The following is a 72,089-nucleotide window of genomic DNA, read 5'->3' as shown; positions in this document are numbered from 1 at the left end:
TACATTGAATTCTGTAAGTACATTTTAGTTTTTCGTACAAACATGATGAGATCAAAGTAGAACCATATACAGGATTTTGCACCCCGTGGACCTTACATGATTTTGGTGCCATTGTGTACTTTTTGAAAAATGGCGCCCCCATTAACATGAATGATGAACAGGAGAGTATCTAAATAAACTTTCGCGCGAGATGATTTTTTTATAACAAATGACCTAAAATTTTGACATTCTAAGCACTTTGGGTCATCAAGCAGGATGGCTATCTATCTAAGCAGTTGATGTGAACATGACCTAAAATTTAGACATTCCAAGCACTTTTGATAATCATGTAAAGAATGGACAGAATCTAAACTAAAAATTTTATGCGAGCGCGTAGCTGGTTGAATATTTTTTATATGGATTTGGCCCAAAATTGATATTCTAAAGCACTTTTTGTTACTATGATCGGGATGGGTATCTATCGAAACAATTTTATTGATGCAAGCGCGAAGCCCGAGCTAAAAAAAATATTGATTTTCTGACCTAAAATTTTGACATTCTAAGCACTTTGGTCATCGTGAGTGAACTGGAATCTAACTAAACAGTTTATGCGAGCGCCTAGCTCGAGCTCAAAATATTTGTTAGTCCAACTGGACATTCTAAGCACTTTTGTGACCATGATGGGTATCTATCTTATGCGAACGTGAAGTTTTTTTTATTTTTTTTATAGATCCGGCCCAAAATTTGATATTCTAAAGCACTTTTTGATACGAACGGGATGGGTATCTATCTTAACAATAATATTTATTGATGCGAGCGTGACGCCCGAGCTGAAAATTTTTGGTAATCTGACCTAAAATTGGGACTTTCTGAGCACTTTCGGTAATCATGAACACAATGGGTATTTATCTAAACATTTTATGTGAGAGCGAAGCGCGAGCTAAATATTTTCGATATTCCGACCCAAACCTTAAAATTCTAATGAACTTATTGTGACCATGAACTGGATGGGTATTCATTTTATGAATGCGAACGCGAAGCGCGAGCTGAAAAATTGATATTCTGACCTAAAACCTCGGATTTTAAGCACTTTTTGAAACGATGAATAGGATGGTCATGTTATTAAACAATACATGCGAGGAGCGAGATGAAAAAAAGTGATATACTGACTTGAAACGGTATAACACTTAAATTACTGTTTTTGTAATTTTGTTTCCCTTTCAAAATAATGCCAGCGCGTATAGCGCTATACAGTGCGTATAAAAAAAAACCGGGACAGTTTTGAAAAGTCTATTAAAAATTGTTTCAAAATATTATGTCTATATTTTGATGTTAATAGATGCTCTGAGATCTTATCTTTGAAATGCCATATTAAAAAATATTTTTTGTTCATGCTTGAGCGAACACGGGAAGTTTTTGTCGGGGGTTCAAAAAGAGGCTTGCGCCAAAATGGCAGAAATTAGAAATTTGACAATAAGGCTTTTGGCTAATCAGTACACTTTCTCTTAATCTTTTCATTGTCTTTGCCATAATTTTCGAATCATGCTGTCAATTTTCATTACAATTTTATTTATTTACCTGAATTATTTTGTTTTTCATTTAAACTTCTTTTACCTTTGAATTTTCCTTCATACTTTTTTGTAAGTAAGAAAATAAGACTTTTTGTCAACCCAAGTAGGAAGATTTGCATTATTAATTGGGAGAATTTGTAATTTTTCAAATCCTTTTATTATGTGAAACAAATCATGTTATGGTACCTATAAAAGGGGTTATTGAATCATTCACCAAGTTTAATTATGTGCTTGACAGGGCAAACAGGAAAGGACCCATGTCTTTTAATGGCAATCGTTGCTCCTTCAAAACTGACTCAATAAACCATTATGGTTTATTGAGTCAATTTTGAAGGAGCAAGATATGGCAGATCGAGTAAAATGTATTAAAAAGTTGTGAAGCAAGCGAGCAAGCAAAAAAATTTCCACCATTTCATTAAAATATCTAATTTTGCGATTTTGACATAATATTCAGAAAGCGATATCATATTTCACTTTCCACGTTTTCTGTTATTTTCTTTCCACTTTTTTTTCTTGGTCATGATTTTTTTTTTTTTTTGGGGGGGGGGCGAGCACCCCGAGCCCCAACCCATCAGTATGCCACTGTTCAAGCACCATAACCTTTGTAGCACACAATGAAAGGATTTGAAAAAAAAGTTCTCTCATACTTCGGTTTAAAAAATTGTTCTTGCCTAAGCTAAAGAAGGAAAATTCAATGCTAAAACAGGATATTAAAAAAGGAACAACAACAGAAATATTTGAGCAAATAAGTAGATTTGGAAATGAATTTTGACCGCATAATACAAAAATTATGGCAAAGATAATGTGAAGATTAAGAGGAAGTCTGCTGATAAGCAAGAAGTCCGATCATCATGTTTATCATTTGATGACATTTTGGCGCAAGCCTCCTTTTTAACCCCAGACAAAAACATTCCGTGTTCGCTCAAGCGTGAACGAAACTAATTTTTTTTAATAACATTTGAAGGATAAGACCCCAGAGCATCTTTTGACACCAAAATATAGAGATCATAATTTGAAACAAAATTTTATAGACTTTTCAAATCTGTCCCGTTTTTTTTTTGATACGCACTGTATAGCTGATTTTTTTTTCTGATATTCAGTAATTTTTGTAAGCATGAACAGAATGCAATGGAAACTCAAAACGCATGCAAGATAATTTGTGGATATTGACTTTACAATTCGATAGGCCTATCCTAAGTATATGAGCAGAGTATATCTCACTTAACAGGAGGGAATGCGAGCGCGAAGTGTGAGCGAAATTTTCTTTTTTATGTAGTGACCCGATATTTTTTTCCCGATTATCCCCCCTAATTTTATTCACATTTCTTCCTTCTTCTCATCTTGCTCTCTTCTCCTTTTTTTTTACATAGGTTCTTCTTCGTGGTGCGAGAAAAACTTTATTTTGTTGGATGTCAGGTTTTTCTGAACAAAATTGCATTGAGAGCGAGTTTAAAATTTTTGTATTTTCCTTAGCAAAAACCGTCTTTTTTACTGTTAATTCTATATATGGGTTTTGATATTTCTTTGTTTCAGCTGTTCAGTTCACTTTCCTCTTCCTTTCTTCTTTTCTTTCTGCATGTAGGCCCTACTTTCTTTCTTTTCTTTCTTTCTTTTTTTTTCTTTCTTTCTTTCCTCTTTCTCCCTTTCTTTCTATCTTTCTTTCTTTCTTCCTCCTTTTCTTCCTGCCTTCCTTTTTTTCTTTCTCTCTTGCTTCTTTTTAGGGGGACAGTCCCTTCCTCCTAAAATTTATGGGGGACTCGTCCCCCCTCCCCCCGCTTCCGCCGCCTATGCGTTTCGATCTCCTGGATCCGCAGCAAAACAAGAGTAAAGTTCATTTATTATTTAAAAAAGTGCAATTTACGGGTCAGAATTGACAATAATGTTTAAAAGAGAGTTGATTCAAACTGTTTTTTATAGTGGAGATTTCATCCTATAAATGGTGCCTAAAATATCCAACTTTCATTTCAAAATTTAAAACAAATTCAGCTCTTGCTTCGAGCACATTATATATTTTCTGGTCTTTAAATACATAATCTTTTTTGTGAATACAACTAAAAGTAGGATGTAGTAATCAAGATAAACTTCCTTCCGAACCCGGCTTTTCGTTTGTTGAGCAGCCGATCGGGCAAAATGCACCCCCCCCCCCTAATCACGTCGATGAGGCTCCTGCAAACGTCTTCCTCATTTACTGGATACACCTTTGATTGCATGTCTTGAAATTCAAACGTGCGCAGGGTTATACAATAAAAAATATCCATACTGTGTCACTTGAATACCCGTTTTTGCGATTAGTCAAGGCTTATACAATAATAATAACAATTGGCATTTATATAGCGCTTTATCAGTCTACGACACCCGGTCACTGGATTCATAGCATTTCAAGCAGCCTGTTATAGGCGCACACTTGCTAAACCAACCACAATGACGGTTGTTTCCTACCGGTAGGGCCTACCCAATTAGCACCTGGGTGAGAGTGGCAAAGTGTGGATTGACGCCTTGCCAAAGGACGCTAGGCAATGGTGGGATTCGAACACAAGACCCTCTGATTACAAGGCGAGAGTCAGAACCGCTATACCACGGCGCTTCCACGATACCCTCTATAAGACAGGGGCCGCAGAATGGTTTTCAAAGTGGGGGGGGGGGGGCTGACCATGCAAAAAATCACAATCGTGAGTCATTTTTGCGTTTTGTACATGGTTTTAGAAAAAAGTGGCGGCTGAAGCCCCCCCCCCCTCCCGGTTCCGCGGCCCCTGTAAGACCTACCCTCTATAAGACTGAAGTCAGTGCATGTAATTTCCGAACACAAAAGTTTCAAATAATCATACAAGAACCGTGCACATTATTCCTCCCCACTATTTCGTTTCAAGGCTCATCATATGCCAGCTCTGGCATATATGCCGGGGGAGGGGGGGGGGGCTAATTGAATAAATTTCCTGCGAACTTTCGAACATATCTCACCGGGTATAGGGAATTCATACATATAGGCCTAAACAATCACCATCTGCAATGAGATTGAGAACGAGGCATGAATAAAAAAAAAGAAACGGCCTACTCGTACTCTTGCACAAAAATGCTATCTTATGAAGACAGTTGTAGTTTGAAATATGGAGATGCATCCATCGGGGAGATGTATCACAGCGTTACAATTGAGGAGTCATATTCAATTGTAGACAATGTATATTGGTTTTGATGGAAGAAGCCGTACGATTTAGAAAAATAAAGTCTAGGCTTAATTTATACAGGTTGTTGCCTCGTTTGTTGCTTTTCAGAAACTTTATGCGGCGCTCCGGTCCAATTGCCTGCGACTACGTCAAGTTGGTACCGGTGTACGGTATACAGTACGGTATAGCGCGTGTATGCTTCATATCATGCATGCAGTAGAGATGTGTGGCGCGAGTCAGCTAACTGAAGCAGACGAAGTTTGGAGCAGAATTTCGCAAAGGCAAACTGAATACACCGTTAGATTGAAGAAAGTTTAAGCTGGTTTAGTATACGGATACTACTAAAGTAACGCACTCGGTCCTGGCTAATTCTAATTGGAATTTCCTGCTGCAATTTCAACTTGCAAATCTAAACTTGAAAAGGCAATTACCACGCCCGGCACCGGTACTGTACGAACGGAATCGGACTCCGATGTAGCTCGGCCGGGGCGCGTCTCGCTATACGGGGAGGCAGTGTAACGCTAGATTATGTGGAGATGCTGTGCAGGATGCGGAATTGAACTTAAATAAACCATGGAAATATTGCCGCAGTTGAGGTACATTAGGTATGAATTTATATCGTTGATCTGAGCAGTTACCACGAAAGACTATTCTGCTACATGGATGACGGAAATAATGGCCGTTTTCTTCACAAATGTGTGTAAATTTAGTGACTGTGGCCTGACTTTCCCATCCCTTCGTCAGCTGATCGAACACATAGAGGATGCACATATTGGTGAGTTGATCGTGCGTTAAAACACACACAGAGGATTCTTTTGTTGGTATCCCAAACAAAAGCTAACGGGACAAGGCAGGCGAATGTTTAGGATTGAGGCATTGCCTTTTGGCATTCTACAAAACAAAGAACTCAGGTCAGGTACAAAATCCTTTGTTTGAGTCTAGCCTCTGTGTGTATGTTGAGCTGTCAGAATTAGAAGCTACAAGCCACAATATGAAAAATAATGGAAAATATGAAAATTTGATATATCTCACTGGAGATTTGCATTAATACTTGAGAGTGATATTTGAAATTTCGATATCAATGTCATGAAATGAATAGCTGGGGGATTTTATAATTCTTGACACATAATTGACAGATCAGGTGTATTTTAGTCGGGGTTTTCATGTGAGGTATGGTTGTTTGAAATACTTTCAAACATTGTTTTTCAATTAAATTAGATTTAATTCTATTTTTTTAATCAAGAGCATGAATCTTTTTAAAGAAAATTTTGATAATCATGATAATTGACCTTTTCTGAATGAATGTCAAAATAAGCCTAGGAACATATTTATTGTGAAGTTGGGCAGATGATGATTTGCTCAGAGAAAAAGCATTATTTGAACCATCATCCATGAGGTAAAATAATTTAAAGATAGTCTAGTTTGTATTGTTTCATTCATTGAACTTGACCATGCAATGCCTGGCCTGGCTGCTATGGCTTATTCATGAAAAAGCTGGTACCTGTATTCGAATTATGTATTTTTCAATATTGATTTCATCTATTATCTAATTGTATGTCATATATTTTGGAATATGATCAATTAGTATGTATTTTGTATTTTATTTTAATCATTGTGAATTTTTGATTTATCAATAGGTGCAGAAAAAATATCCTGAAAGATAGATGTCCAGGGGGGGGGGGGTAAAGGGGCAATGCCCCTAACCACCCCCCCCCATAGCACTAAAATGAATTGTTACATGACTTACCCCAAATTTATTCAAAGTACCCTTATTAATTGTCAGTCAGTGATGGGATAATCTGGATGATGCTTGCAAATATGAAAAATACTGAAAATCAAGAAGTGTATAACATTCACTGAAGTGATAAGAACATAATTATCAAATTTGTATGTCATATAATTTGGAATATGATCGATTTTGTATTTTAATCATTATTGTGAATTGTAAAATTGATTTATCAATAGGTGCAGAAAAAAAATATCCTGAAGGATAGGTACAGGGGCAATGCCCCTCCCCCCATAGCACTTAAATTAATTGTTACATGACTTACCCCAAATTTATTCAAAGTACCCCTATTAATTGTCCGGTTTCTTCTTTTTTTAAGTGATCAATAATCTGTTCTTTTGGCCAGTAGTGTCGACCTGTATAATGTTATATTCGTTGAAAAGAAAATGGAATATTTTCTCATGTCAGTGATGGGATAATCTGGATGATACCAACAAAAAAAATGTGAAAAATACTGAAAATCAAGAAGTGTATAACATTCACTGACGTGATAAGAACATTAGATTTCAACATTAACTAAGAGTTGTTCATTCCAAATTTCTGTTTTGGGTGCTTTTCAAAAATTGGCAAATCAAATCTGAAGGGTAGATGTTGATTGGTTTGCCTCCTACTGTATCATAAACGAAGATTGTAAATCTTTGTTAAGGGTGCTTTTCATACCCTTTTCATAAACCCATCCTCCAATTAGCCGCCTAAGAGTAATGCGGATAATTCAATAACAAGTGGAATGCCTCTGGCCGTCTCACCTGCATCACGAAGTTCAATATAGCAGCAGTGCTGACTTTGAAAACTACTCTAACTCGCACAAGATGTTCAGTGATACATGGTTACTATTATGTCCACTTTTTATGAACTAGACCAATAAACTTACAGAGATATGATGGTTATTCAACAAAAAACCCCAACATGGCCTAAGTTCATTGACCTTACATGACCTTTGACCTTGATCATGTGACCTGAAATTCGCGTAGGATGTTCAGTGATACTTGATTACTCTTATGTCCAAGTTTCATGAATCAGATCCATAAACTTTCGAAGTTATGATGGTAATTCAACAGATACACCCAATTCGGCCAATGTTCATTGACCTTTGACCTTGGTCATGTGACCTGAAATGCGCACAGGATGTTCAGTGATACTTGATTACTCTAATGTCCAAGTTTCATGAATCAGATCCATAAACTTTCAAAGTTATGATGGTAATTCAACAGATACCCCCAATTCGGCCAAAGTTCATTGACCCTAAATGACCTTTGACCTTAATCATGAGACCTGAAACTTGCACAAAATGTTCAGTGATGCTTGATTACTATTATGTCCAAGTTTCATGAATCAGATCCATAAACTTTCAAAGTTATGATGGGAATTCAACAAATATCCCCAATTCGGCCAAAGTTCATTGACCCTAAATGACCTTTGACCTTGGTCATGTGACATAAGACTCATGCAGGATGTTCAGTAATACTTGATTAACCTTATGGCCAAGTTTCATGAACTAGGTCCATATACTTTCTAAGTTATGATGTCATTTCAAAAACTTAACCTCAGGTTAAGATTTGATGTTACGCCGCCGCCGTCGCCGCCGCCGTCGGAAAAGCGGCGCCTATAGTCTCACTCTGCTATGCAGGTGAGACAAAAATTGCGTTCACAAACTCTGGAAATAATCCGCACTATTTTTACGAGCGCCCGTCCTGAAAAAGGCGGATAATCGTCATGACAACTGGACACGCCTCCTCCGATGCGGTGGTTTTGGAAAAGGGTGACCTTGTGACTGCCACCATGGCAATTATTCGCATTATTTGGAAATGCGTTCATAAAGTCAAAATCTGGTCCCGATGCTGCTATTATGCGGATAATAGCAGCATCAAAATAATGCGGATAACTCTGGTCCTCCTCCGATTTTACGACCAAATTTTGCTGCTATTAGCCGCATAATTGGGTTTATGAAAGGGGTATCAGATGATTCACATTCACACTAACTTGTGAATATGGAATATCCTACACCAAAATATAAGCACTTTTTGAACTGATTACAGTGTATTTGTTTATGTTTTTTCGTCAAATATACATTATGAGTATTGATGTATAGATATAGAATTTCTCAAATCTCATCTTGACATATAGTCTACTTAAGGAATATATGTAGCTACAGTGTACATGTAAATAAGTAATGGTATACATATTCAACAGAGTTAGAGCATGAAAATATGCCTAATCTCATGTGTAGTAAAAGGGAAATTATGTAAATTTTACTGTAAAATCTGATATTATCCCACCAGCCACCAACTGCATTCAATCAATAGTTCAGGCTCCTGATCATCACACACTATTGTGTATCAATCACATTGGCTTGCCATTGTATTAATCATTTTCAGTGTCTTTCTTTTCTAAAAATAACAGAATACATGTATATGGTAAAATTTTGTTATTTTTTTAGCTTTTCCCTTTAAAAACATGTTCGTAAATAAAAATCATTTCCAAGTAACTAAACTATTGCGCATGGAAAAAGATGTGCAATTGGAACATTTTGGGAGCTGATATTGTCACTTATTATGTGGCACGGATATCAGGTTAGAAGATGAATGTCAAAGGTCAATCAAATTCAATGAACTTTTGACTATGGTGTGGTATCAGTATGAGAAAAAAATCAAGATTTAGATGCTTTACTTTCAAGATTTTATTTCTTATTCCATGAGACTTTTTTATGATGGTTATTGGCAAATAAATTATTGATTTATTTTCACGTCACTAAATGAAGGTCAAAGGTCCTTTTAAGCCCAACACACTGGTATGATCCTGAAAAAAAATAACCGAAGATCAAGATTTTTATTTTTCAAGATAATTCTGAAATTTTTCCTTATAAAATTTGGATATAAAGTTGATAAGGTGTAATAACCATGTATAATTTGTTAAGTTACCATTTTCTTCAGAGGTGCTCCTACATCTGTCACAAAATTATGCACAAAATTTATTCTTTACAATCTTAATCTATTTCATGATTTAAACTATACCAGCACTTGACATACATGTATTCATACTTAATTGCACAATGTGCTACAAACAAATAATCCTGAAATAGGAATCCACCCCCCCCCAAAAAAAAGAAATCAATGATAGCCTCAAAGCAAAAAGAAAGTGTACCAGTTCTTCTTTAAATGTTAAATGATTTCAGACTTCCTTTGTTTAATTGTAAAAACAGTAGGAAGAAATGAACAAATTGTAAAAGAAATCAACCGAAGCCAAATATATTAAGACACAACATATTGGGAGATCATGCAATTACGTTTTAAAACAGTTTAATTGGAATATAATGTGATGAATGAAATCAAATATTATTTTGTTTGTGTTGAATTTTCAGACAATGATCCCAAGTTCCTTGAGAAGCAAGAGTTGCAGCAGCCATCCTCTCTGCCTCTCAGCTATGTGATCAAGTGAGAAAAAGATCTGCATAAAAGTTACAATCATGGTAACATTGCCATCAGTGGCGGACCGTGACCCGGAGGAGACAATGCATTGGAGGGGCACTGTATTGTTTGTGAATGTAATGCTGTGCCCCTATGCTTTGTCTCCTCCGGGTCACGGTCTGCCACTGATTACCATCCAATGGTAATTAACATGGTAATGATGCTCAACTGCCAACCAAATCAAGGATTTTAGAGAAGTTATCATTGTATGGCAAATATACCATAACTTAATTTATGTTATAGGGCCCTTAATCAAAGTATACAATACTCCCAAATAAGAAAAAAAAGCGATGCTACAATGATCTTTTTAAAATATGGATAGGTATGGTGGACCGTGGAAGATAGTATTTCTTCTTACTTTTACATGTATGATATATGTGTGAGATATTCTGTACATTTTGTATTTCCATGGATGCCTTAGTTATTGCTATCATTTTTCATTTGACAAATATAGTTTTGAAAAAAAAGAACACTACTTTCGTTAGGTAGAAGAAGTTTTTCTTGGATAAAAAACCCTGGCCTGGACCTTCACATCAGTGAAAAAATGCATTCCTTTTTTTATCAATATTAATATTTTTTTAATTTATTGAATGCTCATGTAATTTAAAGATGTAATCATTGTGGTTTCAGGCTTACTTTCGGCTTTAGGTAATGAAAACTATTGCTCCCATCCCTTTGCCAATACTAATATGCTAGATAGTTGTTCATCTTTGCATTAGAGAGATCATGGTATTTAGAGAGATGATGGTATCTCTCCCAAGTGATAATGTGTCCCATCATCACAAGATAATTTTTTAGTTTGCATACATGCACATCCTTTGACTTGAATATTTTACCTACTCTCGCAATGATAAAATTGTCATCTGTTTAAAATTAAAATAAGTGAGAGAGAAAGTACAAGCCTTGTACTACAAGGTACATGTACAGTTTTTCAACATTTTCATTTTTTAATAACCAATTTACCTTTCCAATTTTGTATTGTTTTTACAAATCTTATTTGCAATGAAAGGTTTGTGACTGATGCAGCAAAACATCAACATGAGAAGAAGAAGGCACGGGCTCACAGTTCATCAACATCAAGTCCAAGGACTATTGCACAGACTCTTGTAGGTAAGTCTGGGCTTTTTAATTGCTGCTTTTACATTCAAGATTTCTTATAATATGTTGAAAGCTTATTGCAACGTGAATGTAGTGAATGGCTTTAGATGTATTTTGATTATCTTTTCAGGAGAGCGTTTCATGAAAGGAATTGCTGGATGTTTGATCTGATATGACAAAGTATGTTTTATCTGACACTTTCATAGTAATTGTGCTTCTCAGCCAATCAAAATCAAGGAAAGTTATCAGATCCAACAACTTGTCAGACAAAAAGGTTGATGAAATTCTTCCTAGAAGAAACAAGTAACCTGTGGTGTTAATATTTAGGTACATGTATTTTGGAACAAATGTTGCTGTCTGTTTTTGTTGAACATATTCTTTAACTGTCATTTTATTATTAAGTTTTCTCAACAAGATGTCATTAAATCAATTTAGTTTGATAAAGACACTTAATAATATATAGGCCAATTTAATAATTAAATAAAACTAATATTATGTCTTATATAATTTTCAAGTTCTTATGAATTTCTTTATTATGCCATGAGCAGCAGTCAACAGCAGTGAGTGGGACTTTGATGATGACAACGACAAGAGCGATTCAGACAGCGATAACTCCTGGACGACACAAGATGAGTTTAGTTATGAGCTTATCCTGCGCACCATGGCCACCCAGGTGGGGGACGATAAACCCTTTCTCTGTCCTGTACCAGGATGCAAGAAGAGATATAAGAACGTCAATGGGATGAAGTATCATGCAAAAAATGGACATCGGAATGAGAAAAAGGTATGTTTGAAGGGTCTCTATCCACTTGGTTGTAATACTAAACATTTTGGTCTAATTACCATTTTGTCCAACTATTACTGGCTCTAATACTCACTTGGTCTAACATATTTAATCCAATGCCCAGGTGTATAATTTCCACTTTGTCTATCCATTATTTTACAGTTGATCAAAACTGGTTAATAAAAAACAGTTCATCTTGTCATATGGATTATGTGGTGTTAGACCATTGGGTATAGCTAGAAATCAGATAAAATGGTTGATGGGTTAAATGACAGTTGTCCAAATGATTAGTAGACAAAGTGATTGTTGACAAACTGTAAGATAAGCCCATGTGGGATGAGAGTAGACCAAATGGAAAGTGGACAAAGTGGGTTTAGGTCAAGGGGTAATTTACAATGTATCGTTTCAAGTAGATGAATTCCATAGATCTCAGAGCATACATTTGAATCATGGTGTTGCATAAATTTGTCTTGCAATCAGAACATGTCATATGAGGAAGAAGCTGTATTCTCTCTGTGTCTCAATAACATTTATAGCCAATATCTGTTTTAATTAAGTGTAAAAAATGTTTCATAAAGCTGTTCATAATGTCATGCATATTGCATAACTTCAAACACAGTGGGAACATGTCAAGCCAAACATAATTCTTCATCATTTTAGTTGCATTCAAATAAGTTGAAATGTGCTGTTCAGATTAATATTTAAAAATGTGAAATTTGTTTTTTGCCAAAATATTAAAATCAATGGGAAATATTCCTATGTTCCTATCATTATATCTAAAATCAAGTGTAACTTTATGATCAATTTTAAAACAGCTTCCTGGCTGCTTCTAGATATAGTATTATAACGTATTATACTTGAATGCTGTTTTTTTTTGGTACTCTTTGAATAAGGATCTCTAAAAATTAAGAGAAATATATATTTATTGAAGATATGTCTGCCACAGATAGTATTTTTAATGGAAAGGTTTACCCTTGTCAAGAAGTACCAAGCAATATAAGGACATTTATACATGGTTAACTAATATGGTAAATTGGTAAGACCAAGTAAAGGAAGCTGCTATGAAGTTGCCATAGGATTTGTTAATTCGTATTGATCAAAGAATTTTGTTTTTGTTCTGAACTCAGGTGAAGAAGAATTTCAAATGTCAGTGTGGAAAGAGCTACAAGACTGCCCAGGGCCTTAGGCAGCACAGACAGACGCACACCAACTCACTGGACTTGCCTCTCAGTTCTCTTGCCAGTAACAAACAAATTAAAACATCGAAAGTAAGCAGCGCCCTCAGTAGTTTGGCTTCGTCTACTGTACCAGCATCCATCATCCAACAGGCCACTCCTCTCCTTGCCAGTCCCCTTGGGATGTCCCTTGCCAACGGAAGCATCGTCTTGGAATCCATCACCCCAATCTCGTCGGGCAGCATCATCATGGAACCTGGGGTGTCCACGGCATCTGCAGCTCTTGGCAGTATGGCCCAGGCCCAGCAGACAGGCCTTATAGTGACTTTACCCTCTGGAGTGGAACCCACAAGCATGAACCTTGCCAAGGCCTCGCTGGCCGCTGCCAACAAGGTCAAATTCAAACAGATCCACATCCAGGGGGATGCTAAAGACTGAACCGTGCAATATGAAATTCTTGAGGACCTTGACAGATAGAAGAGCATTTATGATCTGGGAATGCAATTGGATGCCTTGCAATGCTGACAGAGGGTACCTATGATATGTAAATTTTCATCTTGTGCAACATTCATTTCACCATTATTTGGACGGGATACTTTTCACTGAAGTTCTTGAAGGAGATTGAGGTCATCAAGGAGGAACTTCTATAGCTTTTATTGCTGCTTACTGTATACAATATAATCAATCACAGTCAATCAGTATAGTCTTGATGGAATGTTTTCCATATTATTTGGCTATTTTTTGCAGGGACATTCTCCACTTATCATCTCAATTAATACATCTCAAATCAAATTTCTGTACCTCATCTTGCCACCATTTTCGTTTCAACATTCTGTTTTTGCAACAACTCCTTCAGCAACTTTGTGATATTGTTTACGAGAAATACAACTTCAGAAATGATCTATATGAAACACCTGTTGGGTAACAATAAATTGAGAGTTGATGAAATCATACCTCACTGATGGATGTATCAGAAACAGAAACACTGATTATCAGAAGATGCACATGTTTTGTTTTAATATGCAGTGTACATATATATAAACTATATTTATTGATGATATTTATTTTGTCTAATGATTTGGTTTTTGATGATCTATGGGCAGTTACATGTAGCATGGCTAATAACTTGGTAGTATAAATTTTCAAGTTGAGGATTTTTTTTCAGACTACTAGAAATTGCATATGAGATGTTGGTATATGCAATAGTTAGAGTTTGAGGTCTATCCTAAGAGCTTAAAATAATCCACTGAGAAAATGAAATGAAAGATGTATTTAGAACTCAGCGATATTTAAAGGACAAGTCCACCCCAACAAAAACTTGATTTGAATAAAAAGAGAAAAATTCAACAAGCATAACACTGAAAATTTCATCAAAATCGGATGTAAAATAAGAAAGTTATGGCATTTTAAAGTTTCGCTTCATTTCACAAAACAGTTATATGCACATCTCGGTCGGTATGCAAATGAGGAACTGATGACAACACTCACTCACTATTTCTTTTGTATTTTATTATATGAAATATTTTTATTTTCTCGTCATTGTCATGTGAAATGAAGTTTCATTCCTCCCTGAACACGTGGAATTCCATTATTTTAACATTTTTTGTGTGCTTCAGGCAAGGAGGTCCTAATCGTCAAATTTGTAAAAATTGAAATATTGTATAATTCAAACAATAAAAAACAAAAGAAATAGTGAGTGAGTGACATCATCAACTCTCTCATTTGCATGTAACTGGCTCGTTCATATAACTTTTTGTTAAAAATAAGAGAAACTTTGAAATGTCATAACTTTCTTATTTTACATCCGATTTTGATGAAATTTTCAGCATTGTGCTTGTCTGATATTTCTCTATTGATTCAAATCAACATTTTTCTGAGGTGGACTTGACCTTTAATAGCATGTTAAACAGGTGGCAGTTTTCTCAATTAACAATCAAATACAGGTTCATTGACATCTCATTTAAATTTGTGTACATGTGGTTCTGAATTAATATGTGTTGATAGAGTATGATGCCACCAAGCTTGCATTTCTAACTACAGTGAAACATAACAATTAAAAAATGTTACACTGAGCTTATATTTTAAAACAGATTATGTTATAGTGCAATTTAGTTCAGTAATCAGATATATTGGATAAAATTCATATGGTTTAGTAACAAATTGAAGTCATTATTTGTGTACATTCACTTGCACAAAAATTGCCAAGGCACATTTAATTACTATTGTCTGTAAATTTCTATTGATATCTACATTTAAAATATTTTAGTCATTTTCTCCCCATAGTTTTAATGTGTACCTTTAAATTTGTAATTACATCCTAATATTTGTGAATAATTAGTTTTTGCTTTACTTGATTTGTCTTTTTATTAAAGGTAAGCTTTTGAATAAACTTTATTTTTACACAACTTAAACTTTTTTCTTACCATGATATTCATACTTAATCCTAAAAAGACTGGGAGGGTTGGATCCACCCCAACATTTTTCATAATCTGAATGCATAAAGCTGGTGCCTCATCCTTTCATGACTTTCTTTCAAGTCTTGCACAACTTTGAGACCAAATTTGCGATGTCCTGAAATTACACAACATTTTAAAAGTTTACATGTATGTCAGACTGAAAATTGCTCAAGAATATGAATTCATGTACAAATCCAATGAAAATTGTAGGATTTTCAGCCAAATTCCTAAATCTGTCATTTCTAATTTTACTGATCAAACTCAATTGATTTTGTCTCGTTTATGATCAGAATAAAGTTGCCGACGATTTTTTTGGAAAAAAAAACAAAAACAGAAAGTAAAAAACAAGGAAATGCATAAGAAATTAAAAAAACAATGAATACATAAGAAAACAGTTGTTATACCAAATTTTCCCAAAAAAGCACATTTGATCATAATCAGAGTCTGTGAATAGAACATTAGCAGTTTGGGACCTCATATAGTTAATTTGACTAAATCTTTGATTTTATGCATAAATTAGCATAATTAACTATTGATTGATTAAATATCAGTTAATTTCATAGTCTTTTATCCAGTCTTTGAGAGGACATCCTAGGTGATATGTGTGCCTAGGTTATGCTGTAACATGCTCAATAGCCAAGATCTGGGGGGGGGGGGATCTGAGCAGTCTCTGATGTAGTCATTCTTAATGAGAAACAGAAAGGCTGTCGTGCAAGCTCAAGGTGAATTGACATCCTTCTGTCCGCCAAAGAAGCAAAATATCTCCATGCATTCTTGATCCATCTCATACGGACCCAGAAAAAAGAAGCAGGTTACCTTGTTGCACTCATCTAGCATCTTCTATCATGGAATAAGAGCTTGCTCTGTAAACACTAGGCTATGTAAAGTGATAGCGTTCCATATGCACACAGGTCAAGTCAAATCCAAATGCTTCTAATCTATATTCCTTGCAAGATTCCTTTAGTGCAGGTCTCAGTATGTGCCTTTCCTTCAAGTTCATGTACTGGATGTCATCTGCATGTTAAGAGACTAGGGACACTGTGTGCTGTGCATGTAAGGCTCATCAGTTACACCATAGGCACATTACTTCCTACATGTATACATATTAGGGATTCCTCTGTTTTGCCTTTGAACTCTTGAGGAGACTAGACAGCAATTTACAGCAGCCATTGGTGTAGTGATATTGCATTAGAAAATGTTTTACCATCAAAAGTAATAACTTTTCATGAAAAAGAATTTTCTCCTTAGACTGCAGTTGTTGTTCAGTGGATGCCTAACATAGCAACAAATAAACTTTGCAATGCACTTTGTGAATACTGTTTCTAAAACTGTAGATGCTTCCCATTTCAGCTACAAATTAACAATTACACATCATGAATTTACTATGAATAGTTATAGTTAGAAATGGAACGAACACCGCTTTGGCAAACTTGCTTGTAGAAATGAACAATGTGAAGTGGATGTAATGTTTGATAGGATGAAAAAGCTAATAATATTACATGATAAGTTAGTTAGCATGGTTTGAAAGATAACACACCTCAATCTGATAATGAGAATAAATGCTTGTAATAGAGGCTACTATCACTGCCATGTATATTTTGCCTCAGTGCTCATAATTATATCATATTGCACATCTTGGATTACACCATAAAGATGTGTGATACACCTCAGAACTGGTATGTATATGATTGTATTGTTCATAGAATGTCACCAAGTAACTAAATGACAACAGGCTCACTTGTGAAAGAGCAAGATATGAATGTAGATATCTTGTAAATATTTATATAGTTATATATTTTTAGTATAAAGAAAACTTTGATATGCATTTCGTAGATGTACAATGTATACAAATTTTGTGCACTGGTCAAATATCACATGCTTTACATCGTCACTTCGTCTTACATGTATTTTTATTCATCTTCAAGTATGCGTGTCATTCATTACAAAAGATTTTTTTATTTCGACTCAGGATGGTTGTGAATGAAATTGTAACAGTTCAAACACGGAGAACGTACATTTTGTAGCTTATTTGTGGAAGTGATCTTTGATATTCCGTAGAATATCATTGGTAATATATACAGATACTGAACAGCGACAGTGACGTTGGGCACTAAGTTTCTGTTTCAAGTACTGGTTTTGTGTTAATATGTGTACAGTTCATACCAGCAAAAATTTACTTTTTATAGTTTGGTCCATCATGACTTGTGTATATGAACTCGAAGAAAAGAAACCAGGGGACTCATGGCTTGAAGGCCTCTTGTATGGACTTGGTAGTGAAGATTTTGGTTTCAGTTGACAAAACCATTGCTCTCTCACTCAACAATATCTGTTCAACTGATGTAAGGGAACATAAACATAAACTTATTTCTTATACCCACTTCATGTACTTATTATTTAACATTTATTTATTTTATTTATTTATTTAATTCATTTATTTGTCTATTTTATTTATTTATCCTTTTATTTATTTATTTATTCATTTATTTATTTGTAATTATCTATTTATTTTTTTGTTATTTATTCATTCATTTATCACTTTATTTCATTATTTATTTGTTCATATTAATTAATTTACATACTATGTCTGTTCATAATGTTTATTCATTGATTTATTCAAGTCAATGTATTTATTAATATTTTTCTTTTATTATTGTTATTAGTTTAAGACCTTGTCTTTTATTTTTATTTTTTATATTTACCTTTAGACCTCTTAAGCTGTAGAAGACTAATGAGGGAGACGTGCAATTAGCTCATAACAGTCTTAATTATGCTTATCTTGTTGTTGGGTTGACTGTGCATGTATTTATATTAGTAGGACATTAAGCTTATTATTGCAACGATCCAAACAAGTATTGTCATTGAAAAAGTAGTATATATTCACTTCTTGTTTTTGTGGGTAATTAGGTAGCCATATTGAATTACACAGGTGAAGCTGCCGTTTCATTATTCATCTCTTCACTTTACATACACACTGTTTGTGTTTCATGTTCTTGCAGCATGTACATTGACTTGAAGTAATATCATGTATTTATCATGTGAATGTTTCATTACTTTGAATAAAGAAATCATGGAAGTTATTGGTCATGTACTTCTTGACTAGGTTCTTTGCACAGGAAGCCTGTATTTCAAGATTATAGTCTTTATGGGCAGGTTGAGTTATTTTAAAAAGAAATCCCTCTATCCAGGAGTAAATTTTAAGATATATGAACGAGACAGGGGCTCATCACATTTTGTTTTGCTTTAACCATTGATTTTAAAGCTTATTCTTTAGGCTCCAGCAAATTAAAATACTTTCAATGTCTAAGTTGTATGCCCAAAAGAAGTACAAAGTTGTGCAGTTTATCCTATAAATACTGACTTACATTCATTGTTCGAAAGGAAGTATGAAAGAAAGTAGAGAAGCTTGAAATTGATTTTTTTTTCATCTTTTATGATTACGAAACTTCAACAGCCCTTTATTATTGGCTTGATGTGTTTTAGTTGTTGTTTTCAACTTTACATTCTGTGCAATTTATACTGTATATTGATATTGTACATATATGTCATATCCACTGAAATGAATTATTTGCATTGTTTTCATCCTTTTGATAATGGAGGTCATTGAATAATTATTTCATCAATTATGAAATGGCTTCATAAAGACCGTACATGTTCGTTTTTGTGGAGATAATGTGTAAAAAAAGTTTTCCAAGTCAGACACTACTTCAAAAAGGCAGTGTTTATAGGCAGGCAGTCCGTAGGCTATGTACAGTTTCCTTTTTTTTCATCCTTTTTTTTCACTAATCATTGCTCTTTCTAAGGAAAAACAAAAGATCTTCATATACAGGGATGTCTTTCCACATCGTATACAAGAAGTTCCAAGGTTTAAGTTTTAAATTAATCTTTGATAAAGGTCATATCCCTAGGCCATTCGTGCTTCTTTTTTTACATAGTTATTTGAATTAGATGATCAGTAAGAAAACTATTTGCTCAACACATTAACTGTTATTTTTTTTATTTGTGAGCAGTACCTCATCTTTTTTTTTGGGGGGGGGTAGGGGTTGCTCTGTTGAAGTTTTTATCATTTACTGAATTTGGAAGGGAAAATATTAATGCATGCCATTAAGGTAATTCTTAAAAGTTAAGTAGACAAGCTTCCCCCTCTCTATCTCTCATTCATAGAGTTTGAAATTTGTGGCATGCACCTCCATTTTATTCTTGGTTTGCTCAAAGAACTTTGTTGATCCTGTTTTTTTAAACATATATTTTCAAAAAATGATATACCAATGCCTGTTAATATGAATGAAGTATCTTTGTATGTTGATATACAAGATATAATCATAGAGAGAAACAAGATGGATATATTTGTATATGTATTTGTACATGTATTTACTTGAGTAAATTAAAGAGGATGAATTTACCCTGAAATTATCTTTTGTTCTGCATTATCAATGCATGTTCTGCTCTACTTGTCTATTCATGTTTAGTTGGCGCTCTATGAAATGTATGGTCTTGCAGACAACAAAATTAAAGTGAAGATTTTTGGATGCTATGTCTCACATTGGGCATGTGGGTATAATATAACCTCATTAAATTATTACAAAAATCTTTGAACAGAGGTTAGATTTAAATATTGTAATCAGTAACTCTATATATTGCCTTTTTTTACAGTTTACTAATATAAATTACAGTATAATCCATATAAATAGTCTGATCTATGAGCAAAATTAAATGTGAGCAAATGTAGGGAGAGAGAGATTCTTCTTACATGTAGAGGAGAGGAAAAGAGAAAGTGAGAGATAGAGGGGGACAGGGACAGACAGATGAAGAGGGAGAGAGAGAGAAACAGAAACGGGGTGAGGAGACGATTTCATATATAGAGTACCAAAGTGATGACTTCACAAATCTTTATAAAAGTAGTGCCTAGTAAACTGATCGATTCAATATAAAAGAATTTCAGGAAGAGATTCACCTCTGCGGGGCATGATGAAAAAAACCCACAACCCAAATTTGGTGGGAATCAGTCCATGCGGCATATGACCTCATGAATACATAATTAGCCCTATTGAAGTCAATGTAATATTGGCCTTGTTCATAACATTGAGAACCAGGCCAATGATACATTGATTTTGATGGGACTACTTATATATAGGCCTACAGTCGACTATGCTCAAAAGTTTTTGTACCCCACCACAACATGCTCTCCTCCATGCTGAATTTTGAATGTAGACAACATCACTACAATGTTCGGCAAGCCCTGCCCAGATAAACTCTATTGAATGTAATATTTTATCACCAGACTTCTCAATCAAGTATCTAATTGGCAGAACTTGAATACTTATTTTCTGGTCGAGTTCACTAACTTTTGAGCACCACTGTATTTGTGAGGTCATATATTGGGGCCCCATGGACCGATTCCCACCAAATTTGGGTTGTGGAGGTATTCCATCATGCTCAACAGAAACATGGTATCAAAAACAGTAAAAAAAAGGAAGAATTGGTGCCACAAATAAATACCCCATATAAGACATGGCTATATCAGAGAATATGCCCAGTAATTTTCCAAAGGGCAAGAAACCGAAATATTGAGATTATACAGAGCAATACTGAGGGACGGAATTTCTATAGAGCAGTGGTATAAAGCCTTAGATCTGATTCTGCTGTGAAGTGCTCTAGCAGTAGAGTTTTACACTTCATTGTCGTATTGACAAAGGTTCAAAATGCTCGTTTGTGGGATAAAAAATTTCATTAGTTATGACGTGATTCCTTCATTCCAGTAGGAAGAAATTCCTCGAATGCTCAAGCGCCCGATCAAGGTAGCCGTGCTAAAGCGGGGGTAATAATAGCAGGGCACACTGGGAGAACAGTTTTCGGAACTGAAGTGGCTACTCTGGGTAAATATGCCACGATTATTATTATTATAATAAGTGTTTATTCTGTTTAAATTGGACTAAACAAGAGTGAATTGACAAATAAAAACAAGGAACTTTACTAAATATTCACTTGACCTGGTAGATCCAATGGTAGCTGGGCATAAACTGATAACACAAAATTTGTCATCTTGATGGATGCAGAAGGGCAAATAAGTTATGTATAGCTTTAAGCCAACACCTATATGTACTCCCAAAGAATGATTTCCAAGGTAACTACATGTACATGCAAAAGAGCATAACGCCATCCTCTCATTATACCTCATTTCTTTTACATGGATGATTAAATTGAAATCAAATTTTCATGTAAAAAAAAAAAGAAATATGGATCCCGTTCTTATGGGATACATGTTAGGAAAATTATGAATAATCTTGTACAGAAAGCAATGGGGGCCGGGGATTGACATCTGTCAATCAATCGTTGCAACATTAGAATTATTTCCTTAACCAATTTTCAATTCATTGTTTGTTTATTTTAAGTTAGTTAGCATCTCACAATTACCCAGTGCAAAAAATCAGCAACAACAAAGAAATGGAATTATGTGACTTGACAAATAAGTAATTTATTTCATATGTTTATACATTGGAAGATCTGAATGAACACCAATCAAGAGCTATTTATTTAACAATGCATGAATCATTGATCAATAAGACTAACAGAAAGAACATTAGCATAAACACATTCTAAAGTGTATATATGAATACATTTGAAAGAACATAAGACCAATAGACACACATGAATTCATTCTTTCTTTTTCTTTGTTAAATGATGATTTTCAATAATTCTTTGGGACTGGAAAAGATAAAGTAGGCCTAGAAAAACATCAAAGAAGATTCTTGAGAAATATTTTATAAAGAAATGAAACAAATAGGAAACCATCTAAAAGTAAACTATATTGCACCGGTTTAGAGAAAAGGAGGAAAAGGAAAAAAATGGAGGAATTATTGGCGGTATCAAGATTCAAGAACATGGATAAAAACAGAAATAATTTATTTTGGAGACGTTATGATCACTATATTTCAAAAGATATTACATCTAAAAACCTAGAAATTAGTGATAGTCTGTAATTACTGATTTTTTTAAAACTAATAACTGGAAAACTATTTGACAATAATTGATTCATTACGTATCAACACTATGGAAGCAATGCAATACGTAATTTTCATCAAGAAATGTCTTGAAAATGGCCCTCCAAAATACATTCTTAGAAATCCATAAAATGAATGGAATGTCTGCAAACAGAATCTGCTTGTGATTTGGAATGGATTCAACCCATATATAAGTCAAATGCGCTCTCCAATCATTTTGAGGTCTTCAATCCTTATTTGGTGACAAAAATTATGTATTTTGGGTTTAAGTTCAGCCTGTACTTATGCTGTGCAATATTAGGCTGTAAATGTAATTATGAATTTTTGGGCTTTCAATGCCCGATTATGGGAAAATACCTGTCTCAACAAGCATGATACTACATATCATTCATATTTATATGTATATATGTCTCCCATGAAATATTATCAGCTTAAATGGGATCTACCTGAGCTTTGTCATCAAAATTTATTCAGACTACTAAAGAAATGATCTTGTTGGGGGAAAACAATGTTTTAGGCAAGAAATTTTGAACTTTTAGTACACCCATATCAATCAAAGCACTTCACAATCATAATAAGATACAAGAGTGTCTATTTAGTTAAATATGATTACCAGGGTTGGAATGCCAACATGGCTCTGTTATAAGAGATTCTAACAATTCCTGAAAAGAATTGATCTCATTTGGCTGATAAACAAGTGGGTCAAAGACTTCCTCAAGATAAATTGTCAACTGGTCTACACTCGCTTTGTCTACTTTCCCATTGGGTCTCATCCTGCATGGTCTTATCCTATGTTTGTCTATAACCGGTCCAACAACATCTAGTCTATATGGTTAGAAGAAATGTTCCTGAATCATATTTTTATTGGACAAAGGACAAAATCATTAGGAGACAAGGTAGAAATTAGACCATCTGTGCATGATACTAAATGAGAATTACACTAAATGGTTATTAGACCAAGTAAAGTGTAGACAAAATAAACTAATGGTAATGATAAATTATATGTATTATCTATACAGAGTGTTTTAGTGATGCATTAAAAATGCCTATTCTGGCCTGCATCATATGAGTATATGCTTAAGAGGAACGATGAATATCCATAGGCTCCTGTACAAATATTGCTGTTCAATATGAGACCATATTCAACAGTCTAGTGCACCTGCACGAAATATACAACGCTTAAAATGAATGCAATGCGATATGTAGCATAGAGCACAATGATACTTAATGATGTCATACTGAACTACATGTTGCAATAAATGATTTGCCCATTCAAACTTTTCCTCTTTTATTAGGGGGGGGGGGGGTGAGACAGATAATAACAATTATATTGGATGGCTTTATTACAGGGAATACCAGAAATATTTCACTTGTTAGGGTCAATTTTCCCTAACCCTTGGAATAGTTCTGGTATTCCATTCTGAGCTATTGAATGTAATATAATGACAGTACATGATCACCCGAATACACATTATCCACTCATGTTTTACAGGAATGTGATTTGCTCTCCAATATGATTTGAAAATATTCAAAATTCAAAGAAGAAGAAAATTATACAAGAGTGTTTGCTAGCTAATTCATAGCATAAATATCTTTGAGTTTGTGAGATGATATGAATATAAATATAAATCTTAACATCTAATTCTGTCATATTGTGTTGATAGCACCCATTAGATTGACTGGCCTGTTCTTGTATCTCTTGGATATGTCACCTTCAATCTGTAAAAAAAAAAAAAAGAGAAGAAATACATTAATAAAAAAAATGATGCTATCAAAATTAAGACTATAAAATACATGCAGAACAATTTCCTGTACTGCACCCAAAGAATGCAAAACTGTAATTACATTATTAATCAACCTTCTTTCCACCCCAATCAACACAAAGGCTTCATATGTCATGTCACTTTTTGTGTTCAAATGTCACAAAACATTTTTTCATCACAATGGACATTTTCTTAAAATTCTGGTAGGTAGGCCTTGAAAAAAATCTGAGAGTCAAAGTGTTTCTCGAGTGAAAAAGGTTGAGAAGCGCTGGATTAGAGTGATAAAATAAAAAACATACAAAGACAAGTTTCAATTTTCTATTATGCATGGGTACTACTGTATTGAAAATTCTACATATTGAAGTAATCCATCAATTATCGATGGGATGATTTCTATCTAATTACTTACAAAAAAATGTGTGGAAGAGAAATGTAACTGGTGTATGGAATTGCTATTTCCAAATAATAACAATCACTTCATTTATATCAATCATGAACTTGATTCATAATTAATACTATTAATCATAATTGTAATTATTCTATCCCCCTTAATTCCTTGTTAAATAGTAATTCCGAACATGGTTTATTACTTTATCAAAGCATAAGACTGAGAGTTTACAAATTCAAATAACTGAATACAAAACAAAAACTACTCAAAATGCAAGAGCTGCAAAACATTACCTGTTTTTGTAATTCCCTTGTTCGTCCAACCAATGCATCTACCCGAGGTTCAAGCTTAGTCTGGTCCTCCAGGCAATCAAATCGTTTCTGTTTTACTGCTTCCCTTGATGCTAGCATCTTCTCTTCTAGAGAAAGCTTCTGCTTCAGGGAGTCTGTCAATCTGTCGACATATCTTGAAGATACAAAATAGGGGAAAGCTTGATTTGAAAAGCTCTTTGGAAATAATAATAATCCGCTTTTATATAGCGCTTAATACATCGAAACGATGTGTCTAAGCGCTTTACAGATATATTATTACCCCGGTCATAGGATTCAGTCATTCCCGCACACAATGTGTGCACATCCTCCACTCCCTGGGGAGTAGTCCAGTCAGTCGCCAATGAGGCGCACACAGTACTGGACAAGCTACAATGACTTTCATATCCTACCAGGTACCCATTTAGCACCTGGGTTGAGAGTGGCAAAGTGTGGATTAACGCCTTGCCAAAGGACGCCAGACCTCTGTTTACAAGACGAGAGTCAGAACCACTACACCACGGCTCCTCCACACGGGGGCATGGGCATGGCTGAAAGGGTGAAACATCACTGGTGTTTTTATTTACTTAATTTAATACATTTCATTTGGCCAAATACCCACTTCACTTGCTCTAATTCTCATTTAGATTTAGTTTAATGCCCAGATAATCTCATTTCCACTTTGTCACAATTTATTTTTGTTTTGTCAAATGAAAATTTGATTTATAAATACTGAAGATCCAGTATTATGGGACAACTATTATTCTTGTATTTTCCTATCAATATCAGTTGTTTTGGGGAGTTTCCAATTCAAAGTGATACTTACTTTGGAGATCCTATGAGAAGGAAAAGATGCTGCATTCTTGTCTCTGTCAGTCGCTTGTAGATATCATCTACTTGGGACAGCATAGTCGTGACATCATTAAGTGTCTTTGTCTGGACTATAGTGGGCGCTGTTTGGAACTGATTGACTGTAAGAACGTCGGAGTCTCCCTGCATCTCTGTTCTGCGTTGCCCCAGAAATGCTTGTAGCTGTAGGGATAAAGTGATCAAGGGTGCAAGATTACAGGATTCAAATTCTGTTCTGTGGTAGAAAGTTTGCCATAAACCGTAACTTATTATTCTTCAAAGATGCAATAATGGCACATGTGACTTGCTCTGTGTTCATGAACATTCTGTGCAGGCACAATTGTAATATTTCAATTACTCTGTCAAAAATTACTTGAGTATTAATTGGTAAATCTTTTGTGATTAAAAAACCTGAAATAAAATACATTTGTTGAAGTATTGGATCTTTTACAAAGCAATTCTACCAAACATTGAGGAAATTATCATGATCTAAAACTTAAATCTTGACTTTCTTGGCATTTAAGAGCATGTCAATTTGATAACTAATGAATTATAAACTGATAAAATCAACTCAATATGAAGATGGACATCTGGACTTTCCCCCTTTTCCTTCATATTTGCTGAGCATTGGTAATGTTTCTTAACAAAGTTTTTACCTCTATGATTTCATTGATAAACTGGTTTCTAGTTGGGATGTGTTCAAACAGACATAGAGCATCATTACCACGAGCCACACCCTCTCCACTCTCAGTCACTGTCCCATCACCAACCTGAGATAATAAGAAAACAGTAATAGGGATTAGGCATGGATGTGATGGTATGAGAATTCGCCATTCTGTAAAATAAAGATGCTCTACTCACCGAGGTTTAGCGCATTGAATAGAGTATCTCTCTTTCACTAAAATGCAAAATCATTGTACAAATAGGAATATAATCGTTATTATGTGTTGTACAAGTAAGAACGCCTCAGAAAGTTGCAAAAATAACATTTTGATGGTGATCCATCAAAATTAGGATTGCAAGTAAAAAGCAAAAATTTTCAGCAAGACAGCAACATGCCTAGTTAGCACTGATTCAAGGATGAATCTTTTCGAATCAATTAGTAGAGTACTGAAGAAATAGCTGTAAGTCACATTAATTCCAATGGGTTTTTTTCTAGCTTGTAAAAGAAGAAATTTTCAACTCTGGTAAAATTTTCTGAGGTTGAGTTCATCTAAGCTGATAATCAGACTCACAGATGAGGAAAATATTGTAACAATAGCCCACAAACAATAATGAAGCTAAATATGTACCTCAATGTCAAAGTCTATGGTTTCAGCACCTTCATTCTCGACTGAAATTCCTAAATCACCAAAGTCTATTCCTCCTGTATCCAGATCAATGCCACTGAAATCAATCTATAAAGTAGGAAAAGATACAAATATTTAGATTTCATATAAAAGGTCATAACATGGGTTTTTATTGTCATACCTGAAATTGAGCCAATGAAAATTTTGACGTCAGCCATGAACTACATCTCTAAGTAGATTGTATTTAAACCAGATGTCATATCTCCTCAAGTGTCCGGTGGTCCAGTTGTTCAGACTAAGTTCTTTGGGAGAGGTCATTTTGTTATGCTGCCCCTAAACTTTGGAATACGATCCCATCTTCCATTAAGGAGGCATCTACATGCTCTACATTCAAAAGCTGCCTCAAAACTTATTTGTATAAGCATTTTTTTTATTGAGTCTACAACATAGCTTTATTCCACTCTTTGGTATTTGGAATTTGGTATTTTCTTTTTGTATTGTTACCTGGATGGAGTTACATCCAATTATAGGGGTTGGAATCTTTATACCGATGTGAAAATCTCAGTTTTTGTGATCATCTTCTTCTGTAAATTTTGCACCCTTATTCATGATTTCTAAATTGGCAAATTAGATACTTAATTATTCTCTATTTAGCTTGTTTGCCAGCTTGAAAATTTTAGATATGGGTGTAAAATCTATTACTGAAACTCATCAAATCGCTTTTTGAAAATACAATATAATATCAAACAAATTTTGAATGATACTTTGTGTGGATATTTGATTTTATATTGGTAAAATAGAATCTATAATAGGCAAACGCAGATATGTACTTAGAGATGTAGTTTCTTCGTTGACATCACAATTTTGAACCACGGTGCACCATGTATCTTTCTTGGGCAATTGTTGGTCCTGAAAAGGACCACCCAAACTTGAGGTTTCGACAAGTGTGTTCTTGTCGTCTTCAGGAGAATGCCTAAGGTACCAAGAGTCCGAAGACAACAAGAACACACTTGTTGATACGTCGAGATTGGGTGGTCCTTTTCAGGACCAACACTTGCCAAGATAGATACATGGTGCACTGTGAAACCTACTACACTATTCTTCTTTGCCATGGAAACCTTCAGAAGTTAAATTTTTAACTAACCCCGCCAAAATGGCGATTTCCATCCAGAGACTTCAAACCTGAAGACGCCCAACTTTGAAAATGTGGTAATCTATACCAAGAAATCAGATTGAGGTATAAGTGGACTAAGAAAGGATTTGGGATACATTCTGCCATAGCTTTAGAAGAGATCCTGTAGAATGTCTTCTCACTACGGTACTTATCCTTGTATTTCTCCATACACATTGGGGGATTAGAGAAACCAAATTGAAATCAAGCATGCAGCAAAGCAATGGATGCAACTTTTGTTGAGGTACATTAGGCAAGGTAACCTGTTATTGAAGAGGGTCTGTATTCTAAACTTCCTGACTGAAACTGATCAAATAGGGTACAAAATTAGGGTTCCAAAATGTCACATCATCAATATTGTAACTTCTGAAGGTTTCCATGGCGAAGAAGAATAGTGTAGTAGGTTTCACGGTAAACCATGTATCTTTCTTGGGCAAGTGTTGGTCCTGAAAAGGACCACCCAATCTCAATATTCTTTTTATGCGTTCAAGCAATCTCATGACCATATTTCGGTAGAATATGTGGAAAATGTCCACACACCATATTTGACATGAATTTGTTCATGGTTGCGCAAGGTATAGTCAAATGAATACCTAATAGGCCCCATAAATATCAGTGTAAACTGGTCGGGTTCATAGCTCTTTGAAACCAGGCCATAAGTTACACTGATTTCAATGGGGCAAAGTAGGTATTAATATAGCCATATCTTGGACACCCATGAACCAATTCCCACAAAATTTGGGTCATGGACATTGAGAAACAGTATAGTTAAATGCCGAAATGCTAAAGAAAAACATTTTGTGACATGATTGCTGAGGTAGCCCTTTTGCTTTGATTTCATACAAATTAAAAATTCCTTCCATTCACTCTTTTCAATATCTTACCTCATCATCTTTGGTTTCTTCCTCATCTTCCAGGAAGCTTAGTTTGACCTCTTCAACCCTGTCTGGGACTTTCCCTGTTCTCCATTGATAAACAGTAGTGTTCCCATGCTGTGTTAGGTACTGTAGCATTGGACACACATCTCCCATGCTTTCTTCATCACTGAAATGACATGGATACAAGATGAAATTCTTACATTCTTCTTTAGAAGTAAACAGAAAATGAGAATAATGAGGGATCAAAATATATGTACAACAATAAAAATTTACATAATTAAGGATTTTGGACTATCAGAAAGAAACCCTACTACATTAAATACAATGGCAAAGTACCTAGGTATCAATCTGCAATATTTCTGAAAATGTAGATGGTAAAATGGATACTGCTAATTTCTATCCAAGATGGTAATGCAGAGGCGCAGGATATCACAGTATCACTCAACAATACATACAATACAAGGTCATAACAAAGCTCACATACCTTCCATTGACAAACTGGACAAATGCTTGATAGAACTCCAGAACTTGACTCAGTTTCCTAGCCTGCTCTTCTATTGACCTGTATGTCTGTGGGAGCTCTGATACAAGCTCTAACAACTCTGATCGGATCTTTTCTCCCTATGAAATGGACAAGCAGAACAAAACATTAAATAAATATGTCCTCAAACACTGAATAATTACGTTGCCACAATGCTCATTATTATAACCCCTTACTTAGATTTACTCATTCAGAATTTGATTCATTCTTTCACTTTCATTATATATTCATAAAGGGCAGTGGGAATCTCACATGGTACATCAACAGATTTGAAAATATTCAAAACTTTTATTTTCAATTGAAATTTGCTGAACTATTTACAACCTATTTCTCTTACTTTTCGTTAGTACATGATCACGCCTAACATGATAGACTACTTATTTCATGTTTCTTGTATACAATTATAGTGCTGATGTTTCAATATTAAACACATGATTAGAAAATTGAAAGCAAGACATAAAGTTTATATATGATCGTAGAAAGTTTCCTTTCAGAAAAGAAACAAATTTTATTAGTTACCTTTATACCAAGCTGTTTGCATGATTGTTTGTATTCATCTCTAGCTGAGTTGGCACTCTCTGCATAATCCTTTTCTTTCTTAGAGCATTCCTTGAAAAGGGGATAACAGAATATCAAAATTGTTCAGTTCTAAAAGAATAAATCAAAATATTGAGTACAATGGCAGACATTGAAATACTACACATAATTGTTTGGTAATTCACACTATGATTCTGAAAAAGATTGGATTCTCAACTCCGCCTAGTCAAAATGAATGCATCTGCCATGACAGATCTGCGATGTATTATATACATGTAGTTTCTAAAAAATATTTAAAAACTATCATATTCTTGCCTAAAGCAACCATCTTCTGTGGAAAGTGGCATAAAAGGTCAATAGAACAAAAACAGAACAAATATTCAAGGTAATAAGTATAAGAGAATAGAGCTGATTGCTACATTTTCAAATCACTTACTGCTTGCAACTGTTGGCACTTTGCAATCTGCTTCTTCAGAGATGGAATTTCAAAGCCTACGTTTCGGATCAGCATATGAGCTGCTTCTGCAAGATAGATGTTGTCTTTTTCATACAGTTTCACAACCTCTTGCCAATCCTTTAGAAAAAAAAAATCATACAAAAGGGCACAATTTATAGTTGATTGCTGTACAGCTGATATTAAAGGGATGCCAGGGATGGCTTATTTGGCAAAATTAGACAAATTTGATTCTGACAAAATGAGGGGTGTACATAGCAAATTTTTTCTTAGTGTATGGTCAAAAGTGTCTGCAAGTTTTTAAAAAGCTTAACAAGCTAAATCATTCTTTCAAGATGCAACACTATTAGATACATTATAAATCTTTTAATAAAGCATTCTTGATTTAAAATTATACTTCTCAAGGTACTTGAAGCAATAGCACAAGGAGAAGAGAGAAACAAAGTCTTGTTTGGAAAAATACTCCCCCTGTCTAGAAATTAATACTCACCTTCATGCGCTGAGATGAATAATACCCAAATATATTCTTGCTACTCTCCTCTGAAACTTTTAGCAGTTCAACGATTCTTAAACAGTGAAAGTAGTTTATGTCTGTAAGAAAAAAAATCACCATCAATCATTATATTCTTATCTTATTCACCTCAGCATATTGTTATCAAAATCATTATCATTGCAAATTGCTATCTATTTTGTTGTTGTTGTTGTTGCTACTAATATTGATAAACCATTCTTGTTTAAAGGGTGTTCCATGACAAAAAAAAGTAAATTGAACTAATACACAAAAATAAACAAGCAAACACTGAAAATAACAAAGCTATGGTATTTTTAAGATTTGCATTACTTTGTTGAAAGATGAAATGGTTCTATGCATGTAATATGCAAAAATATGCAATGAGGGAACTCATGATGTCATCTCCCCATCACTCATTGCATATCCATGCAACATGCCCACTGCATAATGCCAACCTTTATAAAAGTTATCAAGTTGACATGTTTTGCTTGTCTTACTTTACCTTATTAATTCATTTCATATCTCAAAGTAGAAACAGGGTTACATTAGGGTCGGAGAAACTACTTGCGACTGTGGGAAGGATCAAACAATGCAACACCTAATAGTTTGCCCCGCCTACCAGAGCCAGGCACTCTCAACTACAGACTTTCAACTCCAATGCCAGATCCTTTGCTTTGCACTGGAAAGAACTTAATCAGAAAAAAAAAATTCAGCCTGGAATAACCTTTTAACCCTAACTAGGCCGGGCTTTTTTGGCTGTTCTGTGGCTGGGGGGGTTGATTCAACCCCCCCTGAGATCTTGGCCGCCGATCGCGCGAGCGCCGCAAAAATTTGCACGCTAGTAGTGTGCGATGTAATCTACAAGGTTGTATGGTAAAATTTTCCAAAATAATGAGATTTTATTTTGTATGAATTAATTATGCTAATTTATGCATAAATCATACTTTTTGCTCTAATTCACTAAATAAAGCTCCTAGAATGCTATTTTTTGGTGAAAATATTCTTTGTAGCATCCTTAATAATCGTAATTGAAACAAAATTTGTTTTGGAAATCAATTTCTTATGTATTTTATTGTTTTATGAATTTCTCATGTATTTCTTTGATTTTCAACCTTATGTTTTTCGTTGTTTTTTTCGCCAGATTTATTTCACAACATTTTTGAAGCATAATTATGCTAAAATCAATTGATTTCAGCTGTTAAAAGTAAAAATAATCATATCTTTATGAATAAGATGAGAAAACTCAATTTGCATTGACTTTGTACACAAAATCACGTTTTGGAACAATTTTTGGTCTGATATGCACTTACAAAATGTTGCGTAATTTTGAAACTGCGTACCCGGAGGTCGTAAATTTGGTCTCAAAAGATGCGCGAGACTTAAAAGTATAAACTCTGAGTGGCGCGGTCAAAAAATTTCGCGCAGCAGAATGATCGCAGAAAATGTTGAGGGGGGGGTTGATTCAACCTCTCCCCGCCATTTTAGGTTTATATTATGATACATGTAATAATGATATATTGGGTATCATGACCATGGCTTGAATTAGTTCCAGAAGTAATTTCAAGACTTCAGTGAAACCTTTCATCAAACCTATTTTTCTTTTTTGAAATATTTCTTTCCTGCACTTGAAAATAAAATTTTAAACCAAAGGTTAAGTACAAGCACAGTCCAAAAAAAATCAATAGTGACTTACATGTTCCAGCCAAGAGTTTTTTAATCTCTTCTACCTCGGGCATATCCTGGATAGCATGATTGATCTTCTCACGAATGATGAGGGCAGCAGACTGCCATTTCAGATTTACATGCCTGCGATCTATCAGCCAATCTGGGGATTTTCACAGGGATAAATGGGAAGTACAACAAACAAGATTAAAGTACTACACTTAATCTTTAGGATTTTTCTTTCATAGATTTCAAGAAGGAAAAGTAAATTTGAAAATGAAAAACTTAATGTCTGGATTTCAAGAAATCATTTTATTTCAATTCAATTCAATTCAATTTATTGTTAAACCATCAAATACAAAAACAATACAAACAAATCAACAATAATATCATCATGAAATCAACTTCCTTCACATATCCATTTCAAAATGAGATTAGGAAATGAAAAATATAATAATTTGTATATAAAAAACAGAAATTTCATAAATACTGGTTAAATTGAAAATGACTAAATGATCACAAAACTTAAACTCTCTATCTAAACACAATTAATAAAATATTTAGTTTTCTTTTTCACCACTTTTCCTCCAAGCAATGTTTCATTTTCAGGCAGTGCTGCTGTTTGCCAAGACAAGGACTTCATTTTCAATATATACATTATAACTGAAAAAAGATGGGATCAATTGGCATAGTCTGAAGCTCTCAAAACCCAGATGCTTGACGAAGATCTGACAAGATGTTTTCAGCCAGCGTATCATAAACGACTGGAATTCGCTGCCCGAAGAGGTAGTCACTGCTAAGATGGTGAACAGTTTCAAAATAAGGCTAGACAAGGTATGGGCAGACCAGCGGTACTGCTCACCCTATGATGCATAAACCACACTAATGTCGAGGACGGTGCAGATTTCCAAGCTAGACTGCTATGAAGATACCTAACTAACGAGAAGGATGGAGAACTTGAACTGGAAGCACGACTGCTGGGATCATCAGCATTCTTCCAGAATCTCGGGTAAAGGTAAAGTAAAGAATTTGACTATTACTAGGTAAGTATAGCCAACAAAGTTAAGTGGAACAATAGCTGGTGCAGAGACTTCTGCTTTCGGTCTAATGACAAAGATGAAATTAAACAAGTATGCATGTTATGATACTGAGGTGAATTTTTTGAAATGGTCTCGCAGGAGATTCTGGAAACTGTCAAGCATTGTCTACTTTTTAATTGGAATTTATTTTTACTTTTTTGGTGTTTTTTCAGGCACAGACAAATTTGTTGATATTTCTTCAAAACAGGTAAGTCTAAGTTGTGTCTATAGGGTTACCAAATAAATATGTGATTTATACGAATAATTATTATTACTATAATGATTATTTTCCATCACTTATTAAATTTCATAATTTATTAAATGATAATTTTTATCTAAAAATTGTTCTTCAAAACGGTATTTTGTGACATCGCTAAACGTAATTGATGAGCCACGACCAACGGATTTTGCATTTTTTAACCCTCTTATGGTGGCTGCACGATAGTGAGCCGTCTGTATATGAGGAGAAATAAAAAACAAATAATAATGTTAAAAAAAATTCTCGAAACAGACAGCTGCCAGCTTTCTAATGTTTATGTCAATTGTCAGCAGCTTAGCTAGCAGTACTCTTAGTCAGCAAGTTTTATATTAGACCAAAAGCTTCGGTCTCTGTTATTGGTTGTTCAGCTGAACTCCGTTGGCTTCACTCACCAAATACAGAGACCGAAATTCTAGCACGATCTGTACAGGGGACTCAATGGCCATATGTTTATGTACTTAGGATCGGATAAAACGGGGAAGTGAATTTGCGCGACAGCCGAGGTAAGTCACTGTTTTTGTTCCTTTTAACTTGATTTTTCTCCGTTTTGGGGCAATTAATGCCAAGACAAGAGGGAATATCAATTTGCATTTTGGTCGCATTAATTTTCAAAATTTTTATTCATTGAAGACAAAAACTGAAGAGCCCCGATGGGGGGATTTTGCATTGCAAGTCCCCTAATGGCATATTATAACCTTGTTCATTGAATGAGTGCCTAATGGTGGCGAGCCGTCTGTGTACATGGCCATGGTGTACGAGAAATTAAAAAAAAAAAAAATGTTAAAAAACTCCTCGAAACAGATGGCTGCCAGCTGTCTAGTTTTATATATGATACAGGAATAAGGTAAATATAGCCTTGCAACGGTTGTATACCATCCTAATCACAATATAGACGTGGACTTTTAGATATCGCTTAAAGGGGAAGTTCACCCTGACAAAAAGTTTATTGTAAAAATAGCAGAAAAAATAATAAAAAATATTGCCGAAGGTTTGAGAAAAATTCATCAAATAATGAAAAAGTTATTAGATTTCTATTATTCGATTTGTGACGTCATATGCGAGCAGCATTCCAACATAGCGAATGGTAAAAAATCAATGAAATGTCATTTTCTCAGAAAATTGAAGATGGTTTTCACTGTAGCTTTCGTATATCAATAGACAAATCATTTCACACCCGATCATGAATAGAAAACAAAATTAAGTTATCAGGAACCATACAAAATTTGGAATTCATGCATTTTATATCACATAACACATGGGGCAGCTGCTCGTTTATGACGTCACAAATCCAAAACTTTGAACTCTAATAACTTTCTTACTCTTTAACGGATTTTCCTTAAACCTTCACCAATATTTTTTACTATTTTTTCTGCTATTTTTACAACAGAGTTTTCTTCAGGGTGAACTTCCCCTTTAAATATTTGAGACTTGTTTTATCACACACCACAGTCACAGAAATGCACACATTGGACTGAGCCTACCATACGGTACATACCAAGTAGTTTAGTGGAGCTGATATCTATCGGGAGATTTTCTATTTGCTGGGCCGTCAACTCTCCATTCTTTGTTCCCTGCATTGGAAATTATAACCAAGTGATTAGTGACTCTTTTTACATAGAATGAATTCTAAGACACGAACAATAAATTAAAGGTACAATTACAAACATTTTTATATTTACCTGCATTTTGTCGCATACGTCGAGTTGCCCCGAAATTACGGTATGGTGTCGCGGAATAACAAAACCGGATAGAGTGGGATATGGGGGCATATGGGTGGATTAATCCACCTCTATGATGGGAGCTGAATGGATGAAGCGTGGCGGGGTGTGTGTGTTTTCTTTTGTGCGAGGGTGTGTGTGTTTGTTATTTTATAGGTTTTCCCGTCCAATTTCATCAGAGTTGCAATTAAATTAATGAAAGGACGTTCAAATTTGAAATATTTCGTCCACCCTCTGCACACATAGTTCATTTTCATCCCGGGGGGGCCACTTCCATTCACGAGTGGATACCATGCGCGACCATGGGGTCCCGAAAAGCACCCTAAACACGTAATTTCCATATTCTGAAAATACACCCCTTAACAAGTATTGGCGTGTGAAACCCTACCCTTAACAAGTATTGGAAACAGAACGATACTCTTGGCAAATATTCCCTGAAATGAACCCCTAAACAAGTACAGGAATGTTTTATTGTTACGGGTCCTTCGGTCGTCGGCTTTACCTTAATTTTGGTTTAGTACGACCCCACCTTCTACACCTCGCGCAAATCGGACTCTGAACACGTAGTGTTGAGGCAAAAAGGACATCCTTTATAAAACATTTTAATTTCGTTTTATCGTCCCCTCAAATTCGACCCTAAACACGTAATTTTCTAAGCGAAATAGATACCCTTTTTTCATTATTTTTGTGTTTTTGACACCCTTATCACGTTACGTACGTAACGTGCCCTATCGTGAAAAAGACATCCTTTTTACGTGTTTTTTGGTCGCGCATGGTATCCACTCGCCAATGTAAGTGGCCCCCCGGGATTTTCATTCATTTAGCATTCAATTCCGTTCTATATCATTCCTTTGAATTTAGTAGAAATTCAATTTAGAGAGAAATTCGTTCAAAATAATGGCCCTAAAGTGTCACTTAATTTCGCGACGACGAACTGATCGTTTAATTTCGTCTGAAACACCATTTTCAATTTCATTTATTGGCACACATATTTGCACTTTAAACTTCCAAATTCAGATATCATGTTTCAGTATTCATTTCTTTTTTCAAAGTTTACCCTATATTTCTATTTTTTGCGGATCTTTTCAGTTAGAATCATTTTATTCCATTATGTTTGATACAGACGTAATTCATGTAACACTTATATGATATGGCTGTAAACGCTTATTCTTTTAGTGATTGATGAGTGGGTGCAGGGGTGGATCCAGGATTTTCCCAAAGGGAATTTGACGAGCAAAAAAAAAGGTTTTTAACCAAAGAATAGAGATATTTCGTCCACGAAAAAAATTAATTGTGGGGGGGGGCACGAGTCGGCTCTGCCCTCCCCCTGGATCCGCCAGTGAGTGGGTCGATGACCTAGTATGCCAATGGTAGGTATTTTTTCTTCATCATCTTGTTCTTTTTTATTTTACATAATTGTATTGTATATAATTTAATCGTTTTGGTGAAGGGATGGGTATCATGGTATTGACCACAGACTATAGTTATGAAAGTGGAACAAAAACGAGTGGTTGTCCCGATGATGGTCTGTCAGATGTAAAATTCAGTAAAATTTTTAACATCCAATTTGGGAGCAAAACCCATTTCCATAATTATTCAAAAGAAGTAAAACAAAAACAACAACGAAAAACACTGTCCATATCTTGTAAGTGATTGCATATTAATGATTTTGAATTCCTAAACGTTCGCAAGGAAGGTACCGGTGCTAATTTGAAAACACTACCATGACTACTCAGCTATTTTAATTTGATCGTTCTTTATAAATGTTTAAATGAAATAATTATGAAATCGCGTGCCAGTAGAATTAAATTAAATCAAGTATTTGGCTATTTAAATGCTGATCTCATTGGTCATTCAAATTAGTTGCAAATTGAATTATTACATCATTAAATCGGTTGAAATTTTTACGAAATTGGACGGGAAAACCTATATTATGATAACTTCTTAGAATTATTATGGTATTGGAAAAGAAAACAATAAGATTTATCTATAGATTATAAATATGTATGTGCTTTGTAATTATATTCAGAGCAGAGGCGTCGATCCTGGGGGGGGGGGGCGATTGCCCCACAAATGAAAATATCGGGGGCAAACATATCGTTTTGTTCCCCCAATAATTCCGCTGTTGTGTAAAAATAAACTAAGATTGTAATGTTACACAGAAATCAGCAAGCGTGATTGAGATGCCAACTCGTTTTTTATTTAATGTCTGCTTTTTAGATTGGAATATAAAAATTTTCAGCACACGCTTCGCGCTCGCATCATTTATGTAGCAAAAACCCATACTTTTCATGATTATATAGGTGAATAGAATGTCCCGCTTTCAGTTCTAAACCTCAACAGAGCTCCCGCTTCGATTTGTAATAATAAATTGTTGGATATATTATCTTGTTCTTTATCAAAAACTCCATTAAACTGTCTTTTTTTCAGATCGAAACATCAAAATTTTCAGCTCGCGATTCGCGCTCGCATCTACTGTTCTTTTAGATACCCATCTTAATCATTGGTACCAAAAATGCTTAGAATATCAAGCTTTCAGGTCAGGATATAAAGAAATTTCAGCTCGCTCTCGGCACTCGTCATGTATCTATCCTCCTCATGAGTTACTACAAACAGTTCTAAACAGGGACCTTTTTCCTGTTTTCATGTCAGTATACTAAAAAATTTCAGCTCGTGCTTCGCGCTCGCAATAATTTGTTGGTGAGATAATGTGTATCTTTCTCAAGAGTCATATAAATCATATACATATGTACATATATATATATATATACACACACTTACGTGTGTGCGGGTGAGTTTGTTCCTTTTGTGTGATCAAGCGCCTTTGGAACTTTGATTCATGATTTTGCCCCCCAATCTGAAAAATGGATCGACGCCCCTGATTCAGAGACTTATAGATCTCTATAGAAGTTTTAGAAGATTTTATTTGGTACTATTCCTTTTGTGATAATTAATATTTACAGATTGATTCTTAGTTTAATTTGGAATAATCATTTTGAATTGTTTTGTGTGAATAATGATTCAATTAATGTTAATGATTTCGTGATATTCATTATTTTGACATGTATGGAAGAAAAAAAATCATTGGTTACAAACCACCGTGGCAGCACTTTAGAACTTCAGAATTTAGGATGAAAAGTCCTAAATCTACGGACATCAATTTCAAAGTTTAACTCACTGAATTCCTCTCCCCTTAAAAGAAATGGAAATGTATAAATATCAACATACCTAAGATAATTTGGGGATTGGGGTTCAATGAGTAAACTTTGAAATGGCTGTACGTATAGATCTAGGACGATTCATCCTAAAATAGGAAATTCTAAAGAGCTGATCCTTTTTGTGACGACATATGGGAGCAGCTTCCCCGTATATCTTGTAGTAACAAATCAATAAAATGTCATTTTCTGGAAAAAATGCTTTATCGTATACATTCAGTGTGTCAGTCTATACAAACTGATAATTTCACATCCGCCCACATAAAAAAGATAGAATCTTGTCATCTTGTAAAAAAAAAACAACGGTAAATTATTCATTTTGTATTACATTGCATAAGAGGTTACTGCTCGAATATGACGTCACAAATCAATACCCTCACCAATGTGTTTTTTTTTCTTGTATTATAACAAACTTTTCGTTAGGGTGAACTTCCTTTTTTTTACTCATTCAGATTCATTTGATTCCCCTTTGTCGCTGTAAATCTTTTTTTCTGTTGTATTTTTAGAATATATGCATTTACCTAATTCTAGATGATATGAATGTTGTATTCTGTAAGTTTTGTGTGATTTTTTTTTTAATTTCCTGTATTATATATAAATATTTGGCTTTTTGAACAGTGTTTTTGTTGATATTATAACATTTTACAATGTACTATTGCGTGCATGATTTTGAGATGAATGATTTCAATAAATACTATAACAAAAAACAATAATAACCAGTTGCCCTATGCACCTGCATGTTGATTATGAGATGAAGGCCTACCCGACCCTCCCCTCCTTGAGAATGAGAGCAAAACAACCGACGACTTGGATAAAGGCAATCCCATGCATAAATTTGTTCCTGTCTGCCAACTTTGTCTGTCCCAGGCCTCGATCCTGTCAGGTCATGCAGCTCTGGTCAGCTATATGGTCTCAAATAAATAACTCAGTGGTCAATCAATTGTCAGGTCACAATACCACTCCAAGGGGGGTCCTTATCCGATGCGTTATTTCATGAAGCTAAAAAATGGAATTATTCCATGGACCATCCAAAAATAATCTATACATTTTCAAAATATTTTATTCTGCAGTGCTGCCAAGAATAACGAATATTACCCCGAGTTTGAATAAATGGTAGAGTGTTTTTTATTGTTTTCTTCACATAGATACAAAAAGCATTTGGCGCATTTTTGGTGTTTTAAAAAGCACATTTGCTCTAATAAAAATGCTGATAGTTTAAAAACAAGCACATGAACCCCTACTTTTTAATGTTTGTACCTCATAGGTATACCTTCCTCTACAACTCTGCAAATTTTGGTGAAAATGACATGGATTTTGAATAAAGTGCAGCATTTATTATACGTTTGTAGTTTGTTACTGAAATTTCACATTTTTAGATTGGGATTTTGCACAGAGATATAATCTTTATGGGATTTCGTTATCTTTTACGCCATTTTTAAGAACTGACAGTGCTGTTAAACTTAAAATTGCAAAAATAGCACTATAGATAGATTCTCGATTCTAACAATACAATTATTAACTCTCTTGCGAAATTTGATGACTTTTTCATGTATTTTGAGCATCTAATCAAGATGGAAAGTGCGCTATATAAATCTTATGTATTATTATTAGTAGTAGTAGTAACAGAGGTTCAAACTCAATCTTGGGCGGTCTAAAAATGCAAAATTCTTATGAATGCGCAATACTTAAGAACATCAATTTGGGTGAACTTTGAAGCTCTATAGCACTTTAACTGTGGAACGTCCTTAACATCCCCTTTTTCTGCAGAAGCGGGGGGGGGGGGGGGGGAGAAAGCATTGGCGGCGGACAGTTAGGGGGGCGGAAAAATATTTTCACCCACATTTTCTCCAGTCCGCTGCTAAGACCTGATTTTTATGTTTAGGGGTAGTCCCCACTAAAGTAAAGTCTGCAGTTTTAAGTACATCTATTTTTTTATTTTTATTACAAGATAAGATACCTAATAAGGTAAGCACGTATCCAGGATTTTGCACTTCGTATATATATATATTGATATTAGATATAACCCGGTGGTCATGTTAGTATCCGGGTTAGTATTTATTTCGACACTTAATAAGACGGCGGGGGTAGGGTTAAATCGTAAAGTTTGCTCTAATTAACTAAATAATGCCCTTTACTATGCTAAGTTTTGATTCACAGACTATTTATAGGAATCTTATCAAATGTATTTTTAAAAATTCAACATCACATTTATTTTCTTGTGTATCAATTTTTTTTCTTACGTATTTTTTTTTTTTTTTTTGCTTTTTGACTTTTTGTCTTATTTTCTTTTCAGTTTAAATTGTCTGGGAGTTTTTTTTGCCCACAAACAAGATGAAATTAATTTATTTTAATCAGTTGGAGGAAAAATAATTATACATTAATAAATTTTTGCTAAAGAACACCAATTGCATTGGATTTGTACACGAATTCACGTTTTCGAGCAATTTTGGGTCTGCATGCACTTAAAATGTAACGTAATTTCGCAACATTTTCTTTCTTTCCTTCCTTCTTTCCTTCTTTCTCTCTTTCTTTCTTTCTTTCTTTCTGAGAAAGGACGTGAGAAGGGAGGTAGGGGTGGGGAAAGCGAGAACATAGAGAGACAGAGCCGGGAGGGGGAGATATTTTTTAAAGAGAGATGAAAGGTGGAAGAGGAGGGAAAGATAGTGTGAAATTTTTATAGAAGACTACAATATATAAATGAAATTTGATCAATTAATTCGTCTGTGAATAAAAACAACCGCAATCCTATCCAACTTTATTAAAAACACCTTTTTCTTTACGGCACGATTTTTGACACGTGATGATGCGGAAGAAGGCAGGTCAACTCCCAGGGTCCACTGACCAATTCAAACAAGCCAGGACCCTGGTCAAGGACGCATTATAATGAAAAGATGTTGTGTGGGTCGAAAACAACATTAGATAAGGGAATTGCAAGAGAGATAATCCCCTGATCAGACAGTGGGGTCGTGAAGTGATAAGTGCCAAATGTGTGACTCCCCTATCAAACATTACATAATAAACAATCACATTACGTAACGTAAGCCACTCTATACATTGGCGAATGTATGTTCTAAAGTCAATATGAACGACTGCGACACGATTGAAAACATGTACATGTAGTGCCTTCAACTTAATTATACTGCGAACTTCAAGTGAAAAAAATCCTTAAGAAATACACTATTATACATGAAATTCTTGATCACTTTCCGTTTTGTTCACTCAAAGCTTGGCTTAAAAATGATAAACAGACAGAAAGGAACTACAAATCAAGTAGGCCCTATCAGTTCAATGGTGATGAAATTAATGAAATAACGAAAATCCTACAAATTGTTTTACCGTATACGATTAAAAAATCACATTCCGAACATCAATAACATTCAGTGTTTAAGGTGATGCTTCAGGAGTTGTTCTCAAAATATTTCAACAGAATCTTGAAATATAACTTGAAATGAACTAGTAAATGAAAACCAGTTGGTACAACGTAATCAAAGTCATGTGTGCCATCTAACTAAGAGTTTTCCTCGCAACCAATTGCTTATTTTTTGTGCATTTGACCCATGCAATTCAGCATCAAGATTTTAGATTCCATGGGATTAACCTCTCATGAAAAATCTCCTGCTCAGTGCTATCATCAAACTTTTTAATCTCATTTATCCAACACGCTTTCATTGTCTTCTTTTTTAACAAAAAAAAGTTGTATTAGGTTTGATCTACAGATCAAAACAAAATGATTACCCACATGTATTAACAACCAAATAATACATACTCGGCTAGGTTATTTTCTGTATTTATTATATTCATCAAGAATGAACTCATATTACAATCAAAGGCAGAAGAGATATACTGCAAATACTGAAATGAACTATATTCTGAATGTTGAAAGAATCAACTTAGTACATGCACAAATAAACCGTATAAGTGAAACTGCAAGGTTTATGTGTGAATAAAGCATTATAGAGCAATTGAATATCACTATCATATTAGAAATATATAAGGTACTGTACACACATGTATGTTCCAAAAAAAAAAACAATGATGGATCATCTGCTGTGGTAAAATCAATGGTATTATTGTTTCACATTTAATATTCATGGGTACATTTTTTTCAATTTTGAGTTGCATTTTCTAAGACTCTGTGCAGGACTAATTAATGTAAAGGTACTTGCATAAACAAAGTACATATATTACATAGCAATTTTTTAGATTTTAATATTCCCCATTGTTAGTGTGCCTCTCATCACTCATATATCACTTTTGTAAACACACTTCAAAATCTAATAAAAAAATAAAAGGAAATGCTGTACATTTGGGGGAAATAGATGAAGTTATATGTTTGCAATGATAATCTGACCAATGCAATGATGGGTTGAATACGACAATCAAGTAAAATCAAACAAGTCCCAATCTTTAATGACAATTACGGGAAATTGGCATCTTTTCGTTGAATATTTGTGGTGGCATTATTCATGCAAAGTTCTTCACTTAACATCCATAGACAATGTCGTACATCCACACGCAGACAAATTGATGGAACACAACAAAATTTTAAAAAATTAGCTATCACAAATCGTCCATCTTGAAACAAAATTCTGACATCTTAAATGGAATAAGAGTATAAAATAATTCACTCCTCTGTGTCATATTAGCAAAGCTATAATATAAATATAAAATGGAACAAACCATTGAACAAACCATGACAAAAAATCTATGAACAAGGCTAATGAAATAAGAGTTCTGCATTAATCATGAAAACACTAGTTACATACAAAGAATGGAAATCCAAAATTAGTAATCAATTACGTACATGTAGCAATCAGTACTAACATAATAATAGGATACCAGGAGTGTTGATGCGTAACAGACGTCATGAATTCAGAATCAATACTATGATTCAATACAAAGATATTCAGATTTTTCTTAAAAACAATTGTAGAAGCACCTGGGTAATAACTTAAGTATATTCTCATGTTGGCATTTCTATTTGGCATCCTGCACATTACTTTCTCTTAATCACTGCTCAAAATCCTGATGTAATATATAGCCTACTGTTTATCATCTTGATCTCAAGTCATACATTTTGTAAGTTCTCGAATGGGGCAGTACATATCATTCATAAAAAAACAAGGGGAAAATGTCACCCCAAAATGAACCAGTGAAATCAATTGAACAATTGCATTTACTTGACTGTAAAGTCTATGGAAATCCACGTCCAGAAATTGCAAAAGGTGCTAAGATTAATGTTACACCCCAATCCTCCCACCAGTCTTCAAATTACAATCGTTAATTCGTGTCATTGCACAATACGGTTGCATATTATTACTTTGCATCCTAGATACATGTACAAGGCCAGAGCAGTTTTCACTATTTCATATAAGAACAGCAAGTCTGGACTACATGAACAATAATATTCTCTCTTTATCTCCATGAATATCAAGACACCATTCAATGTACTGAAGATAGGTTAAGTAATAAAGTCTGTGACCTATGAATTCACTTTCATCCAGCACATGTCTGAAACCATCAATCATAAACTCCTCTTTAAAGGTCGAAGGCTCAGTGACCAGAAAAGATACCTGCTGTTACTTACATGTAAACAAGGTGAACATAAATGTAACATTACTGTCATGAGAAGTACAGTAATTTATTTTTTTTAATCCTACAGTAAAGTACATTGTCAATATCTTGAAATCGGAAATAAAAGAATTAGATTAGGGGACTTAAATATTTATATTTGTGCCAAACACTTGTGAGAGGACTACTGCAAGACAGTATTTCCCAACTTTTAAGCTACAGCAGATTCTTCTCAGATCGCTGTTGATTTTGGCAAATGTAGGCCTACACATAATGTATGAAGGAAATTCTAATCTTTATTCCATCATAAATTTAAGGTCTCTATATAGTAAAAGAGATAACTTTTTGTAATCTATATTGTAGTTTATGTTCAAAATTGAATTGATGTTCACATGGGTCAACAGTTCATGAGACTGAAGGTATGATGTTTATGGACTGTATTTATAGATCAAATCCTGAACAGAATACCATGCAAGGAATGCTAAACTACAATATCGTGTACATGTACCAGTCATAAAATCTATTATTTACAACATATATGCACACTTCATATCAACTATGTCACACACATGTGGGCAGGAGAGCTACATTTTCATGTACTTGAAGTTGTACATCATATGTAGGCATATACATAACATCCACACACCATCATCCCCATCTTCTGTTGTAATATTAGAAAGTTAACAAATCAATGAAAAAATATAAAATCATACATTTTTTAAAGGACTTTATACTAATATTGAGGTCAACTGAAGACTAGAGGGTTGGGTATAGTGCAAATTTTAAGCATTCAGATGACCGAGATACATGATGTAATGTATGATATTGGGAATTTATGACCTCAAAACGAGTTTGTCAATTACTTATTAAAAGACATGTAGGCATTACTGCAGTGCTGGACATCTATCGCCAACAAAATATCTCCAGTAACACATAACAACGCCAAGTCGGAAAATTCATTATCATTCGTTCATTATGAAAGTAAGCAATACTGTGAGAGCAAGAATGAGGGATACAAAATGCAAGGCTATAATCTGTGCTTGTCCATGAAAAGTGGGAATTTGTGTACCAGCTTTATGTTGAGTTGGTTTAAAGCAATACAGAATGGCATTTGTAGTCAATAAATAGTGATTCATTTTTCATAAGTAACAGTATTACTTTTGGGGTCATATCATATAATCTTGAAAGATGAACAAAGCCATGAAAGCATTACCGAATATTCAATATTTTTCAATAATATCAAAATATCACCCAGCAATTCTAAGCATTGATTATCTCATTTGACATTTTGGGAAAATATTCTTTTTTTACATTCATTACTCGATTTTACCTCATGAATATTGGAAATGAGATCAGATGAGAACTATAAAACTTTGACAACAGATAGCTCAGGTCTAAGCAATAGGAATATAACTCCATAAATCATCTGCAGACAAGTCTTCACATCAAATGATTTCTTTAATTGCCAAGGTTCAAAGAGGAATCTCATGAAGACCTTGATACTTGAAATACAAAAACCAGAATGCCTATAAACTGTTTGTGTGAAGCACTGACCATCAATTAGGCACTTGTTCTTAGATGTTCTCTGAAAGTTTCATCTACATGTTACATGTAGGCCTACATGTATTCACAGAACTGTGTTATCCAATCTGGATGAGTCTTCACCGTTCTTGTTACAAACAATCCACTTCAACCGAATGGCACCATGGCACATATGGCTTGCTCAAGCGATTGCTGTCTCAATGGTCTCATGCATTCCTCCATCTGCTAACAAATCCAGGCTCAAAATGACCTTGATCAGGTCAATATACAGGCCTGTCCTGCAGGTTCTGTCACATACATGAGCATGTCTCTATCAGTGTCCATTTTCAGGTCACTAGTCCTTTATAAATCTACTTATCTTTGACATGTCTGATCGAGCATGTCGTATGAAGTCGATGAGCACTGAACATGGAGAGACAAACCCCTAGGCACAGGATGACCAGAGCTGACCTAGGGGCTGGGATTCGCTCACTCTGGGGTGAGGTGGTGTTGTTCACCTGTATAAAATGAGATACAAGAGATAGAAAATGCATTCAGTCATTGAACTTTTCAAGGAAGATTGTGTAACATAAATAAATCATAACAATTTAACAAGTTGCCAGTCTGGTGAGAATAAAATGGGGACAAAACTGAGTCTTGGTGAAGTGTGACCTATAGTTTTCCATTACATGTAGGGCCTACATGTATATATTAAAGATAAATTCCAGTTCTGGTAACAATCTCAAAATGACTTTTTACAGAATCTAATATAATGACCACCCAAGTGTCTGTTTGTATGAATAAAAAGTATGTGCCAAAGGATTCTGGAAGAAATTGTCTAATTGCTGAGAAATAAGCTAAATAAGCGTGAATTCGGTCACTTCCGTTGGGTCTTTATTCCAGCAATATTACACTGTCCCACGTGTGCCTATCTGTGTTTGCGATCTCCAGTGTGATCGTATTTCAGCTTAGATTTTTTTATGATTTCACAAAGTTCACTTTATGTAACTGTACCAGGGCTCCGTAACACAAAGATAAGCGATTACTCGCTAATTTGAAAGAACAATTCTGATTGGTTCCCAGTCAGTCTACGGAGCAAAATGCGCATGCAACGATGATCTTGATAGGCCATTTCATGTAGCGATTAATCGCTAACCTTTGTGTTACGGAGCCCAGATCTAGATCCACAATGATATAGTCATACTTAACCTTGGTTTTACAGACTTTCTCACAAAATTAGTGTTTTACTGCAACTACTATCATTTAGCTTTAAAACCTCAATTTAAATTCAAGACAGTTTGGGAATTCATAATTTCAAAGGTCTATCACCAATACAGTACAACATAACATGAGCCACATACAACTGTACATGTATGAACCTGTATTTGATATTTCAGAAAATTGAATTGTACATCCCAATATGAATTAATTTTTTGAGTCAACTATAGTAGTTCACATGATGCACATGACTGCATTACTTGTAAGGCTTTACTTGTAATCATCACTAATAAATTAACAAATGGGGTCAATTTGTAGACCATACACATGTATTTTTTTTTCTTCTGTTGTTAGACATTGATGCTCTGCTTTCTGGTTTGCTCAAGTTGCCTAATTAAAGGCTTAACCCCAACTGGCAATACTTGCAAGTGTGTGCTGTCTTACAGAATGACAAGCATATATGCCCTACATTTCTTTCTAATATCAACAACAGTTGCCCCTAGATGAAAAGGTCCTCCTCACTAGGTGGTTTTAAACTGCCTCGAAGTTCGTCAGTTCCAGGTATTGTCTGATCGGGAACTTTACCCTGATCAGAAAATACCAGGTATTTTGGTAATGTGAAAGCAAACTACGCGTAATTTCCCCGAAAGAAAATACCTGCTAAATAGTAGGTACTTGGCGAAATTACGAGAACTTTCGCGGGGATTTTTCCAAGGTAAGGCCGCAGGTATTTTGGCAATGTGAAAGCAATTTACGGGAACTTTTAGCCCAGCGTGTGTTGGGCGCGGGCGCCGTGGGTGGCTGCTGCGCTAGTGATTTTGAATCTCGCACGTTGCCTGCTTATACAGACCATACTGCGCATGCTTGTAACTTCAGGAACTTATCCAGAAGGGTATGTTTCAGGGGGGTGCGAATGCAGGAATAATCAATGGGTGTTTTTTAGCCTAAAAAAGTTCTCGTAATTAAACGGGGATTCTTATGATTGAGGCAGTTTGAAACCACCTACTTAGTCTCTATGACTGTCTATGACAAGTCATGTCTTCAATCTAAGTAAGCTCACCTGTATAATTCTGCTGGGGAAGAGCCTCCCAGGTATTCTGGAGATGATCATGATGACTGTACTAGTTCAAGTATTGACCTTATAATAACCTCAAAGGCTCAAGGATCCTGCAAAATTTTATCAGACAAAAAGAAAAGAAAACCAAGAAGTTAGACTAATAAATTTAAAAACCATAAAAAAAAGAAATACATTTTACTGTCAGTAGCACACTCACAATCACATGCATACTATACCGAACTACTGTACTACATGTAACTGTCAGGAGACTCCTAGAGAGTAAAAATCATTCACCAAAGTGTGCTTTCTCTCCACTGAGAATTAGTGAATGATTTTTACTCTCTAGAAGCCCCCTGGCTATGTACTACTAGTTGTAGATCTACCTACTAAATTTTCATGTTAATATGCTAACCATATGTTTTGTTCAGTTACATTAATTTGCTTATCAATTTCTGCCATCTTCCACCATCCTCAGTCATATAATTGGAGTCAAGCACTCACCCAACAGCAAACCACAACTTGCTGTATGGTAAGGTGCCCCAACTCTGCGCAGCTCAGTCAACAGTTCCCCTTGTCTGCGCACATGCGTATCTGTGCAAAGCAATTCTAATAATATGCAGATTAGCCGATCATTTTCAGATTGAACAAAAAAGTGGTGCCCCATGTCTCCGCACCAAAATTCAATTTACACATTAAAAAGGGATTTTGATTAGAAAACGTTGCATTCAAGACCATCATATAAAATGCGCCAAGCCCAAACTCATTACTTTTTCACCATTTTCAGTCAGATCTTGTAATGAACATCTTCCAGACATGTCTTCATGTGTAAACTTAAGTTTGTTGTCGTTGCACACAACACACAGCTAAGTAACATCACTTAATTTTTTTCAAAGATAAATCATACCATGGCATTATTACGTGTTCTCTTTCTTTGAAATTTTCATGAGATTTTTGGAACACCTATACTCATAAAAATATAAGGGACATTATCAACTGAAAGATTTTGTGAAATAAAAAGAAAGCGCATTGGGACCACACCATTGGCAAAATTCCAAACGAAAATTAAAATAACTTACCGCCAATGCCGGTTCCGGTACACTACAGTCTGCAGAGAACCTTCTTCAGTTGTCTTGGCTTTGGCTTGCTGCTTTTTGAGTTTGACTTTGTCCAGAGGCAGAGCTTCCTGCAATAAGTAACAAATTGGTTCCAGAGATTCAATACTTCTAGACCATCAGATTATGTCATGAACGGGCCCGAGTTTATATGGATGTAGGTCTGGCAATGTTCAACTTCGCAGTGCTAGCCACGTTACTGTCACAATCAGATACATAGGCCGCCAACGACCGCCTTACACTACAGTATGCACTGCATGCACTGACTTTACCTGCGCCGCTTTCGGCCGAGCGCCTATAGGCAGCTGAGCTAGCTAGCTTGGTTTGTAAAGCAATATTCACGTGTAAATGCACGAAGATCATCAAGCTCTTGTGCGCAGGCGCGTCGATGAGGATTGCATAAGAAAAAAAATGAATAGCCTCTAGTTCAGGCTAGCTACAATCGACAAAATGGGCTGGGAACAACGAGAGGAGGCCTGGGGAAAACTAATCAGGGCCATATAGGAAAACTCGTCAGATAAAACTGTTGATGAAACGCTCCCCAGATTTCCAGGGGGTGCTGCCACTGATCTGAGATCAGTGGGAAGCACTCTACAAGCATTTGCTTTTTAGTGGATCCCTCCATTTTCTCAGATAAGATTTGCTTACATAAAATACTTTGTTTTACTTTTGGGGAAAAAATTAAGTTTATGTGATTTGCAATCACCTAATAATTATGTGTAAATGTTGTGATTTATTTTAATTTGCTATAATAAAAACAGACAAAAAATTTACCTCAATTTATATTATTTGTATTCTATACGTGCACTTACTTTGTTCTGTTGAAAATGAAAAATGAAATAAAAACCGTGGTGCAACAGACGGTGCCGGGTAAAAATGGCAGAGGTAAAAATGGCAAAGGTAAATAAGGCAGAGGTGAATGGTAGAGGTAAAAATGGCAATGGCAGAGGTAAAAATGGCAGAGGTAATAATGGTAGAGGTAAACCGTTGGCAGAGGCAAAAATGACAGAGGTAAAGATCATGACATGCTAGATCAGCAAGGGGGGAAAAATAGCCACCTATCCAGATAAAATCAGTCATAATTATTGAACTTAAGGGGACTCCTATCGACAAAATGAGTATTATGAACTGATGAGATATTATTTTGATTTTTTTCATCAATTTAGGTCTATAATTTCTCGTTGACATGATTAAACTCAAACATGTTCATGCCAAAATGATTTCAATTAGTGAGTGAAAGGATTTATCTTGGCCAGTTCGTAAAGTAGAACAGCACTTCATCACGCATATAATGTAAACACCAATGTGCGCTACCATTAACATACTGAAATAAACGAGTTCGGTATTTCTTTGAACCACTATAACTTTGATACCAGAAAAATAACAAAACGTTCTGTAATATAAGCAATTTTTCATATTTCAACATCATTATGGATCCGAATAGATATTGATATGATACTTATATAGCTTAATGTAAATGATATAATAATAGCAACTATAGTGCTCATTTTTTTCAGAGTAATACCTCATTGCAGCTAGTCCAAGTTTAACTAGTTAATGGTAACGGGTATACCGCATGAATTTTGAAATGTGTAGCGAATCAGGGATTTAAATTTATAGGTGTTTCTTACCATTCTATTGGCCTGTTTTGAAGCAGAAATTCACCCTGACAAATGGTTTATACTGTTAAAATACTTGGTGAAGGTTTGCGGAAAACCCATCAAAGATTAAGAACGTTATTAGAAGTTTGAGTTTTTGATCTGTGACGACTATACCCCGTATTTTATGCACAAAATGTCTACTTTTCAATTTCTTAGTCAGTGGTTCTTGATTGCTAAAAAAAATCTCTCAGGAGCGGATGTAAAATTATTTGTATGTTAATATACTCAAGGTACAATTAAAACCACTTTTCTTTTTTTTTGAAAATGACATTTCTATTACACCATTATGGGGAAACTGCTCGCAGATGACGTTCCCATCAACATGTATAATTTTAGTAGCTTTTTAGATCTTTGATGGATTCCCTAAAACCCGCATCAATATAATTTTAATAAACTTATTTATATCAGTGTGAATTTACCCTGTAATGTTAAGTACAATATTTTTTGGATCCAAAGTGTTCTTCAAATTTGAATATTAGAAGAGCGATTTGACATGAGAAGGTCGATCGTGCATGTAAGTCCAGGGGGGAAATACCAACTTAAGTGTTATCATTAATTTTTACCTCTGCCATTTTTATCTTTGCCATTTTTACCACTGCCATTTTTACCTTTGCCATTTTTACTTCTGCCACTTTACCTCTGCAATTTTTACCTTTGCCATTTTTACCCTTGCCATTTTTACCTCTGCCATTTTTACCTGTGCCATTTTTACCTTTGCCATTTTTACCCTTGCCATTTCTACCTTTGCCATTTTTACCCTTGCCATTTTTACCTCTGCCATTTTTACACCGAGCCCAACAGACGGGGGGGGGGGGTTGGGGCGGGGGCAGTATGACCAACGGCCGGGCGCGCGTTTCCGTTTTACACCCTGGCGAAGGCATTTTCCGGAAAAGAAGCCAAAAAGCGACTAGTGAAGAGTCTACAAACGTCGCTGGGTTGCATGCAGCGTGCGAGAAAGGCGAGTCCACCACCGCATGCAATTTGCACAGTTACTGATCAGAGCACAGAGTTCCTCGGCACTTCATGTACAGAGAGAGCGGCAGTCAGGATTGAAATCCGAACATGCTTTTGCAGTCGCGTTGTTTATGATAGTTTTTTTTTCTAAAAATAAATTATTAACTAAATGAATAGAATGACAGACAAAATCAAAATAAACAGATACTTATAATGGAAAGACAAATTTAAGTTTAATGGATTGATACACTTAGAAGCTGCCGAAAGATAGATATAGAAGACAGATAAATAGATAGAGACAAGATAGACAGATAGATAGATAATAATAGAGAAAGAGAGAGAGGTGGATAGATAGAAAGAGAGAGAAAGAGGGAGAGATGGATGGATAGATAGAGAGAGGGGGAGAGACAGAGAGGTCGATATATAGAGGGAGAGGGGGAGAGACAGAAAGAGAGAGAGAAGGATATAGAGAGGAGAGATGTTCATATGGACGGACAAAGAGAAAGAGAGAAAAAAGACAGACAGATGCTAGAGAAGGAGAGAGATAGAGAATTTGAGAGACAGATAGATAGATGTTAGATAGATAGAAAGATAAAGAATGAGAGAGACAGAGAATATAGACAAATTAACAGATAGATAGATACATAGATAGATATATAGATAGAGAGAAATAGAGAAAGACAGACAGATGGATAGATAGAGATAGATAGATGTTAGATAGATAAAGAGGGAGAGAGACAAAGAATATTAACAGATAGATAAGTTAAAAAATAGATAAATAGATAGAGAGAATAAGAGAAAGACAGACAGATGGATAGAGAGATAGATAGAGAATTTGAGAGATAGATATATGTCAGATTGAAGAATGAGAGAGTAGAGCGACAAATTAACAGATAGATACTGTAGTTACATAGGTAGGTAGAGAGAGAGAAATAGAGAAAGACAGACAGATGGATGGATAGATAGAGAGAGATAGAGAATTTGAGATAGATAGATGTTAGATAAAGAATGAGAGAGACAGAGAAGATTATTAGATAGATAGATACTGCAGTATTGAACCTGGAAAGTATAAGCTCAGCTGCGGATAACTTTGGTGCGGACTTTGGATCGCGCGCCCAGCTGATAATGTAAACAAACGTAGACGTAGACTCTTCACTAGTCGCTTTTTGGCTACTTTTCCGGAAAATGCCTTCGCCAGGGTGTAAAACGGAAACGCGCCGGCCGCGCAGCTCGGGGGCAGGGGGAAGTAGATAGGGAGAAGAAAAGGAAATAACATGAGAAAAAAGACAAAACGGAAGGAAGGATTACATGTGAAAAAAAACACAAATCATATCGAAATACTAATAAATTAGTGAGAAAAGGGAAATGAATTAAGAGATGGGCAAAATGGAGCGGGATGTTAGGCCGCGGGAAAGACTCAAAATAGGCAAAAAGAAACGGGAAATGAGGTAAAATGGAATGAGCTAATGATAGGGAAAAGCTAAATTGAACGCAATTTTGTGTCTCGCCCACTTATGAAAATAACCAGAAATATCATGATTTGCGAGGGCACGCAAGAGAATTATATCGAAACTTCATTGTGAAATGACTGGGATGGAATAACACTTGTCATAAGAGCTTGCAAGGAAACTTTAATGTTGACCTGAAAATTACCTTTGACCTTACCATGTGACCTCCGACTGCAGCATAACATGCAGGTCGCCTAAGTACATCTACCACCCAAGTATTGTTGAAAAGTAACTTACGGTTGCGGAGTTAGGTAGTTGACCTCAAAATGATCTTTGACCTAACCATGTGACCTCCGACTGCAGCATAACATGCAGGTCCCCCAAGTCCATCTACCATACAAGTTTGGTTGAAAAGTGACTAAGGTTGCGGAGTCAGGTGTCACAAGAGTCTTGCATGTAAAGTTTAATGTTGACCTGAAAATGACCTTGGACCTTACCATGTAACCTCTGACTGCAGCATAACATGCACATCCCCCAAGTCTAACATCCAAGTTTGGTTGAAAAGTGACTTACGGTTGCGGAGTTAGATGTCAAGAGTCTTGCATGTAAAGTTTAATGTTGACCTGAAAATGATCTTTGACCTTACCATGTGACCTCTGACTGCAGCATAACATGCAGGTCCCCCAAGTCCATCTACCATCCAAGTTTGGTTGAAAAGCGACTTACGATTGCAGAGTTAAGAGTCTTGCATGTACACCTTAAAGAGAAATTCCAGTAGTTGCAGTAAACACTAAAGTTTCATGAGAGAGTCTGTAAAACAAGGCTTAATTGTCAGTATATCATCGAGGATCTAGATCTGGTACAGTTACATAAACTGAACTTTGTGAAATCTTGAAATCTACGCTGAAAAGTGTTCACACTGAAGATCACCAACACAGATAGGCACACGTGGGACAGTGTATTATTATTGCTTGAATAAAGACCCGACGGAAGTGACCGAATCCGCGCTTGTTTTGCTTATTTCTCAGCAATTACACAATTTCTTCCAGAATCCTTTGGCACATATTTTTTATTCATGCAAACAGACACTTGAGTGGTCATTATATTATATTCTGTAAAAAGTCATTTTGAGATCATTACCAAAACTGGAATTTATCTTTAACGTTGACCTGAAAATGACCTTTAACCTTACCATGTGACCTCCGACTGCAGCATAACATGCAGCTAGGTCCCCAAGCCCATCTACTATCCAAGTTTGGTTGAAAAGCGACATACGGTTGCGGAGTTAAGTGTCAAAAGAGAGTCTTGCATGTAAACTTTAACGTTGACCTGAAAATGACCTTTGACCTTACCATATGACATCAGACTGCAGCATAACATGCAGGTCCCCCAAGTCCATCTACCATCCAAGTTTGATTGAAAAGCGATTTACGGTTGTGGAGTTATGTGTCATTCCCGACCTTTCGTTTGAGGACGCGGACGCTTATTTACAACGGTAGTTGACTTTGGAAGGGACTTTTTGGGCCCGTCATCATGGTCATAAAACTCAGTCCTGCAATGCAAATTGTGTGACACGAGATTTTTTTTCATTTCGCATCTGCGACGGAAACATTCAATATGCGTTTCGTGTGCAAAATTCTGGTTGCTACTATGGTAACAGCGATTTATCCGATTGAGGACGACTTTCCAAAGCCACATTTGACTCCTCCTAGAGCTCGAGAGGCCGCCCGGGGGGCCCACTTCCATTGATTAGTGGATACCAGTAGCGACCACCCGTAAAAGGGGACAGAGTGGGCAGGTACGTTACGTATATAGGCCTATGTAACGTTACAAAACGATGTTTAAAATGCTGAAAAAAGGGATATATATTCAATATTTGTAGGGTTTCACAAGCCAAATACTTGTTAAGAGATGCATTTTCATAATCTGGAAAAGAATTGCTTCCCTTGTTTAGCATGTCACTTTAGGGTACTTTTCGAAACCCCATGGTCGTGCCTGGTATCCACTCATCAATGGAAGTGGTCCCCCCGGAATTTGAATCTAATCCCCATTTCTGGGGAATGTAAAACATAATGCCCCTCACATCGTGTGCGAGAGGCATATCGTTTGTGTATAAGGAGTAAACAAAAGAAACAAAGAAACAAAAGAAACAAAAGGAAACGAGTTCAAAGGTATCGCATATGATGTGTACATATCAACGCATGCGAAATGTTCGGCTGGAGAGGTTGATCTTATCCATGAAATCAATTGCCAGTGATCCACCAATAATCCACATTAAATGTAATATCGATTCGATGGACTGTAATGATCTATATTTAAGCCTTCATTCAGTAAGTTTTTCCTCACTCAATATGTTCTCGATTTGTTTGAAAAACCACTTTCTTATCCATTTCATAAATCTATTTTAGGTCCTGCATTTTGAATATCTCCAGCCATCAGTCGTAATATACATGCATGTATGCGGTACGGGTGTCGCGGAAAGGGATTTTGCACACGAAAAGCAGATTTGTAGGGCCTGTAACCCCCCTGTTACACAAAGCTTAGCATTGATCGTAGAGCAGTTTTCTACGTTTGATTCTATTGACTGTAATGCACAATCAATCTTAAGAATCAAGTGTATGATTAAGCGTTAACTTTTGTGATAGGGGACCCTAATACTAGCGTCCGTGATGATTGCGAAAGGTCCCTATTACAGGTTTGTGACGGACTGACGACGGACATTTGGATGTATTAGTCTCGCCTTCACCTCTGGTGGGCGAGAAAAAAATGAAGAAAAAAGAAAAGGCAAAGAAAAAAAGAACGGGGAAAAAAAATGCGATGGGATTAAAAAAGAAACTTTTGCGACAGACGCCATTATTCTTTTTTATTCATCACATAGAGCTTTGCGCCAACGCTCGCGTATAAAATTCATGTTTACATCATTTTTTGAAAGTATTCTTTTATGCTTCATCCAGTGAATACAAACATAAACTGGCTTCATACATTTCATAACTTCAATGATACATCATGATAACTTCATAAATGATATATACATCAAGGTACCATTAAAAAAGTATTTCATAATCATTTGCATAAATAATTAATTTTCAAATTCACTGAAAGAAAATAAGAAAGTACAGAAAATAGAGAAGAAAATGATAATAAAACCCACCCGCACATCGCACACACAAAATAAATCCTTGTCCAGGGGCGGCGATCCTGAGGGCGCAGTGCCCCTACTTTTTGAAGCGCTGAAAAAGTGCAATTTTTTACTCAAGAAAAATGCCCTCTTACGAACGTGTAAAGTGCCCCTTTTTTCGGAAGGTCATCATTTTAGGTGTTTCCAAGTGCCCTTTTTTCGTAAAAGTGCCATTTTCCCCCCCTAATTGCCCCCTTATGGGCGTGTATTGTGCCCCTTTCACCTGAGAAGGACATGTTTTATGTGTTAACGAGTGCCCTTTGCCTTCTCATATAGGTGTATGTTCTTCATATCAAGTTGTACTGAAAAAAAAACAACACAAAATAAGTTCTTTTTGACAAAAGGAGCATAGATCCGTGCAAATCATGCGAAGACGAAATAAATCCCGATTCGTGTAAATAATCCCGTGTCACAATTTGAATTGAAATTTTGTTCAGCCTACTATTCAAAGTACATTTTCTTGACCTAAGAAAAATGTTTTCAATATCTCTAATAGACAAACTGAATTATTCATTTAACCGATTAACTACAGGAGTGCCTTCAAAATTGGAATTGATAATAGTTCTATAAATAATATATTAAATATAGTGCCTAATAAAACTTTACTGCCAGGACATTCTGGAATATTCTTAGCGAAAACTAAATAAATGAATGTAATTGCTCTTACAATTCATTCTTCTTATATATAACGACAAAACAAAAGATTAAGAGGGACGAGAAATATGTGATTTCACATTTGAATTGTTGTTTGACGAAGATTTTAGGAAATTCTCTCTATATATATTATGCAATAACTAGTAGCCGATTGGTTAGCTGGTGTGCCCTTTTCCATGAACAATCATTTACTAAATGATTGTTCGTGGAAAAGGGCACTTAAATATCGCGCGTGCTACATGTAAATGATTTAGCACGCGCGATATTTAATTTCTCTATTTGTATTAAAGTGTTATTCCACGAAGATGTTTAATTTTGTAGGACCTACTAATATAATAGGTGGATGGGTGACTAATCTATATTAACATGTCATATAATCGTCCCCAATGGTTTGACGTCGTATGGATCCTTTTCCTTTGCCGACGACGTCGTACTTGCGAAAGCGACTGGCGCGTATAATCTGGAGAGATTGAAGACTGGAAAGAGCGCCATCATATTCAACAACAACAACAACCCCCAGGTAAATTTTGAGAGTGCTCTGAGCACCCCCGTTTCATAGGGCCATGGTATACTTGTCTAATTTTCTTTTCCTTTTTCTTAAACTAAATAGGGGAGAGGTCCTCCACCTTAAGTTTAGTCATCATGTCATATTATCTGATCAAGGACATTTATCTTAATTTTTATCATATAAACAAAAATGTTCATAGAAAAGGGGGCATCCACCCTACAAGCTCTGTCTTAGTATGTCTCCTTCCTTTCGATTTCATGCTGCTATTGAACTGTACAAACGGATTTAAATAATTAATTAAATCAAATTGAATCAAGTTTTGTTTAGAGATTAAGTTGTACAACCAAGCACCCAAAGTTCTAAATATTCCCTTCACTGTTCACTTTTACACTTATTTCATGTGGTGTTTTTTCCTATTTTGTTCTATAATCTCATTTCACTTGGTTTATTATCGATTCGGTATAATCACCATTTGGTCAAAGTATCACTTGGTCTAGCTGTCATTTAGTCTAATGCAAAGACTCCACTTTGTCTACTTATCGATTTGCACATTGTTAAATGAAAATAAGATTCATATACATTTTTTTCCCATTGATATAGACTGAGAAAAGGCTTAACTGAGATATTATAATAGACAAAGTGGATATTATACAAAATGGCTTCAGCCTCAGAGAAGAGATAAAACACTTAATTGGTTACGGCATACCCATTGGACCAAATGGGTAGCAGACAAAATGGTTGTAGACAAACCTGGGGCGTAGATACGGGGGGGGGGGGGGGGGCACGTGCCCCCATGAAAAAAAACTTGCAGAGGAAAAAAAGGAGAAAGAAAAAGAATGGGAAAAGTAGAAGGAAAAAGGAAGACGAGTGAGTAAAATAAAGTGAGGGGAAGATGTGCAAAAAAAAATCTTTCATGTCATTATGTAAAATTTTGGCTCACGCTTTATGCTCACATTGCCTGTTCGATGAGATTCTTATCATACTCAATATTGCTTGATATGGAGCTTAAAACATCAAGTTTTGAAGCCATTATACAAAACATATTTCAGCTCGGACATTGAGCTTTCATTACTTTATTTCATTTTTTCATCAAATAATACCAATGAATTTGAGATGATTTAATGGAATCTCTCAATATTCATGTATACCATGCAGGTCACACTCTGATAATTTCTCCCTGAACTTACCAGTCTCATATACAAATTTATTGAATATTTAAAATGAACTTAAAACAAATGCGCTTCAAAATATATATCTTTTTACAGTAGATTCAATATATTTATCTCAGATGACCTTTCACCTTGTCTTGGAAACATACAGTTCTTTAATAACGCCCTGTTTATACATTTTACAAATTAAAATGGATTTGATCAAGTACCTCGTCATTTTAAAGGTAGTAAAAGAGGAAGAAGTTGACTGATCTCAAATTACATTGACCTTGGCCAAGTGAATGGGCAAAAAGAATAATTTCAAGATTTTTCCCAATCAAAACCCTCCTCCTCGTGGATTTTCTTTGAAATGGTTAATATTACAGCAGCATATAGTACTCTGGGTAGTACTATTACCATCATGTACATCCTACAGACACATATACAACCAGTGGCAGATCTAAGGGGGGGGTCAGGATGTTTACCCCCTCCTTGGGCTGCCAATTAAAATAAGGTGGTTCACAACAATGTGTCTCACCTGATTTTGAGATCACTAAAATATGCAATATGATCTTTAACTTTTGACCTCTAGATGACCTTTGAGCTTATCATCGTCAAGAATACACATGTATGTGGTATTACCAAGAAAATAACATTTGTACAATTGATGAAGATATAAAGAAATGAGAGCAATTTTAACTAAAACTTGAAAAAAGGATAGACATGACCTCATATCATTTGAACCCTAGATGACCATTGACCCCAACAACACACATGTAGTGTTACCTAAAGATCGTTTGTACCAAGTGGGAACATAAAACTGATAAAACTGAACTAAAGGAATGAGAGCTATTTGGACAGAAAAAATGACTTATGACCCCTCGGTGACCTCTGACCGCATCATCCTCAACAGCACACATTTGGTATTACCCAAGGAAAATTTGTACCAGGGGTGAACATGACTGATGCAGAAGGAGTTAAGCCTCCATTCATTACACGACACAACCTCATTTAAAGGACAAGTCCACCCCAACAAAAACTTGATTTGAATAAAAAGAGAAAAATTCAACAAGCATTTCATCAAAATCGGATGTAAAATAAGAAAGTTATGACATTTCAAAATTTCGCTTCATTTCACAAAAACAGTTATATGAACGAGCCAGCTACATCCAAATGAGAGAGTCGATGATGTCATTCACTCACTATTTCTTTTTTTTTTAGTTTGAAATATGAAATATTTTGATTTTCTCGTTATTGTCATGTAAAATGAAGTTTCATTCCTCCCTAAACACGTGGAATTCCAGTATTTTAACATTTTGTGCTTCAGGCAAGGAGGTCCTAATCGTCAAATTCGTAAAAATTGAAATATTTTATAATTCAAACAATAAAAAACAAAAGAAATAGTGAGTGACATCATCAACTCTATCATTTTGATGTGACTGGCTCGTTCATATAACTATTTTGTTAAAAATAAGCGAAACTTTGAAATGTCATAACTTTCTTATTTTACATCCGATTTTGATGAAATCTTCAGCATTGTGCTGGTCTGATTTTTCTCTATTGATTCAAATCAACGTTTTTCTGAGGTGGACTTGACCTTTAAGTTCTCAAAATGCAAAGATTGTTTATAAAACTCATCTGCAGACTGCAGCAATAATAAAAGATCATAATGTAGACTTCTCTAATACAGATGTTCAAACAAATCCCCTGTATAAAGACAAGCAAGGGCTTTTAAAGAAAAACAACTGATTATTCCTTGGGTAATATTTAGCCCAGCTTTGATAGAACTTTCAATGTTTAAAACAAAAAATAATCCCTCAAAAGACTTTATTATCTTGGTAATTGGTATACTTCTCAGATGGTCTAATGCCACAAGGTCTCGCGACTTGACTATATTCCTCAAATCCTAGTCAAGTAGTGGTTGAGATGAGACTAGCTGGTGACAAGGAGAATTGGTGTGAGCCGAGTGAGCACAAGATGAGTGACTTGAGTCGTGAAGCCTCTTAGAACCCAAGGAGACGTGAATGTATGCATTATTCATGAGCATGCCGATGCACCAATCTGCACCGTTGATGTCGATGACATCATGGGACCAGGAACATTCACTTCGGTGGTACAGGGTCCATTGATGCGAACAATATGCTTACTGATTAGCGTGTGTGTGTGTGTATTTGAGTTTTTGTCAGACGTGTATCAATCAGATATGATTATTTACGTCTGGGACCGACCTTTAACGTCATCATCCGAAAGACGTGACCGGGGCTCGAACCTCGAACCTCTGCATCAATTTGTAACTTCCCCACAGCTTGGATTACAGGCGCACGCCACAATGCCCAGTTAGCTGCTACCTTTCACGATAGTCTTTTTTCCAGTCGTTGGGCATTTGGTAGCAGGTAGCTGCTACCTTTCACGATAGTCTTTTTTCCAGTCGTTGGGCATTTGGTATTTTCCCAAGGAATGTTAATTCACTGTCCCACATACATGTACATTACATGAATGTTTTTTTTCTGTGTTAGTGATCATACTATAAGTATTGTCAGTTTTCAGCTAAGATCTCATAATGTCACAAAGTTTATGTTTATGTACCAGGGGTGTTTCACACAGATTCAAGTATGACTTACACTTACAGTCGTGCTTAAATGTTGACGCGTACACTATATGCTGCGCGAAATTTTATTGATCAAGACAGTTGTGCGCGTTCTCTTGGCATGATCTGACCAATGCGGTCATGCCTTTTATACCACACGCAACTAGGCATTTAAGAGCTACTCTTGATAATCAATGTCTCAAATAAGTAATCAACATCCGGCAAACATTTGATTAGTGTAAAAAGTAGGATTCCATTGTCGATTGTAGGTAAACTGATCGAATGCATTGATTGTTTGAGTTTTACTCCAACAATCTAGGCGTTCCTAATTTCAAGTTGGCAATGGTATTACATGTCACTGAAGTCAAGTAAGATGGGTTCATGCCCCATCTCCTTTGCAAACTTCATCAGGTCCGCTGGCGAGATTGCGGTGGAGGCTGTATTCACCATCGGATGACCAAATAACTTCTCATGACCACCGTTGACTACATCAGAGTCCAATATGAACTTTACGTCTCCTGCTGTGTCATTGAAGATGGCATAGGGTGTGACACAACCTTGGGTCACGCCCAACTTCTCCTTGAGTATAGACTCATCAGCAAGTCGAAGCCCACCCGATGCACCTACTTTCTTGCTTACTGCGTTGAGCTGAATAGGTCTATCATGGTGAGCAGTGAGGAGGTAAAGCTTTTTCTTCTTGTCCTTTAGGAAGAGGTTCTTACAGAATGCCCCCGTCAAATGTTGAATATGTGGCATCATGGCCTCAACAGTGAAAACCTGAGGGTGGAGGAAAGAAGTAAATTTAGAAATATAAAACTGAGCTTTTATTTAACAAAAAAATATTGTAAAGTATATATTCAATAAATAAACATAAGTAGATCCCTAATACGAAACAGAAATCATTATTTGTATAAACCTATGTCTTGACCTCTACTGAAAATTTGAATTTATGCAATAACCATTAATTTACATGGAGCAATCTTACAAGGTTTTGTCTTTCAACAAGCCTTAATTCATTTAATTATTGTAAACAATTTAGTTTACTTTAGGGCCTAATATGAGACAGGTTTGAGTGATCACAAATAAAAATACATGTAGCTGAAAAGATGAAGTAGTTTTGATCTGTCAATTTAGTTAGGCCCTATTTAATGCATTTGTTTTGATAGTGGTTGCATTGTTTTTTATCACATTCAGCATTACAAGAATAACCAACGTAGTTCGGCCGAACAATCAAACTACAGAGACTGAAAGTCTGAAGCTTATTTTGGTCTACCACTTTGCACTAAGATTGTGAGTTATTTTAACTCAAGTAATTTATAATCAATATAATTATATATTAATAATTATAATTTATAGTAACTTATAAGTTATAATATAAGATCATTCCTCAATCCTCCTGCATAGAGAGCCCGAGTTCCATCAATGATCTAACCAAGACGAGTTAGATCTATCTAACTGTTACTGTTAGTACAGGTACTCATTTTAGTCTAACCGACTGTAACTGAAGTGTTTAAAATTTCCTTACCTCTGGATGCTCGGTGGTCTCGTGAGCGATTCCCAGCCGGTCGAACAAGGCGATCAGTTCCTCCCTTCCCCCGTTAGTAGAGGCTGTTGCTTGATTATCTTCGCTTGCCATGACAAATTAAAACCTTAGTTTAACAGGAAGTCACGAATGGCAGAGTGTTTCCGAGTTATATACAAGACCTTGTATTCGACCATGAAACGGGCTCCAGTTCGTTCCAGTCCGGGATTCCCAGTTTTTGGTGTATGTTTTTTCTTCTGCCTTCGGTTTTCGATCCCTAGCCTAGCCTATGTCCACGTGTGTTGTTTTTGATGTTGTTGTTGTGTCGTTATGAGCGCTGATGGCGCTCTTCATAGTTATGCGCTGCGTCGACTAATTCGTCAGTTGTTGAGTGAGACACGAATGCCCTTGAACTTTGTTTGACTTTTCCCATTTAGGTCTATGAAAAACTAGCCCCCGCTCGCATTATTGATGTGGGGCTTATGAAAAACTCCATCTTATTTGTAACAATAAAGCTAAAAACTTCAGTCATAGAACTTACTTATCCTCCAAACCTCTTTGCTGCAGCCAGCTTGGAAAAAACGTGCACCCCCCGCCCGACACCCCTCTCAGTGCATCCCTGCCCTATTGAAAAATGTTTGATCCGCCCTAAAGGGCCATCTTTTAGTGGAAGGGAGGTTCATGTCACAATTTTGTTTTCAGGGAATGCAGATTTTATTTCCAACAGAAATAGCAAATATACAAATCATTTTCATACATTTTAACAAATATTTACAATACATTAATGATAATAACATATAAAAAAAAATACAAAATATTTTATAGAAAAAAATTATAATACTTTGGAAAGAAAAGTATCTGTGGAAATGGGGGATTCACTCAAAAGCATCGCTTGTATAATGTGAACCCCCTAAAGGAAGAGAATAGAGGAGAGAGAGAGAGAGACGCAATGGTTGCTATTTGCCTACGAAGATTTACAGAATAGATGAAAAAGAACAGGATAACTCACAGAACAAGACAAAACGAAGAAATAATAAAAATAAAAAAGAAAAAACAAAACAGGACGACAAAAGTAGAATAAACGTAAAATAGAATCAGGACAAATTACGACCGAAAAGAGAGGATAAAACAAAATGATAAAGACAAAAACATAACTTGAAGTCTGAGAGGAGATGATAACAAGCGGGAATTAGTAATGAAGACCTCGGTAGGATTGAAGTAAGAAGTTTTTCAGTTTTCTTTTTAAAAGAATGTATGGAAGGGCTGTTTTTTATGTTAATGTCGAGGGAGTTCCAAAATCTAGGACCATCGAACATAAATGTACTCTTTGCCAATAAAGTTCTAAAACGGGGTAAATGAAATTCGTTAGATTGCCTAGTAGGGTAATTATGAAAAGACCGATTAAGAGGAAACATAGAATCAAATACACGTGGAAGTGTGTTTTTGTCAAATTTAAACATAAATTGTCCTAAATGAAATAAGTATAGGTCGCTTATCTTCAGCAATTTGCTATCAAAAAATAGTGGGTCAGTGTGTGAACGAAAAGCTGAATTATGAATAACACGAAGGGACTTCTTTTGCAGTAATAACAGTCTATCTAAAATGGTTTGGTGGGTGCTGCCCCAGGCAAGTATCCCATAATTCAAGTAAGGCAAGATCAGGAAGAATATAGCATTAAAAGTGATGACGACGAAAAATGATATTTTAGTTTATTGATAATGCCAATATTTCGCGAAATAATCTTACATATACAATCTATGTGGTATTTCCAGGAAAGCTTATTATCAACGGTAACACCGAGAAATTTAATGAATGTGACACTTTCTAAATTAGTGTCATCTAAAACAATGTCCATGGGAAGTGTATCAATGGAATTGCTAAATAGCATATATTTAGTTTTAAGTAGATTAAGAGACAATTTGTTGGATCTTATCCATTGTGTGACTTTTAAAAGTTCATTATTAACAGTATTTACTAAGGTATATGGATTTTTATGGGAATAAAATATATTAGAATCGTCTGCAAAAAGAATGAACGAAAGGATATCAGATGATTTACAAAAGTCATTAATATAAATGATAAATAATAAAGGGCCTAACAGACTGCCTTGCGGGACTCCACAATTAATGTATTGCATGTTGGATGCATGACCATTCAAAGATACAAATTGACGTCTGTCGGACAAGTAGCTTCTGAACCACTCCAAGGCCTTCCCGCGCACACCATAATGAGAAAGTTTATGTAATAAGATATCATGGTTAATGGTGTCGAAGGCCTTGGAGAAGTCCAGAAAAATGCCGACTAAATGTGAGCAATTATCAAAAGCGTGGGCCACTTTATCAACGAAATTCAATAGTGCATGTTCTGTGTTGTGTTTTTCTCTAAATCCAAACTGAAAGTTAGAAAAAATATTGTGAGATTTAAAAAAATCAATTGTTTTGCTATAAACCACTTTTCTAAAATTTTTGACAAGGATGATAATAAAGAAATTGGGCGATAATTACTGACACTTAACTTGTCACCCTTTTTGTACAATGGAATGACCTTGGCAATTTTCATGCGATCAGGGACTTGACCGGAGGTTAGAGAAAGGTTAAAAATATATGTCAAAGGATCGATAATTTCAGATATTATACCTTTTAAAATAAAGTTATTGACATCATCATAACCAGGACTTTTTTTATTATTCAAATTAGATACAACGTCAGTAATATCTTTTTTGACTACGGGAGTGAAAAATATTGAACTAGAATTAGGTGTACCTAGGTAATCATGAAAGTGTTTTGTTGAAGGGGGGATGTCTCGAGCTAGGTTAGTTCCTATAGATGAAAAATAGTCATTAAAAATATTAGCTATATTTTCAGGATCACCAATAATATCACCGTTAGACCTAATTTCAGTTATATCGGACTTGTTACTGGATAAATTCATGGCTTGTTTAAGAACTTTCCATGTGTTTTGAATGTCGTGTTTATACAGAATTATTTGATCAGTAAAATATCTTTTCTTTGCCAAACGTATTGTTTTAGTTAAAGTATTCTTATATGTGGTGTATTTAGTTTTTGCCTGAAGAGTACCTTTAAGTTTGGAATTATAATATAAACTGTTTTTTCTGTTGATTGAACGCAAAAGTGCTTTGGATATCCAAGGAAGTCTCGGTGATTTTTTGTAGTTAGTTTGTTTATCTTTTACTTTTGGAATATGCTTGTCTAATTCACTGTTAAAAATATTAAGAAAGTTATTGAAGCATGTGTTTACATCGTTATTGTTATAAATAGGCGACCAGTCAACAGATTCTAACGAAACACCCAATCTTGCAAGATTCTCGGGAGTAGGTCTCCGCCTTGATGGCTTGGAAGGATTAATACACGAATTTTTAAGGGAAAATGTGACATAATGGGAAAATGATCTGTCAGATCGGATAGTATTATTTCAGAATCAGGAGACGGCATGATGTTACAAAATATGTTATCAATAAGGGTTGCAGAGCGATCTGCAATGCGAGTGGGTTTTGATATTAATGGCAAATATGAAGAAGTCAAAAATGTTTCAAGAAATTCATGGGCAGTATTGTTGCTGTCATGCTTCAATATATCGATATTAAAATCTCCTAATATAAAAACATCTTTGTTCACCAACAATGGATTTCTAACTAAGTTAGAAAGATAAAGTAAAAAATCATTGTGGTTGGAATTTGGTGGTCTATATATAACACCTACAATTATATTTTTGGAATTTAGGACATTGATTTCGATAAAAAGTGACTCTACATATTCATTCATAGTAGTGATTTCGTCATGAATTTTGTATTCATAATTGTGGGAAACATATAACGCAACACCACCGCCATGTCTATCTTTCCTGTTATTAAAAACGAAATCATATTGATCTAATGCAAATGGAATATTGGATTCATCAGTTAACCAAGTTTCTGTAAGTCCAATAATGGAAAACGAATGTCTAGATGAATTATTGTCTAAAAGCAGTTGGAACTCTTCGAAATGTTTATTTATGCTTCTTATGTTTAAATGTAATAAAGAAAAAATATCTTTGGAGAATTGTTTACTAGTGTTTTTGAATTGAAGTTCAGTGATGTATTCTGATGAAGGATTGCGAATTAAGTCATGATCAGTGTGAAAATCTAGAAGTTCTGATGATGCATTGATGTTGTTTGCTACAAAGTGGTTGTACGCCAAATTAGCCTGAGGGTTGCCATTTGAATTATGTGTATTCAAATTAATGGAGAGGTCATCATTACTCAAGGAATAAAACGGCATATCAGTTAAAGTATTCACGGAAGTACAGTTAGTGTCTCAACATTCACTACTACTTTCGGCATTGAGTTGGTAAAAGAAGAGTAATTAAAATAAAAGGTCCTGTGTGGGAACAAATAAGTAACAGAGATACATAGAAACACGAACACATAAAAACAAATAACGAATTCATAAAAGTTCGAGAGAGGGCAGCATTTAGCAGAAATCTTCGTAGGCAGAGCGGACAAACGCGTCAGAGAGCAAAGATGGTAAACATACATCATTGATAATTACTGGAGAGATGCCCAAAGAAAAAAATCAATATAAGAAATGCAAATGATGAAAAATAACGATAACCCCATACAGGTTGGCAAATAACAAGATTAAGCATATCAATATAAGCAAAATCCATATTGTGGACATGAAAAGAGGCGACAATAATTTTTGCCACGTACAATTGAAAATAGATAAAATTGTTGCTGTTGCTAATTTTGGTAAAGACATGCAAACAGGCAATTTTCTATGAAAAAAAATATACACCAGAGCAATAAATACATAACAAAGGAGAGTACGCTATACCAGGCCAATCAATACCAATCAGCCAGTCTAAATTTTAAAATTCATGAAAACACAAGAGAAAATTGGCAATGAGCATTTTAAAAGCTTCCATGAAAGCAATGAAAAATACAAGAGCGTCGCTTAGCCAAAGACAAGCTATACTTAAACCGGTCAGGGTCGAACATTCACATTTGAATAAAGCAATCTCAATTGAGTCAAAGTATGTATAGAGAATGCATTATTATGACATAATCGGGAAAAAGGCGTGTAACAAATGTACGATTAGAAACATGCATCAAAGTATTGAACAATGATAACAAACAACAAAAAAAAACGGAGATAAAAAAGTCGAGGAATACCCATACTAACCAGGGTCTGGTATTGACATATGAACAAGGTACTTTCATGCTTATTAGGAATGGCATTGTTGTTCTTTTTTGTAAATGAATGTGGTAAAAGCTTACAAACAAAATTATGCAACGATCGCTTGACCAGAACCAAGCATGCAATTTTCACTACCCATAACAATTGGGATCTGGAGTTCTGGCCAAATGCATGCTTAGAGAAAGTGATCATTGTTGCCATTTTATAAGTGTGAACAACAAAGGCATGCAAACAAGGCAATGTATATCGATAAATAGGCGATGGTACATCAATAATGACATTTTATCAAAACACGCGCGGGAAATCGTTGAAAAGTCATTTCAAGAAAAAATACATTATAACATAAAGCACTGGATAACATTTTGAGGCGCTCATCCAAAACCGAGCTGAGCCCAAAACCAACCGATACTGCCTTTTACATTCAAACTTTAATTACCCCCAATTATAATGCACTGCTTAAGAATGTGGTTGTTATGAACAGGGTAAATGCATGCAAGCGAAACAATTCGTAAGTTGCAATTATATCCAAAGGGAGAATGCCTGAAAACACGCGGGAAATTGTGAAACACAAAAGCATTTCCCCAAAACATGCGATAAAGCGCGAGATTGATGAAAGGAACATTATATTCCTAAGGACATTGCTCGGCCTTGGTTGACTACCTGAATATAGTCACCAAAACCGAGCAATGCCCATACCAACTGGATTCAGGTGTACATAAACAATTACCTCCATACATTCGTTGAAACAGCCCAAAACATGCAATTAAAATATATTATCGCTCAACCAAACCGAGAAATGACCATACCAGTCAAGATTAGGACTGGTGTTCGCAATATAACATCCTTCAAAACATGTTTTAGAAGAAGCGGTAATTGTCACTTTGAATAAAAGACAATGTAGAGTCATTCGAATAGATCAATCTTATGTATAATTTGGCGATGGCGCTTAAAATACTTTAAACGCGCGGGAAATTGCTTAACAAAAAAAATCCGAAAGCATGCAATTAAAGCATTATAAAGCATCGTCCAACCAAAACCCAACGATTCCCAAACAGAGTCACGTTTTTAAAACTGAGCTATAATTATCTTTAATGGAGCCCTGAGAATGTCATCATTGTATTTGAGAAAATGAACAAGGTAATGGCATGCAGTCGAAAATACATTCCTATGTCTTGCAATTTAGTGTACATGGGTGTTTGTTTACTGGGTCGAAAATATACTATGAAAACATTGAGCATTTCCGACAAACGTATAACAAAGCATTAAACATGGTTTAGGTGCAACGCCCAACCAAAGCGACCTACGCTATTTCGCCCAGAAAAGACATTCACATTACTATATATACATACATGTTTTGTTTTTTTTAAAAGAGAAACCGAAAATTTGAATATGAACAGGGTAAAGGCATGCAAACATGTATAATTACCAATTCATCACATGCAGGAAAACGCATGGGGGCAACGCCCAACCAGAACTGAGCGAAACCCATACCATCCAAGGTTTAGCGTTCACATCTAAATTATGAATTGCCCCCCCCCCAAATCTCATCAAAGGAATGAGATAGTCGGATCACATAAAAAAATACAAACACTCAAATGTATGCATAATGAAGTACATAATAGATGGTATACTTTATTTCAACTTGGCATGTTTACACACGATAATATTGCATCAATTTATGTGATGTTGGATGTTTAAAGGTATGCAGTGCATGAGAAGTACAAAACAAAAAGGGGGGGTCACAGTGTATGTGATGAGATGGGCAATCAGGTTAAGAGATGCTTAACAAGCGATGTCAATACGACCCAACTGTAGGGCATGCACATTTTTTTGAGCAAGAAAATTGCCCTATAAGGAAAATCAATTGTGCAGATGAAGAACCAGGCATATTCATGTCAATTGACATGCAAGTTATTTCTATTTAGAATAAAGGGAGGAACTATGAAAAGTAAAGCTGAATATCAACAGTACTAAACACATCCATTATTCTCTTGTTCATTTTTTCATGGTTATTGAGAGACGAGTTTATTATTCAATCTTATATAAAGATTAAATTGAAGAGTGTTAAAGGGAAAGCATACCCCGAAGAAAACCCTGCTGCAAAAATAGCAGAAAAAACAATAAAAAAATACTGGCGAAGGTCTGAGGAAAATCCATCAAAGAGTAAGAAATTTATTAGAGTTCAAAACTCTGGATTTGTGACGTCATAAACGAGCAGCTGCCCCATGTGTTATGTAATATAAAATGTATGAATTTCAAATTTTGTATGATTCCTGATGACTTAATTTTGTTTTCTTTTCATGATCTGGTGTGAAACGATTTGTCTATTGATATACAAAAGTTACAGTGAAAACCATTTTCAATTTTTTGAGAAAATGACATTTCATTGATTTTTTACCATTCGCTATGTAGGAATGCTGCTCGCACATGACGTCACAAACGAAATACTTGAAATTCTAATAACTTTTTAATTATTTGATGATTTTTTTCCCAAACCCCCGGCAATACCCCTCACTATTCCCTCCGCCATCCCCACAACAAACCTTTTGTCAGGGCGAACCTCCCCTTTAAACCCAATTGTGAGGTTTAGTGCCCAGTGAAACATAATTTATAAAATAAGCATAAAAAACATGTAGACATAAACGCTATAAGTTTCAAATTTGCATACAGCAAGCAACATTATGAAATACTTTTTTGGGTTATCATTCATTACAATGAATTTGATAGTTATCAAATTTTCTTACCATCAGTCAGACAGACCAACTAACGTTGTCAGAGACAAACATGAAAATATGTGATTTTACATACATATCAAAATGACAGGTCGACTTATGGAAGGATGAATATTTTCAGTTTAACGGGTAAAAGAGCCTGTCAAATAAACATCGTACCGTGGTCGTGCCATAAATGCAAATTAACAACAACATTCAACTGAGTTATTAGAGGAGTAAAAAAACTATAACCAAGGTATCGGGAAAACAGTTAAAGTTTTGTCAATAGCATGATTAACTGAGAAATACACGAAAAAAAGAAGAAGAAAAAAAAAGAATTGGCATTCGAAAATGCAATGTTCGCTAGGCATAGCGTTTACCTTTTTGGTTGTTGTTGCAAAGTTGAGCTTTTTTGGGGGGGTTGTTGTTTGCATCTACAGGCACGTTTTGCACGAGAACAAGTGAATTGATACACAGAACTTTCGTCTTGCAAAAACCAATTCAAATAGTAATTTTCTTTTTAATAACGAATATTGACGAATACATCATAATAAAACAAATTCAGATACATTTAAATGAGAAATTTCTGTACTAGGCCCATGCATGATATCCTTGTAATGAATATGTTCTACAGCAAACGACATCGCTTATATAAAAAAAAAGGGTTCAGTACAACAAAATGCTGGCACATTCATAGGTCTATTCGTTCCTACCAAAAAATGTTAGTGTTTTTTAATTATTTAATTGTCCTTGTTATTTTTTAACGATTTGGACGAATATTGATGATATTGGCTATTTTCCGCCGCATTTCTAAGTCGACTCCCATTCGATGCTTGTATAAGTCACTTGATTATTTCTGCCGCATTTCAAAATCAACTCCTTTTCGATGCGAGTATAAATCAGTTTCTTATGTCTGCTGCATTTTATTGAATCAACTCCTATATCACTTT

General features: G+C 35.3%; 3 protein-coding genes and 1 long non-coding RNA gene across 5 annotated transcripts; 1 reads left to right on the top strand and 3 right to left on the bottom strand.

Annotated features, from left to right (window-relative positions):
* The first annotated feature begins 4,919 nt into the window (after positions 1 to 4,919).
* Positions 4,920 to 14,340, top strand: LOC121411301 (juxtaposed with another zinc finger protein 1-like). Its single transcript, XM_041603954.1, has 5 exons — positions 4,920 to 5,486; positions 9,856 to 9,928; positions 10,971 to 11,071; positions 11,608 to 11,843; positions 12,971 to 14,340. The coding sequence occupies exons 1-5, from the start codon at positions 5,375 to 5,377 to the stop codon at positions 13,454 to 13,456; spliced, it is 1,008 nt and encodes a 335-aa protein (XP_041459888.1). The 5' UTR covers positions 4,920 to 5,374; the 3' UTR covers positions 13,457 to 14,340.
* Positions 14,341 to 23,771: 9,431 nt separating this feature from the next.
* LOC121411300 (CDK5 regulatory subunit-associated protein 3-like) lies at positions 23,772 to 35,935 on the bottom strand. The gene is made up of 13 exons (XM_041603953.1): positions 35,841 to 35,935; positions 35,657 to 35,732; positions 32,855 to 32,986; positions 31,141 to 31,241; positions 30,633 to 30,770; positions 30,179 to 30,268; positions 29,603 to 29,739; positions 29,125 to 29,284; positions 27,073 to 27,177; positions 26,437 to 26,550; positions 25,758 to 25,963; positions 24,917 to 25,088; positions 23,772 to 24,191 (listed from the first exon to the last, which is right to left on the bottom strand). The coding sequence occupies exons 1-13, from the start codon at positions 35,928 to 35,930 to the stop codon at positions 24,120 to 24,122; spliced, it is 1,593 nt and encodes a 530-aa protein (XP_041459887.1). The 5' UTR covers positions 35,931 to 35,935; the 3' UTR covers positions 23,772 to 24,119.
* A 6,930-nt stretch (positions 35,936 to 42,865) lies between these two features.
* Positions 42,866 to 49,926, bottom strand: LOC121411299. Of its 2 annotated transcripts, none has more exons than XR_005969446.1 (3): positions 49,538 to 49,926; positions 48,465 to 48,571; positions 42,866 to 46,704 (listed from the first exon to the last, which is right to left on the bottom strand). It is a non-coding gene; the product is annotated as an uncharacterized LOC121411299 (long non-coding RNA). The 2 variants fall into 2 exon arrangements; XR_005969447.1 differs by lacking the exon at positions 49,538 to 49,926 and adding an exon at positions 48,874 to 48,965.
* An 11,535-nt stretch (positions 49,927 to 61,461) lies between these two features.
* LOC121411298 (putative prolyl-tRNA synthetase associated domain-containing protein 1) lies at positions 61,462 to 63,544 on the bottom strand. Its single transcript, XM_041603952.1, has 2 exons — positions 63,237 to 63,544; positions 61,462 to 62,488 (listed from the first exon to the last, which is right to left on the bottom strand). Exons 1-2 carry the CDS (start codon positions 63,345 to 63,347, stop codon positions 62,060 to 62,062), a joined length of 540 nt encoding a protein of 179 aa, XP_041459886.1. The 5' UTR covers positions 63,348 to 63,544; the 3' UTR covers positions 61,462 to 62,059.
* Positions 63,545 to 72,089: the final 8,545 nt, after the last annotated feature.

This window comes from Lytechinus variegatus, chromosome 3 (genome assembly GCF_018143015.1).
Source record: "Lytechinus variegatus isolate NC3 chromosome 3, Lvar_3.0, whole genome shotgun sequence".
Taxonomy (NCBI): domain Eukaryota; kingdom Metazoa; phylum Echinodermata; class Echinoidea; order Temnopleuroida; family Toxopneustidae; genus Lytechinus; species Lytechinus variegatus.
Note: the sequence above shows the minus strand (reverse complement) of the source record. Positions and strands in the feature narration are given on the sequence as shown.

What these genes read in the sequence shown, in the direction of transcription:
- LOC121411301 (XM_041603954.1), top strand. Translation starts at nt 5,375, where the DNA reads ATGACGGAAATAATGGCCGTTTTCTTCACAAATGTGTGTAAATTTAGT. An exon ending in CATAGAGGATGCACATATTG is followed by an intron (nt 5,487 to 9,855) that starts GTGAGTTGATCG and finishes TTGAATTTTCAG; the next exon opens with ACAATGATCCCAAGTTCCTT. An exon ending in GACATCGGAATGAGAAAAAG is followed by an intron (nt 11,844 to 12,970) that starts GTATGTTTGAAG and finishes TTCTGAACTCAG; the next exon opens with GTGAAGAAGAATTTCAAATG.
- LOC121411300 (XM_041603953.1), bottom strand. Translation starts at nt 35,930, where the DNA reads ATGCCCCCATATCCCACTCTATCCGGTTTTGTTATTCCGCGACACCAT. An exon ending in ACGTATGCGACAAAATGCAG is followed by an intron (nt 35,733 to 35,840) that starts GTAAATATAAAA and finishes TTTCCAATGCAG; the next exon opens with GGAACAAAGAATGGAGAGTT. An exon ending in AAGAAACCAAAGATGATGAG is followed by an intron (nt 27,178 to 29,124) that starts GTAAGATATTGA and finishes CCTACTTTATAG; the next exon opens with ATTGATTTCAGTGGCATTGA.
- LOC121411298 (XM_041603952.1), bottom strand. Translation starts at nt 63,347, where the DNA reads ATGGCAAGCGAAGATAATCAAGCAACAGCCTCTACTAACGGGGGAAGG. An exon ending in AGACCACCGAGCATCCAGAG is followed by an intron (nt 62,489 to 63,236) that starts GTAAGGAAATTT and finishes CTCCACCCTCAG; the next exon opens with GTTTTCACTGTTGAGGCCAT.